Source organism: Pan paniscus, chromosome 19, assembly GCF_029289425.2.
Source record: "Pan paniscus chromosome 19, NHGRI_mPanPan1-v2.0_pri, whole genome shotgun sequence".
Lineage (NCBI taxonomy): Eukaryota > Metazoa > Chordata > Mammalia > Primates > Hominidae > Pan > Pan paniscus.
This window is the reverse complement of record NC_073268.2, coordinates 72798487-72870575: the sequence shown is the minus strand read 5'-3', so window position 1 is coordinate 72870575 and position 72089 is coordinate 72798487.

The following is a 72089-nucleotide window of genomic DNA, read 5'->3' as shown; positions in this document are numbered from 1 at the left end:
AAAAAAAAAAAAGAGTAAATTGGCCAGGTGCAGTGGGTCCTGCCTGTAATCTTAGCACTTTGGGAGGCTGAGGTGGGACGATCAATTGAGCCCAGGAGGCACAAGCAGTAAGTCGAGATCACACTACTGTGCTCTGGCCTGGGCACTTTGGGAGGCTGAGGTAGGAGGATTGCTTGAGCTCAGGAGTCCAAGACCAGCCTGGGCAACATAGGGAGACTCTGTTTCTACAAAAAATAAAAAAATTAGCTGGGTATGGTGGTGCCCTCCTGTAGTCTCAGCTACTGGTAAGGCTGAGGCAGGAAGGTTGCTTGAGCTGGGGAGGTCAAGGCTACAGTGAGCCGCGATCATGCCACTGTACTGTAGCCTGGGTGACAGAGTGAGGCCCTGTCTCAAAAAAAAAAAAAAAAAAAGAAAAGAAAAAAAAAGTAACTGCTTGCTGTGGACTAAATTTTGTCCCCTCCAAATTCATAAGTTAAAGCCCTAACCCCCAATGTGACTATATCTTAAGATAAGATCTTTAGGACATAATTAAGGTTAAATGAGGTGGTACCCTAATTTAATAGGACTGTGGCCTTATAAAAAGAGGAAGAGCAAGAAATCTCCCCCTCTCTTGCCATGTGAGGACCCAGAGAGAAGGCAGCCGTCTGCAGGCCAGGTGGAGAGTCCTCACCAGGATCCGAACTTTGCCAGACTTTCGTCTTCGCTTTCCAGCCTCCAGACTGTCAGGAAATAAATTTCTGTTGTCTAGGCCACCCAATCTATGGTATTTTGTTCTGGCAGCCCAACTTGACTAATATACTGCTGAAGGAAGGCCATCTGGCAAGGGAGCATTGAGGCAGAGAACGTAGTATCCAGCAAATCCTGGATAACCCTCATTGAACTGAAGAGGAATGATGGAGTTTCTACAGGCAGAGGGAGAAGCCACACACACCCAGCCAACTTTGCAGTCAGAAACCAGCTGAAACACTGCTATTAAAAGAAGAAATTTGGTCGGGCTCAGTGGCTCATGCCTGTAATCCTAGCATTTTGGGAGGCTGAGGTGGGCAGATCACTTGAGGTCGGGAGTTTGAGACCAGCCTGACCAACATGGAGAAACCCCATCTCTACTAAAAATACAAAATTAGCTGGGCGTGGTGATGCATGCCTATAATCCCAGCTACTCGGGAGGCTGAGGCAGGAGAATTGCTTGAACCCAGGAGGCAGAGGTTGCTTAGGCAATAAGAGCAAAACTCTGTTTCAAAAAGAAGAAGAAGAAGAAGAGGAAGAAGAAGAAGAAGAAGAAGAAGAAGAAGAAGAAGAAGAAGAAGAAGAAGAAGAAGAAGAAGAAGAAGAAGAAACTCTATCTTCAAACATGAATAGTGATTAACTCAGGCTCTGGAGTGAGACAAGTTGAGTTTGAACCTGAGCCCTGTTGCATGCTGGCAGAGTGACTATAGAAAACTTAATTGACCTCTTTGGGTCTCATTTCCTCAGCTGTCAAATGAGTCGTTGCTGCTACTTCCTAGCTCTGTAGAGTAAATGTGGTAATCTACACAACATGCATAGTCCAGTGCTCCACACATAGTAGTACTTGATAAGTGTCGGCTGCTACTGGTAATAATGTCATATTGTAAATAATAATTATTAATTAATAATAATAGTTTCATTCATATAACTTGCTTCACGTGCTTAAGCTAAAAAATAAGCCCACGCTTCCTGTGTTATACAAGCTGAAACTGATCATAACCCTGTCTCTCCATCAGAAGATTGCCTTTCTCTCCTTCCTGGTGTCTACCCTCCCACATTGAACTGAAGAGGAATGATGGAGTTTCAACTTATAGTTGCAACCCTCCAAATGCTTATTCATATTAGATCCAGTCCCACTGGGGATTCTATCAGATGCAGGTGTGCCACCAGGAAGCTGGTGAGGCCCTGGCTGTCCTGGGTCCACCTTTGCCACGTTAGTTGCTGGAGCAATGAATCTCCACCTGACATTCTCAGCTCCGGCTCTAGTCAAAGTCACGGCACGTTTTTCTGCTCATTCTTGGGAGACCCTTCATGTCCTTTCTGCTCAAGTGACCTCACTGTACAACCTCAATTCTTTAGGTTTTTGAATAATCTTAAATCCAAAAGTATTGATCTAATAGCCTTTTCAACAAATGATGCTGGAAAACTGGACACCCACATGCAAGAAACTGAAACTAGAGAGAGGCCTCCCACTCTTCATAAAAAATTAACTCAAAATGGATCCTAGATCTCAATGTAAAATATAAAATTATAAAACTCCTGGAAGGTAACACAGAATAAAATCTAGATAACCTTGAGTATGGTGATGACTTTTTAGATACCACACTAAAAGCATGATCTGTGAAATAAGTAACAGATAAGCTGGCTTTCATTAAAATTAAAAACTTCTGCTCTGTGAAAGACAATGTCTAAAGAAAGAGAAGACAAGTCACAAACTGGGAGAAAATATTTGCAAGAGACACATCTGATAAAGGAATGTTATTCAAAATATACAAAGAACACTTAAAACTCAGCAATAAAAAAGCAAACAACCTGATTAAAAAATGGTCCAAAGACTTTAACAGACACCCCATGAAAGAAGATATACAGATGGCAAATAAGCACATACAAAAAGGCTCTGCATTATATGTCATCAGGGAAATGCAAATTGAAATGACAATGAGATGCCACTACATACCTATTAGAATGGCGGAAATCCAAAAAACTGATAACACCAAATGCTGGTGAGGATGTGGAGTGACAGGAACTTTCATTCATTGCTGGTGGGAATGCAAAATAGTATAGCCACTTTGGAAGATGGTTTGGCAGTTTCTTACAAAACTAAACATACTCTTACCATGCGATCCAGCAACCGCACTCCTTGGTTTTTAACTAAATGAATTGAAAACTTATGTCCACACAAAAACTTGCACACAAATGTTTGCAGCAGCTTTATTCAAAATTGACAAAACTTGGAGGCAACCAAGATGTCCTTCAGGAGGTGAATGGATAAATAAACTGGGGTACATCCAGACAGTGGAATATTATTCATCGCTAAAAAGAAATGAGCTATCAAGCCACAGAAAGACGTGGAGTAACCTTAAATGCATACTACTAAGGGAGAGAAGCCAAACTGAAAAGGCTACATACTGTAGGATTCCAACTACATGACATTCTGGGAAAGGCGCAACTCTGGAGACAGTGAAAAGATCATTGGTTGCCAGGGGTTAGGGGAGGGGGAAGGATGACTAGGCAGAGCACAGAGGATTTTTAGGCCAGTGAAACTATTCAGTATGATATGGTAATGGTGGATACATATCATTATGTATTTATCAGAGCCCACAGAATGTACACCAAGAGTGAACCTTCATGTAGACTGTGGACTCTGGGTGAGAATGATGTGTCAATGTAGGTTCATTGATTGTAATGAATGCTTCACTGTGGTGAGGGATGTTGATAGTGGGAGGGTCTAAACATGTGTGGGGGCAGGGGGTATAGAGGAAGTCTCTGTACCTTTCTCTCAATTTTGTTGTGAACCTAAAATTTCTCTAAAAAAGTAAAGTCTTTAAAAAGCATTGATTTCCATTTGGATCTGCTGATCCACTACACAAATTTACCCGTTCCTTCACCAGAGCCTTTGAGCTCCACAAACAAAAGGTATGGGATAGGGTGGCCTTTGACAAACCTTCAAAACTCCTTCCCCAGTGACAATGAGGTGCCTATTTGCTTTATATATCTTTATGCCTACAGGACTACATAAGTGGCCCTTTTCACAGCAAGGAGATCTGCTCCAATAATAATTCCACACTTTGTCAGATCAAGGATATTGCAGGTTGTAAAAGCAAATCACCCAGAAAAAAATGATTCCAGTTACCTATGACACATACTATTCTCTGAAAAACATCATGGTTTGAGGGATGGTAAAAATATGAGCTGAACTATTCAGAATAGCAAATACATGGAAGCAATCTAAATGCCCACCAATGGTGGACTGGATAAAGAAAATATGGTACATATATACCATGTAATACTATGCAGCTATGAAAAAGGATGAGATCATGTCCTTTGCAGTAACATGGAAGGAGCTGCAGGCCATTATTCTAAGTGAATTATTGCAGGAACAGAAAACCAAATACTACATATTCTCACGTATAAGTGAGAGCTAAATGTTGAGTACACATGGACACAATCAAGGGAACAATGGACACTGGGGCCTACCCGAGGGTGGAGGTTGGGAGGAGGGTGAGGACTGAAAAACTATCAGATACAATGCTTATTACCTGTGTGAGGAAATAATCTGTACACCAAATCCCCATGACACGCAATTTGCCTATAAACCAAACTTGTACACGTACCCCCAGACCTAAAATAAAAGTTGGAAAGAACAAAATCCCTGAAAGTTCTGTGGAGTTACAAAAAGGGGGCCCAATGAACTGTAAGTCAACCGTGAGGAGGTTTTGAAAGTGCCTGTCACAATGCTGAATGTAAAGTGTGTGCGTTAAGTTGTACTTATATACTTATCTGGATGCTTTGTAGACACCAGATTTTCTCTGCTCATTCATCAACAGGCAGTTAAATGTTCTTGATTTCCACTTAACACATTAATGTATTTTAGAAATTTAAATACTGGAATAAAATTCAAAATCAATGTCTAAAAAAGTAGGCTGGGTGTGGTGGCTTATGCCTGTAATCCCAGCACTTTGGGAGGCTGAGGCTTGTGGATCACTTGAGGCCAGGAGTTCGAGAGCAGCCTGGGCAACATAGAGAGACCCTGTCTCTACAAAAAAAAAAAAAAAAAGGTAGCTTGGCATGGTAGTTCATGCCTGTGGTTGCAGCTACTCAGGAGGCTGAGGTGAGATGATTGCCTGAGCCTGGGAAGTTGAGGCTATAGTGAGCTATAATTATGCCATTGCACTGCAGCCTGAGTGACAGAGGGAGACCCTGTCTCCAAAACACAAAACTAAACAAAACAAAACAAACACCCTAAGACAAACCTATGTGCATCTCAGAATCAATGAAAACATTAGGTAATATTTCTTGGGGATCTATCATGTGCTGGGCACTTGTTCTAAGACTTAATTCTAAATAAGAATGAATCTATTTACTCCTCACATTAACTCTATGAAGTAGAAGCTATTACAGATGAGAAAAGTGAGGCACATATAGGTTTTACAACTTAATTTCATATGGTTAGGGAGTAGCTAGATTTGAACCCTGGCAGTTGTTGAATGCCATTATTAGACATGAAGCAATAGCAATTTTTAAACAGCAACTTTCTTCTCTCTCTCTCTTTCACACACACACACACACACACACAGGATTTAAAGTCCCAACTTACTGATTCCTCCAAATGCAATTATAATACCAACTTGTATTGAAGAACAAGAAATTGGGCTTGGAATGATTTAGTAAGTCCTCTTCAGGAAGGAATTTTGGTGCTAAAGTCCCTCCAGTGGGAAGGGGTGGTATACATACCCTTAGCACCATACATACCTTTAGCACCTAATAGAGAACAGATCACCCAGGAGACCACTTCGTTTAAAAAAGAAGTGTGGTTGGCCGGGCGCGGTGGCTCATGCCTATAATCCCAGCACTTTGGGAGGCCGAGGTGGGCGGATCTCCTGAGGTCGGGAGTTCAAGACCAGCCTGACCAACATGGAGAAACCCCATCTCTACTAAAAATACAAAATTAGCCGGGCATGGTGGCACATGCCTGTAATCCCAGCTACTAGGGAGGCTGAGGCAGGAGAATCACTTGAACCTGGGAGGCGGAGGTTGCGGTGAGCTGAGATCGCGTCATTGCACTCCAGCCTGGGCAACAAGAGCGAAACTCCGTCTCAAAAAAAAAAAAAAAAAAAAAAAAAAGTGTGGTTGAGCTCTTTGTTTCCCAGCTCTTTCCAATGGCTCTTCTTGGAGCGGGGGCCTGTTTATGCCCTGCAACATGGCTTTCTCATGATAATACTAGTAACATCCTCTCTCAGATGCTTTAGGAATATTCTCAGCTGTAAGTAACGGAAAAACCCAAGTAAAAGCAGCTTCAACAAATAGGGCATTTTATATCTATCTATCTGTCTGTCTGTCTATCTATCTATCTATCTATCTGTATATATATGTCAGAACTAAGAGAAACAGCCTGTGTGTTTGACACACTGAGCCAGAGCTGGACTGCCTGCCTTTAGACACTCATCAGATGAGACAAAAATATATATATTATTTATAAATAGACATTATATAAATAGATATTTATTTAATAAATGTATAGTATAAATATAGATTTATATTTGGTCTCACCTGATGAATGTCTGAAGGCAGGCATTCCAACTCTGGTGCAATGGCTCGGTGCTGTCAAACATGCGGGCTCTTTCTCTTAGTCCTGCCATCTTAGCTTGTTGACATGTTGCCTCTTGGTTTTCAAATGGATTTGACACCTCTGACCCTTATGTCCATGTTCTAGTAAGAAGAAAGGGGAAGGGCAAAAGAGCTTAGCTCTCCCAGGAGAATTCTTATAGCTTTTTAGCTAAATCTGGGTCACATGGGTAGACCTTCAGGCCAATTACTAACCAAAGGTAATGAGGTGACCACAATTATTTTGGACCTGTTATGATGCATCCCCTAAGACTGGGAAGGTGTCTCCTCTCCCCAAGATCAAGGGATCCCTGACTGCTGCCTGAGCAAGAGCAAAAGCAGGAAGTATGGATGGGTGATAGGTGGGGAGCCACCAGTGTCTGCTACATGTCTCCTTACCCTTTGCTCTCCTTCCCTAGCCCATCGCCTACTCTTCTCTACTTAGGCTCAGATAAAAAGGGGGGACCTGCATCCCCTACCATTGTATGGCCCTGAGGAACGTCAGTACTGTGAAGGGAGGGGCCGCCTCTGCTCCCCACACCATCTGTGAGCTTCCGACTTGCCTGCTGCGTCGTAGGCACTCAGTGAATACAGGAGTGCACAGATGAATGAACATTGGCCTGGAGCCCGCGTGTGTTGGCCACCCCCTCAGGAGCCACCAAGGGAAGATCAGGCCTCCTGTGGCCACTGGCCTGTGCAGGCAGTATGTGTGTGCGAGTGTGTGTGAGTGTGCATGTGTGCACGCTTGCAGCTCCTCCCTGCTTCAGACTGAATTACTTATAAACAGGCCTGTGCCAACCCTGGCAGGGTCTGCATTTCAACACAACAGTTCCCGCAATTTCTTGAATTCTTTTGATTTGGCAAAATCCAAAAATAAAACAAAACCCCACCATCTTCCGCTCAGCATGCCTCTGGAGCCCAGTGCCCTGCTTGAGCAATGGGTTCCGGATGTTTAGGATGTCTCCCCAGAGCTGGCCAACTCGCCTTTCCTCCTCCACATATTCCTGCCCTGGATCCCAGCCTCCGTCCTGGCCTCTCTCTGGCGCTCCATGTGCAGGACCAGGGCTTGGAGCTCTGAGGGCTCCCTGGGCCCCTATTCCTTGTGGGCACTATTCCATTACGCATCCTGAGTGTCTCTATCTGGGACATCTGTTGACGTAAGTCTCTTGACAAAGGAATTGAGAACATTTTTCCCTTTGTCTGCAAGAATCCCACTGGCCCTGAAATGGAGGCTGCTGAAATCTCTCCAGCCTCTGGACTCAGGAAGCGGTGTGTGGTTGGGTAATTTCATGTACCTTAATTCCTAGACACCAGGATGTGCAAACCACCTTTTATTATTATCTCACCCATGTCCAGGATTGTATACAAATGGATTTGTGAGCTCCTTATCTATCTAATTAGTGGGTTAGATTAGAGTTTTCCCACAATTGTGAGTAGGTGGAATAGCAGGTGCTGTGATACTTAATATAACTGAGGAAACTGAGGCTCTGAGAGGTTAAGGGAAAGATTCAAGGTCACACAGTAAGACAGGAGCAGAACCAAAGCTTAACTGAATTTTTGTCTGACGAGCTTTCTGGTATACCACCTTACCTTTCAAGTTAGTTTCCTCGTCAATCCCCAGTGCAGCTAGGCACAGAATCCAGCCTCTCTCCAGGAAGATTCCTCTTGTCTTCCAGCCCCTAAAATGTTGGTCAGGCAGGGCATGTCCTCCAGCCTGTGCCACGGTGGCGGATGTCATGTGGACGGGCCCCTATGACAAAAAGCATCTGGAACTTGGAGCCTGGCACAGTCAGTGACCTGGAAATCCCTTCTGAAACTCCCCCCGCCACATCACCTGCCCAGCCCATGCCTCCTCTGTGTCTATGTTAATTAAAGCAATCCCTTTCTCAATGTCCATTCCCCTGTCCCAACCCCAAATGCATGGGCAAACAGCAAGTTCAGCACTCTACTGCTAGAAAGGAAAGAGCACAAGGCTGGGAGTTGAGAGGCAGGGGTCAAGGCTGACCTGACATGGCCACTCACTAGATGTGGGACTTTCTCACATCCTTTACTCCTTTAGGACCTCAACTTTCTCCTCTGTGAAATGGGTGGGTAGGGGTGTGTTGGATTAGTTGGCCTCTCGGCTTTCTTTTCTTTCTTTCTTTCTTTCTTTCTTTCTTTCTTTCTTTCTTTCTTTCTTTCTTTCTTTCTTCCTTCCTTCCTTCCTTCCTTCCTTCCTTCCTTCCTTCCTTTCTTCCTTTCTTTCTTTCTTTTTTTTTTTTTTGAGACAGGGTTTCACTCTGTTGCACAGACTGGAGTGCAGTGGCTCGATCTTGGCTCACTGCAACTTCTGCCTCCTGGGTTCAAGCGATTCTTTTGCCTCAGCCTCCTAGGTAGTTGGGACTACACGCGTGTGCCACCACACCTGGCTAATTTTTTGCATTTTTAGTAGAGACAGGGTTTCACTATGTTGGCCAGTCTGATCTCGAACTCCTGACCTCAGGTGATCCGCCTGCCTCAGCCTCCCAAAGTGCTGGGATTACAGGTGTGAATCACGGTGCCCGGCCTCTTTTCTATCAGTATTATGCTATAGTGTGTCTTTGTGGTGCTATTTAGCATAGAAATGCACGGACATACATGGAACCAGGAACAGAATATTATCTATGCTGTTTGTTTCCATGTAGTTTGAAAACCTGGAAATATGGAAGGAGTTTATTAGGTGCAACCTGTGTGTATGAACCACAGCATTGTTAGAGAGAGTGGACACTAAGAAAGTGAACAGTTATGAACTGCTTTGTATGTGCTGGGCACATCATATCTAATCCTCATTATAACCTCACATGGTGGAACCTGAACCTGGCTCCATCATTCTTTCTGTAACTTCACATGGCCATGTATTAATGGTATCTTCTATTTACTGAGCATTTACTGTGTTTCAGAGCCTACTCCAAGTAATTTTTTTTTTTTTTTGAGATGGAGTCTCGCTCTGTCGCTCAGGCTGGAGTGCAGTGGTGCGATCTTGGCTCACTGCGACCTCCACCTCCTGGGTTCAAGTGATTCTTGTGCCTCAGCCTCCTGAGTAGCTGGGATTACAGGTGCATGCCATCATGCCTGGCCAATTTTTGTATTTTTTTTAGTAGAGATGGGGTTTTGCCACGTTGGCCAGGCTGGTCTCGAACTCCTGGCCTCAAGTGATCTGCCCGCCTTGGCCTCTCAAAGTGCTGGGATTACAGGCATAAGCCACCATGCCCGGCCCTACTCCAAGTAATTTGAATACAGTATTTTATTGAAGCCTCACAATAATCCTGAAAAGGTGAGGATTATCCCTTTTATGGATGTGGAAATGGAGGCACAGAGAAAGGAAGCCACTTGCCTAGGGTCACAGGGCTAAGGAGTGTCAGAGCCTGATTCACACCCAGTTCTGCTTGATTGCAACACCTGTGTTCTTAACCACTGGACTACCTTACCTCCACTCTGCTGTAGGGACAGCTGACAACCCTCAGCAGGGTGTCTGCTATGTACTTCCTACTATGTCTACTATGTACTTGCTACTTGCTACTATGTCTACTATGTACTTGCTACTGCATCTACTATGTACTTGTCTACCTTGTACTACTATGTCTACTATGTACTTGTCTACTATGTACTACTATGTCTACTATGTACTTGTCTACTGTGTACCACTATGTACTTGGAGGGAGGTGTACAAACAATCTGTGAACATTTAAAAACAAGCACCATCCACCCTCTGTCCACTAATGATTTATATTCCTCCCACATGCAAAATACACTCACTCATCTCCCAAGGACACCCAAATATCATTTCATCACAGCATCAGAGCGAGTTCCAACACTTTTCATCTAATTTAGGAGATGATGAGATGCCTCAGGTGTAATTCCTTAAATTCAGCTCTTTAAGGAAGACCTGTGAACACACACTCTTAAAATGTAATGATGGAATGGGCATAGGATAATCACTATAGACATTTATGTTCAAAAATGTGGAAAATGGGAGGCATAAAAGTCACCAGTCCATAGAATGTCTGAAATACACTTAGAAAAATGTTGGAAGTTCTCTGATTAAGACTTGATTTACTCCTGACTGGAAATAACTTTTCATGGCTCTTTGCCTTGCCATCTGGGGTCTTAGTTTGCCCTCTGAGTCCCTTTTCCTTTTCCATGAGAAGTAGTCTTGTCTACGACTGTGTAGTTTTCTCAGCTTATTTCACACCAGGTTTTATTTGTAGGAGGTGGTGGGGTTGGGGGAGGAAGGTTCAAAGTTGTTTTCCATTTTGTACTGTTACTGCCTAAGCCAGTGGTGTTTCTGCAAATATAATTTTCTTAAAAAGTTTGTGAGTCTCTTCTGAAACACGTTGGAGTCATTCCATTAAACAAAAGTCATACCTAGAAATGTCTTTGAGGTAAACTCATGGTGTTCTGCTAAAATGGCTGAGGGACATTAACCTTCTTAGAATCTCTATTATTTGAGAGTATCTGTGAGGTACACACACATTTTTTAGAGGTGTTTTGTCTGATTGAATAGTACTCTGAAATATTACCTTAGAGCCTTCCGAGGTCTTAACAAAGGGCTTTAACTGCCAGACTCTTGGCTTCATCTTCTGACCATGTTTTCCTGCAGTGTCCTGAAAGTGATCATGGATGGAAGACATTTCTTTTTATTTATTTTTTCCTTCAATATATTACCAAGTTAGGCAGCCTTTTTTTTTTTTTTTTTTTTTTGAGGCAGAGTCTTGCTCTTGTTGCCCAGGCTGGAGTGCAATGGCATGACCTTGGCTCACTGCAACCTCTGCCTCCAGGGTTCAAGCCATTCTCCTGCCTCAGCATCCCAGGTAGCTGGGATTACAGGCGCCCACCACCATGCCTGGCTAATTTTTGTATTTTTAGTAGAGACAGGGTTTCGCCATGTTGGCCAGGCTGGTCTCAAACTCCTGACCTTGTGATGCACCTGCCTTGGCCTCCCAAAGTGCTGGGATTACAGGCGTGAGCCACCGCACCTGCCCAGGAAGTCATTTCTTAATTTTAGCTTTGATTGCCATCTTGGGAGGTTGAAAAATTTTAAGACTATCAAGTGCTGGCATCTCCATGTGTAGCAGTCCTTCTTTTAGCTTATCTGTCTCCCCTCACATTTTACTCTAAGCAGCAAGAAACCAGGTGGCACCTTTAACACATAGCTTAGTAATCTCTTTAGCTAGATCCAGTTCATTAAGTACAGGTGACAGTGTTGCTAAACTTTTTGCCACAATACAACAAGGACCCTCCTTTCTTCTACTTTCCAGTAAGTTTTTCCTCAATTTCCTTTATGCTCTCATCTGAAGCCTCCTCAAAGATAATCATGCATCCACCAGCAGTTTTGTTGAAGCTCTTCAGGCCTTCGCTAACACTGTCCTCGATATCCTTCTATTTTCTGCTTATTGCTTGGTTCTAAAGCCACGCCTACATTTCTAGATATTACTTTTGACAGCACCTCACTTCTGGTACCAAAATCTGTATCTATTGATGCATAACAAATTGCCCCCCCTGCCTCCAAACCCACATTTTAATCTCACCAGTTAAGGGCCAAGGAATCCAAAAATAGCTTAGTGGGAGGGTTCTGGCTCAGGGTCTCTCATGAGGTTGCAGTCAAGATGTTGGCCAGGCCTGGAGGAACCACTTCCACAATGGCTCATTCACATGGCTGTTGGCTAGAGGCCTCAGTTCCTAAAGGGCTACTGGCAGGAGGCCTCAGTTTCTCACCACATGGACTTCTTTACAGAGTTCCAAATGCATCCTTTTAACACGGCAGCTGACTTCACCCAGAGTGAGTGGTTCAGGGAGAGCAAATATGAAGCTTCAGTGCCTTTTGGTTTTGGAAATGACAAACCATAACTTCTGCTATGTCCCATTGGTCACACAGACTAACCTTGATACAGTGTGAGAGGGGACTACTCAAAAGTGTGATTATCAGGAGATGGGGGATCACTGGGATCTGTCTTGAGGCTGCCTACCATTGACCTCCATTGATTCATCTTTCTGGGTATGGAAAATACTGCTGTGAGCTGGATTACAAGGGGAAGGAGAGGGAGATTGATTTTTTTTATGCTTTGTGACAAGAGCCCTGCTTTCATGCAGAATTTCAGCAACAGTTTTTTTTTAAATTTTTTATTCAAAGCCTATCATTTCCTAGGATCTAGGCATGAGCCTATGAGGGAGGCTGGCAAGGAGACAAATCCAAGAGGCAGATGCTATTCTACAGTCAGAGCCACACTTCCTCCGAGCATAAGGATTTGTTTAGGTCCTGCTCCTCTGTCCAACTTCCTGTTCTTGGTGGGTGAGTTATTTCTTAGGAGTCCCCCTCAGCTTTGGATGTGAATAAGTAAACTCCAGGTAGGACTCTGGAGCATCCCGGATGCATGTTTGAGTCCTAGCTACAGACACAACTTAGGCACCAGCTGGGACTTTGTTAAAAAGGTCAAGAATCAGGATAGTATAAGAATGTGACCTAGGGGAGAAAAAGAAGCAGAATCCGCCCTAAACATGCACTGTGTAGGCACACAGTCCCTCACTTGAAAGGGGGCTTTGGGGTACATTTCTTGGGTAGAGAAGCCATGATGTCTCCAGGTGGTCAACTAGAATCCACTCTGGCAGCAAACAAAAGGTGTGATAAAATAATCTGGACTTCTCAATAGGTATAGTGACTTCCTGCATTTGTATCAATCCTTGGGTCCTCATTCCTCTTGTGGGCTTCTGCTTCGAACTTAAGATTTCTGATTTTTTCTTTTCTTTTCTTCTTCTTCTTTTTTTCTTTTCTTTTTTTTTTTTTTGAGACAGGGTCTTGCTCTGTTGCCTGGGCTGGAGTGCAGTGGTGTGATCATGGCTCATTGCAGCCTCGACCTCCTGGGCTCAAGCAATGCTCCATCTCAGCCTCAGGTCCAAGTAGCTTGGGCCACAGGTGTGTGCCACAACACCTGGCTAATTTTAAAAAATTTGTTGTAGAGACAGGGTCTCATTATGTTGCTCAGGCTGGTCTTGAACTCCTGGGCTCAAGCCATCCTTCTGCCTTGGACTCCCGAAGTGTTGGGATTACAGGTGTGAGTCATTGCACCTGGCCAAGATTCCTGATTTATTTCCTAGTCCAATGACCCCCTTCTGGAATGACCCTGGGTACCCTCTGTGAATGAATACAATCATTACTGACCTAGTGGCCCACTTCTGGTGCCATTTTTTGGGTCTTGACATAATTTTTCCCTGTACCATGGTGAAATCTGATTACACCCTCAGTCTGGCCTCAGACTGCCTCTCTACCCAGGCCTGTTACACCAGGGTATAGTATTAAAGAGGGTAGTTCTAGATGTTTTGAAGAAATCTCAACTCAAGACTCACCCACCATCATGCTAACAGGCATAAGCTAGTGGAAGGAACCCCCTCGCTCCAGGAAGGGACAGATGTATTACGGGAATGAGCACTCTCCTCCTGAGAGGCAATGTGGAATTTTCTGTGAGTAGAGCTGCAGCAACTTCACTGGAAAGTATTCTGTCTTTAATGTGTGCACCAGGCATGATGAAGAACCTGCCAAGAGTCATCTTGAAGACCTACCAGTCGCTACCTGCTTTTGCTGAGTTCCCTGAAGTCACTGGTGCAGTGAGCAGAGGTCTACACGACCACGACTATTTGGATGTTTTAATACTGTAGATAAAAAAACAGGACAACTTGAAGGCATAGTCATCTCTATTTCTCTCTTCTTTTCTCTCCTGAAATTGGGGCTTTCAATTGCAAAGAAACAGAGACCTTTACAAAAAAATGAAATAAAATAGCATTTGGTATCTGGGACCATGCTTATGGTAACAAGAGTGCCTGTTATAAAAACAACAACATATATGAGAGGAAACTTGCCTACCTGATCAAAACTCTTTAAACTGAGGAAGAAAAAAAAGCTAAGATAAAAGGTATGAATGATATGAATGAATGAAAACTTTCTGACGTCTTGCACCAGAAGTCCTCTTAAGAAAGGAACTGTTTTGATCAGGAAAATCCCTCGATAAGCAGTTTGCAATTGAAGGTAGGGTGCAGTAGAAATAATCTAGCATGCTTCAAGGGAAAAAAAGAATCAGCTAAAACCTCTGTATGTTAATAAAAAACAGGAATTTGCAGCAAGTGGAAGAGAGTGGGGATGAGAGCAGAAGGTAGACAGAGGACAAAGTACAACATTATGGCAGGTTAGATGAAGGACTTTTGAAATGAAGATGCTTCATGTTCATTTGTAGTTGTTTTTCTGTTGTGCTTAGAAATACCTTGCGTGAGTATTTTCGTGTAGAAAATAAGGATAAGAACTTGGCTTTAAATGTGGGTCAATGTGATGAAGTAAGAGGAAGTGTAAACAAGATACAGAGATGATCCATAAGCTGAATGCATGAGACATAGCAAAACCTCTGAGCCAGGCTCTCCAGCAAAGGTAACAGTGAAACAGAGGTGTTCGGGAGTCTGCACAAGGCAAACTTGACATGTAACATGAAGAAGCAAGTATGATTTCAGAGAATTGGACATGTGCTGGGATCATGCTCATCTGGCAATGGAAGGAAGGAGTGGACGGTTTAAAAGGCAACCAGTCTGGGCAACAAAGCGAGACCCTGTTTCTACAAAAAATAAAACAAATAGCCTGGCATGGTGGTGCACCTTTGGTCCTAGCTACACAAGAAGCTGAGGCAGGAGCATCACTTGAGCCCAGGAGGTCGAGGCTGTAGTGAGCCATGTTTGTGCCACTGCACTCCAGCCTGGGCGGCAGAGCAAGACTCTGTCTCAAAAAATATATATAAAATAAAATAAAAGAGAGTTCTAATAAAGGCAGGGAGGAGTGCACTAGTACATATGAGGAGTGTGAAAATTAACTTAAGGGTGAACAGAGTAGAGAATTTGGGTGATAAGAGGAAAAAAATAATAATCCTTGCTAATGTTTATTGAGGTTTCTTTTATAGGTAGGCACCATCGAAGCATATGGCATGCAATATATCATTTAATTTTCACTACAATCTTAAAAGACACAGACTATTATTATTCTCATATTATAGGTGAGGAAGCTAAGGATTAGAAAGGTCAGGCCATTTGTCCAAAGTCACCTTGAAAGAAAATGGAGTGGGAATCCAGACCCAGAGAATCCACAGAGTCTAAGCTTTTATGCATATGTGGCCATCTGGAATAACAGAAGATACAGATGATTTTTTTTTTTTTTACAAAGTTCTGATTCTCTAGCACAGACACAAGGTGAAGAAATGATAGAGACTGTCAACTTTCCAGTCATCTGTTGATGGTGGGGGTCGTCTTATCTTAAAAGCTGAATCTTTGGCAAAGTGTTTTCACCTTGCATGGAAAATGACATCCTCTCTGAGACAAAGGAGAAGGAAAGAGAACTGTCCACATGCATTTTGCACATCCAGGGATGAACTGGCTGTTCTCATGGAAGTCATAGGAACCCTGGGAGAGAAAAACAATTCCAGTCCTATTGGAGGTTGTGACAGTGAAGAAGGAGGACAATGGCCCCAGGTAAACATGTGCCTGGACATTGGGAAGGTAGACGTATTAGTCAGGGTGCTCTCAATAGCCTGCAAAGGGAGTAAGTTGGCCCTAGTCATGGGAAGCCCATGGGTGATTGGCTTCAGGCACTGCTATGATCAGAAGCTCCAACGACAAGGCATTGAGGGCTCCTTTTTTGTTTTGTTTTGTTTTGTTTTTCAGACAGGATCTTGCTCTGGAGCCCAGGCTGGGGTGCAGAGTTGTGATCATAGCTCACTGTAGCCTGGAATTCCTGGGCACAAGCGCTCCAACCTGCCTCAGCCTCCGGAGTAACTGGGACTACAGGTGCGCACCACCATACCTGTCTAATTATTTTTCTTTTTCTTTTTTAGAGATGAGGTCTTGCTATGTTTCCCAGGCTTGTCTCAAACTCCTGGCCTCAAGTGATCCTCCTACTTCGGTCTCTCAAAGTTCTGGGATTACAGGTGTGAGCCACCACACCTGGCTCCAAGGGCTACTTTGATCTCTATTGCCTCATCTCTTGGTTCCATGTATCGACATCTGCTGACAACTGGGAAAGGCAACTGCAAATACTTTCAGATTTGCATCTTCTCACCTTAGCTACCCTTTATCTCCTTCAATTTCTATTTTTCAACTCAAGCCAGATCCCTAATTGACATGGCTAGGTCTCATGCCACCCTCTGTACTAGTCACTATTGCAAGATCAATGGCATGCTGTGACTGAGCCAGCCTGAATCACTGTTTCACCCAGAGATGGAGTTTGGGTTAGGGAGGGTGTGGGAGGAGCAGTTCCACAAAGGAAATATGATCCCTGGAACATTATAATGTATCCATCATAACATGATCTAAGTGTTCACAGAGAAGACTGGCTGTATAGCCAATGACCTCGTAAAGGAAGATAGGATGTGTTTAGAAAAGACGTAATAAAACTATGGTCAGAGCTGATCCCAATGAGGAGAGGCATAGATGGGATGGAGCAGGTGACTAAAGCCACACTTGAGCCATGCAAGTTGCTCTATGGTGAGTTCTGACTTTAAAATGACATAGGAACCGTAGAGTCCTGAGGATGATGAACAAAGAGTAGGGGGGTCTTTGGAAATAGTTACAACAAGGCTGATTCAGCATAAACTCAGATTTAAAGAGGAAGACATTTTCAGGACAATTAAGATCTTTGGGGGCTTTATTTAGTAAGCAAAAAACAGAGTAAGCGTAGACCCATTGCTTGGGCAAAAGTAGATATTGTTAGATTAAAAAGACAGAGAAAGTAAAAGAAAAGTTGAAAATGTAATTTTTCCATCGAGGACGTCAAACCAGAAAGGGAAGAACAAACAATGTACAGTATTGAGATTCAAAGTCTGTAGAGAGACAGGGATGGCTCACTCAATGGTTATTTCCTCCCGCTCTTGTTGCCTAGGCTGGAGTGCAATGCTGCAATCTTGGCTCACTGCAAACTCCACCTCCCGGGGTCAAGCGCTTCTCCTGCCTCAGCCTCCTGAGTAGCTGGGATTACAGGAGCCCGCCACCAAGGCTGGCTGATTTTTGTATTTTTAGTAGAGACGGGGTTTCACCAAGTTGGCCAGGCTGCTCTTGAACTCCTGACCTCAGGTGATCCACCCGCCTTGGCCTCCCCAAATGCTAGGATTACAGGTGTGAGCCACCACGCCCAGCCTTCAGCCTGATTTATTTTTCTTTTATTTTTCTTTTTTTGAGATGGAGTCTCACTCTGTTGCCCAGGCTGGAGTGCAGTGGCGTGATCTCGGCTCACTGCAACCTCTGCCTTCTGGATTCAAGTGATTCTCCTGCCTCAGCCTCCTCAGTAGCTGGGATTACAGGCACACACCACCACACGCGGCTAATTTTTGTATTTTTAGTAGAGACAGGGTTTCACCATATTGGCCAGGCAGGTCTCAAGATCCTAACCACAGATGATCCACCTGCCTCTGCCTCCCAAAGTGCTGGGATTACAGGCATGAGCCACCGCATCCAGTTGGGCCTGATTTTTTAATGTGTCAACATTCCTCCCTCATGTCTGAGATGCAGTGATCCCAGAAGATCACTGTGGTTCCATTCTCCTCATCATGGATTGGCTTAAGGATGGGCATGAAACTTACTTCTGACCAAAGAGATAGGGGAATTGTCTGCCTGCCTGGGTTTCTGAAAATGTGTCCTTTCTTCTAAGTAGAAGACACATGAAACCAGAAGTCCTTTTATTGCTGGACGTTGTTGTATTTGCATGGCGTAGGTGGAGCTGTAAAAACTGTTTTGAGAACATGAGGGAATTCAACTGACAATTGACCACCTGAGGATGGTGGAACAAAAGGGTAGAGAAGTATCCTTGGAGATGCAATCCACCTACTGAAGTAATCAATCTTGAAGCCCCTCTTCCTAGCCCCTCTCATTTTATGAGACAACCAATTTTCCTTATACTTTAAGCCAGTTGAGCCTAGGGTTTCTGCTCTTTGCAGCCCAAGGTGTCTTGGCTGGCTCAGAGCTCAAGAAAGCTGAGGAGATCAGATAGGAAGAGGGCAAGAAGCTGATTTAATTGGGTCTCAGGAACTGGCCTGATGACTCACATCTCGAGGTGTGGAAAGAACTTTCCGGTGGGGCTGGGGAGCCACAGTCAGTAACTTTTAAGTAATTGTGGAGAATAGAAGGTGGTGCCAGAATCAGGAACTGGTCAGAGATTATCCTGATTTTCATAAAAAGAAAAGAAATTGTTTCTGGAAACTCTAGACAAGTAGATTTGAGGTAGGTGACAACAGAGAAGCAGGATGCATTAAAAAGCAGATGGTGAGTGAGCATTTAGGAAGGAATGCAGTGGTCAGTTGAAAGCAACATGACTTCATTGAGCATAAGTTATTCCAAAGTAACCTCATTTCCTTTTTTGATAAAGTTACTATGTTTGTGAATCAGGTGTATGCCATAAACATTGCAGGTCTTGATTTCAGCTTAGGGTTAACAGTTTCTCTCATGGTTTCCTTGTGGTTAAGATGGTGAAATGTGGGTTGGATGAGAGCAGTGGTTTTGTGTATTTGCAGCTGTCTCAACAGCTGAATCCAAAGAGTGTTGAGTATTGAATGGATGTCACAGACCATGTGCTGAGCCCCATCAGGGTGGTAGGGAGAGAAGTCACACATTGGCCTGGGCCAAGGGCTTGGCTGGGAGCAAAAGTCTGACACTCTGGGTGAAATAGTCTAGAAATGGGCAGGACTAGTGCCAGCAAACCCCAGACCTGTCACCCAGGGACCAAGGGTTAAGCAGGGTGGATCAGGTGGACACAGGATGGGGGTAGAAGTGAGAAAGATCATGGAGAAGACCTAGAGAGGAGGATGCAGGCAAAGACATGGATTTCAGGAGGGAGGAAGAGGAAGGCGGGATCAGAGGGAAGTCAAAGGAAGTCATAGGAGTGGGTGTGCATAGAGTCCTGCTCCAGGTTCCTGCTCCTTGCTTCTTGAAGGTGGCTGGGTCCAACTCATGACAATGGATATCAACCTTCAAGGAGGTTTCTAACAAAGTGCCAGCAGCTCTAACCTTGATCCTGTCTGATTTATCATTAGATGAAAATTCAGGAGGCAAACTGATCAAAGGTGTAGATGTCACACATCTGAGAGGGAGAGTTAATACCAGAGGTGACAGAATGAGGGCCCAGAGTGGTCCTGACAGGTTGGAATGTTGGGTCAAAAACAATAAGATACAACTGAACAGGCCTGAATGGAAAGTCTGGCATTTACATGCAAAAAACAAGCGGCAAAAAAACCAGAGGAGGGCTCATCGCCTTGGCAGGAAATCACGTGAAAAATATCTGAGGCTTTTCAATGACCACCAGCTCAGAATAAGCCGAGAGTGTGATATGATTGCTAACAATCCGATGCAACAAGAGACAGAAGTATTCAGAGAAATCCAGTACTCATGGGAAGGAGTGGTCTCATTATATTTTTAGTCAGATGACATCTGGAGTATCATATTCAATTTGGGGCATCAGATTTTGGGAATGGCATTGATGAATCAGAGTGTGCTCAGAGATAGACTGCTTAAGATGAAGAAAGTTCAAGAAATTATGTGGTGTGAGGAGAGGCTGAAGGATCAGAGAACATTCTGCCTGGAAATGCAAACAGGATTTGTGAGAGAGATGCATGCCATTGAGGAAGAAGCTGAGGTAGAACTAAAACCAAAGGGTGCAAGATATAGGGAATACACCTTCTTATATATAAAAACAACCTTTCTGATCATTATAATCAAGAGAAATAGTGTCAGTTGTATACCACTTACAAGTGTCAAAAGCATGAACCCATTTGTAAGGTGAGCTATTATTTCCATGCTATAGATCCAGGTAATTGGAACGATCAAGAAATTGCATCCTGCTGTATCTTCAGCACCTAGACCATGACCTGGTAAATACTTGTTGAATGAGTGAGATATCACAGACGTTGAATGCCTTCCCCAAGATTGCACAAATGGATTCTCAGGGTTTCTGCCTTTCTGGCTCCACTGCATGCCTTGGAGCAACTCTCAGATGCCCCAGGCTGTCTTGGGGGGTTGAGGTGTCTTGTCTTCGGAGACCACGTGGACATCTGCCGGCATGTATTAGAGAGTTTCCTGGCATAGGGTGGCGGGGGTAGGGGGAACCAGAGTATCTAAAAAACCCTTCCAACTCAGAGGCCTCCCCCAGAATATTCCTAATCTAAGGAATTCTTAGTTGCTGCTTATGAACTCAGGAAGGGTGTGGAATCCGTCTTCACACAGATCCAGCCAGCGGCTGTGGTTGATGCTATCTTCCCCTGGAATCTCTTCAGTGCTCTCCCTCTAGATCCCTATCTGGGTGTGGGTGTGTGTATGTAGTGCTTCCAAATCCAGACACATAGGGTAAAATTTATACATACAAGTTATCAAGAAAGACAGAATTTCAGCTTACTGGGCTGCCTGATGCATGCTTTTGATTTGTCTTTGTTGCCAACCTCTGTAAAAAGTGTAAGTCTTCATATCTGCTTTGGTAAAGGCGAAAACTCCTTTTCTCCAGAACATGGATTCTACAGAGTTGAGGCCATGATCATCTTAAGTGAATTCAAATATATATTGTTTTTACACTGACCTCCAGGATGGGCCAAGGAAAGTGTTTTTCCCTCTTATAGCAAAAGTATAAATTATGATATACCTAGAAAGTCCTCACCCCTTTAATTGTGATGGGGATGAGGTAATCAGACCGAGGGTCATAAAATCGACAATGTCAGCCTATGTTTGCATCAGGTTCTTCTTTCTCCTCCAGGAGAAGTGCAAAAGAAGTCTCCAGTGAATGGAGGGTCCCAGTGGACCACCTTCCAATCAGCAGAGGCTTGGCTGCCTGTCCTGCAGCCGCGTGTATTACTAAGTGGTGTCCAAAATCTCCACTAGGTGGAGAAAAAGAGCGGTTACGAAACGTACAAAGCCCCAAATCAAAAACACAGTCCAAAGAGTAAAATCCAATTCTAAATGGAACTCGAAAACTTGAGAAGTAATTTAAAGGAACCACATTAAATACTAGAATGTTTAATGGGGCCCATGTGTCCCGAGCAGAGAAAGAGAGTGCGAGAAATGGAACAGAGGAAATCAGGGAGACAATATGTCTGTGCGACTTGTTCTAATTAGGGGCACAGCGCTGCTGAGGATCATTCATTATAATTTGGTTAAATCTTCAGTATGGCCAAGGCACCTCTGCTGAGTGGTGTAAAACAAAGGGCTCCGTCGTAAACGGGGTGAGCGTCTCTCCGTTGGAGGTTAACGCCAGTCACTCGGGAGGGCCCAGGGCTGTACATCACTCTCCTGCCAGCTCTTCTTTATGACTCCAACGCTGGGCTCCAGCTAGCAGATGTCTGCAAATTTCGGGGAGGAGAGGGGAGGGGAGCCGGGGGAGGGAGGGGGCCCCCGGCGCTCATTGTCTCCAACTTGTCTGTCGCTTAATTCAGTATCTCTGTCTGCCGCTGGAGAGGGATGGGAAGAGTTCAAAGGAGGAAATCAAAACAATCCATAGATCAGAGCTTGGGAGTGATCTGTGTGGCACCCAGAAATCACCGGCACTCCTCCGGCTCCGCTTTGAAATGTGGACGCCAGCGATGATTTAGTGCCGGCGCTCGCACCAGCAGCACGTGGAGCGCTTCCTGGGGGGTTATTTTTTAGAAAGGAGAAGGTAGCCAGAGGCTTGGGGGGTGGGGGGTGTGGTGGTGTGGGTCAGGTTCAGGTTTGTCCCAGGCTAGAGGCGGTGTTTTTAGCTCAGAGCTAACCGTGAGGTGTGCGTGATAAGAAATATCTGAGGTGGAGTTGAATTCCCCCCTGCGCTGCCCTCAGTGCGCACACAGTGCAGCTCAGTCGGGTTTTGAACACTGCAGCTCAGTTCCTTTGGCATGGGTGCTTCACCCAGGCCTCCTACCAAGCTCTCCAGCTTGGGAAGGTGCCGTTGTCTGCTTTATGCTGTTGCCTTCTATCCCACCCCCAGCCAACCAGCTGCTTTGCTGTGACACAGACAGGGCCTCTGCCAGCCTACGGGCTATCCTTAAGTACAAGGTGCCCCCTCTGGAAATAAGGGCAGAGCTTGGCCAGGCTGATAGTGCCTTTCTTGGGCTGACACAGCCTTGAGTCAGGCACATGGCTTGTCAATTAAAACGCAGGTTGGATTTCTACCCCTGCTTAACCTTGCCACTAGGTATCTTTGTGCAAAACACAGACTACCCATCCTTAGGCATCTGTCCTGGGGATGGGCAGACTACTAGGCTAGGGCATTTTCCCAGTTACACTTGTGGGTTTGAGCCCCAGACTGATTGTACAAACAAATATTCCTGGCTGTTAGGTCTTATGCTGGTTATTGACTGGGCCTGTTTCATTGGATGAGGAGGAGCTGCATTTCCTGGCTTCACCTCCACACCTAGGTGGTCTACCTGCAACTGGATGCTATTGATCAGGTTGAGGAGGAGGGAGAGAATAGATGAGTCAGAGTGACCTGTTCTGTGACTAGTGAAAAGCAGAGGCGCAATAACTTCTAAAGGTAGAATAAATGCTTCAATCCATGTTTCCACCTCCCCAGTTGGGCTAGATACCCTTGCTCTGTGATGTGTATTTGTCCATTCACTTGTTTGACTTCCCCCTCTTAGACTTAACTGTGTAGTCCCTGTTCACTTTTAGGTCCCGATACCCTTTGAGGTGCCAGATTCAATAACTCCTTGCCTCTTCATATGCGAAGAAAGTACTTTCTACTGTCTTGGCTCTTATTTAGCTGAGTAATTGTAATTTAATTTATTGATCATTTATTGAGCACCTGTGATGCTGGCACTGTGCTATGTGCTAGGGACATAAAGATGATTAAAATTGGTACCTGACCCTAAAGAATTTATACTCAACGGTAAAGTAAGGAGAGAGCTATCTGGGGAGAACTGACAAGTACCCTGCTAAGTTGCAATGTGTAAGCCTAAGAATGCTTATGCACTAGCTACAGTGGGGTCCTAAACAAGGGAGTGATCCAGTTTGAGACAGCCCTAGCGGTAGCCCTGAAGGGGCTCTGGAATTGTCTTATCCAGGGTTCAAGCATGGAGAGGTGTCCTGCTTGGAAAATTGCATGCAGCAACCAGACCTATACTATACTATCCCAAATACTTGGATAGGACAAACTTGCTCGCTTTCTCTGAAGACTCTTAGAAGAGAGGTTCTTCTCTGTTAACCAAATCCAGAAAGCCACCCTGTGGCAGCACCAGAACATAAACCACTGGGTGCCAGACTAGCTAGAAAGGCTGATTCATAGCTATCTTTGGACAAGAACAGCATACGTGTTTCTCTATTACCCCAGTTGAGATTGTCAACATAAAGACCTGAACTGCCCTGACTTCCACCTCTAAGGTCTACAGTTGGTCCAGTCTTGGGCTTCTGATGAATGAGTGAACATGGGAAGAAAGGAATGAATAAACAGTGCATGCATCTGTAAAAATTGCATGCATAACTACAGAGGGGATGAGGAGCAGAGGACTGGGGGTGAAGAGTTCTGTGCTCAAGTTCTGCCTCTGTCTCCCTGACTTTGATCAAGTCATCTCATGCCTTTGAATCTGTTTCTTTTCTGCAAAGGGAAGGGGTTTAAAGAGATAAGCATGAATTAAACAGGGAAGTTGACACAGATGAGGTGGGCACTATCTGTGTTTTGCTTGAAAATCTTCTGGCTGTGGTTAGTGAGGGCAGCATATTGTGGGGGTTCTGGTAACCCAAACCATCTCCCCAGCATATACACATCTCATCAGAGCCTTTACTGATTGACATGCTGGCTGCAAGTCATCATGAGCAGCCCTCACTTTGTCTGACTTAATTTGTCTCTCCTTAGGGGACAGGGATTCAACCACATAGTCTTCTAATATTTATTCAACATCTACGGTATACTAGCCACAATGCTGAGTGTGAAGGAAACAAAGTTGAGAAAGATGTGGTCTCTCACCTGTACAAACCCACAGACCAGAGAATGAGACAGATAACAGATAAGCAAGAACTTTCACACATTTGCACTTTATTTGCTGCATCTAATTATAAATTTCTCAAGGATAGATAGGGATTAGGAGTGTTGAGAGCACCAACTCCAAGGTCGGGTTATCTGGATTCATACCCCAACATCATCTTTTGTTGCTGAATGAGCTTGGGCAATACACTTTTATCTCTGGAAGTCCTGATTCCTTTAGTCATAAGTTGAGGCTGATAATAATGTTTTCCTCAAAGGACTGATGTAAACATTAAATGAGATAATGCATGAAAGATACCTAGTATGCAGTAGACACTCAATAAATGTTAGCAAATATTATTTTTTGGTTTCCTTGATGCCTTTTTTGCAGCAACTTTAAAGATTCTCTGCAATTAAATGTTAAAGGGATGATTTCCTGATGGTTTCAGAAATAAAGATTAGTTCATAAGGGCACCAAGATTCCTGTAATTCTTGTAGCATGTATAAATTATACTGCACAATCTAGCTCCATAATTACATAGTAATTCGTTCTACAAACACTCTGCACCTACTCAGTGCCAGGCCCTGTGCTAAATGATGAATATAAATAAGAAGGGAAAACCTCAAAACATGTGGTTCCTTGCCCTTAAGGAACTCAAAGTTCAGAAGGTGAGGCAGATGAGCAAGAAGATGTAATGTCCTGTAGTAGCCGCTGTGATGGAGATCCATGTCGTAATGATGGGGACATCAAGAAGGAGTGACCGACCTGCTGGGGTGGCCAGAGGGGGATTCCTAGTGCAGGAGCTGCTGATCTGCATCCTGAAGACTGAAGAGGGGTTGGGTTGTTTTATGCCCTGACTCATCAATAGACTTGGAAGCTGCGATGTCTCATGTCAGTCTCCTAGCTATACCTGGCATGAGGCAGTGCATGGTAGTGCAAAGATCCAGGAGAGCTGGATTCAACCTTGAGCTCTTAGAGTGACTTGCTCCATAGCTTTGAGCAAATTATTTCTCCTCTCTGGACTGGAGGTAGCTTGTTGATCTAGTTGGCAGGAGCCTCTCAGATTGAATTCTTTCATTTTATATCCAAGAAATATTGGATATTAAATATTGTTAAGTACCTACTGTATGTGAGATATGATTAAGTATCAAGGAATCAAAAGAGCTGGTTACCATTAGGGGTGGCTAGAACTTAATCCCATGGTGGAGAGAGAGAGAGAAGGAAGAAGAGGAAGAAGAAGAAGAGAAGAAGAAGAGGAGGAGGAGGAAGAAGAAGAAGAAGAGGAGGAGGAGGAGGAGAACAAGAATGAGAACAAGAACAAGAACAAGAAGAACAAGAACAAGAACAAGAACAAGAACAAGAACAGGAACAACAAGAAGAGGAGAAAGTTAGAATTGCCTGTCTCTGGGCAGAGGAAGAGTACAGTTTTTGCTCTTGATGCAGCCTGTTGTACCCCATGATATTACTGAAGGTACAGAGAAAGATCTTCCACTTTTTCTTTGTCACCTGAGACATGTGGTTCCTGAATGTACGTGTGATCTGCAATGACTCATAAGAAAAATGAAGGGTGCATATATCAGTTTACCCACTGAGCCAAAGGTCTGTGAGACTGTCTCATTTTCTTCCTTTCAGAGCTTGGAGGAAAAGATCAGATTTGCTGGCAATTTCTCTGGGTTGCTCCAGGATGGACGGGTTACTATGGGTGTGGTGGTGAAGACCCCAGGCAATTACACATAAAGAAATGCCCCCAACAAGTGTCCCCAAAATTCCCTGTCAGTAGATTTTGTGGGTAAGAAGTACAGGTCCTCAGGCCATTTTCTGGGACTGAATCCCTGTGTTAACACTTAGTCACTGTGTGACCTTCAGCAAGTTACTTAACTTCTCTAAACCTCAGTTTGTTCTTATCTGTAAGAATCAGGGGCTTACTGTTGAGTATTAAAGGAGATAATCCATATCATATACCTGGCATCTAGGATATATACATGTTAGCAACTAGCATCCTGGCAAGGTTGAGGCTCAGCATGAGCTCTTCACAAAAGGATTGTCATTACATCCAGCCTTCAGATGGGTACACTGAGGCCTTAGAATTGTCAAGGAATGTGACAGAACATCTGAAAGTAAAATGGTCTCTCCTTATTCTGTCTTTTGCAAACATCTGACCTTCAAGGGATGAAAAGGGCCTTAGAGATTAACAGAACACAGTGAAAGTGATGCTGTGAGGCCAGGTCAGAAAAGGCAATATGGCTTTCCCTGGCTCTCTCTTTCCGTGCTCCATCTTTCTTACCATCCAGTCACCATGTGGTGAGGAAGCCCAGGCCTCATTGCAGGGCTTCTTAAACCCCCAAAACCAGAAGGCAAGATTTTGGTACATGGATTATCCCTGGAAGGGGGTGAGAGAGAGGGGTAGAGAAAAGACCTTACCACAAACACAGGAAGTGTCTTTGAAGTCTTATTTATTTCCTTAAAAATTAATGTGGGTTTTAAAATCTGACTTTATAATAAATCTTTTTTAAATCTAAAAATAATTTTTAAATGACATATTGTCAAAACAGACCCTCTGAGATGTGCCCTGTTTATTCTGTGGCTTTAGTTAGTCCCAAGCATATTGGCATGTACCCTGGGGCCACATGGACTCCAGTGGGAGAAGAAGGGTGCCCTGTGCACAGCCTTTACCCTGTTTCACTTGCTTTCTTCACCACCCTCCTTCTTCTCCCCAGATTGCTCTTTCTTTTCCCCCTGTCCATTCCTTCACTTTGGTCGATAGCACCTAGGACGTTTTTGAACTTTACTTAACTGTGCCGATGATGTTCAGAACTGAGGAGATAAGCCACAGCTATAATATGTCCCCCATAAAGCATGCTTTGGAAACTTAATCCCCAATGCAACAATGCTGAGGGTTGGAGCCTAAGGAGAGGTGCTTCGGCCATGAGGGCTCTCCCCTCATGAATTGATTAATGCCATTATTGCAGGAATGGGTTCCATTATCATGGGAGTGGGCTCCTTATAAAAGGATGAGTTTAGCCCACTTGCTCTCTCTCACCCTCTCTTTGCTCTTCCACTCTTCTGCCTTGCCTCAGAGGGCTAAAACATTCAAGGCGCCATTTTGGAAGTGTAGACCATGACCCATGACCCTTACTAGACACCAAACCCGCTGGTATCTTGGTCTTGGACTTCCCAGCCCCCAGAACTGTGAGAAATACATTTCTGTTCTTTATAAATTACCCAGTCTTAGATATTTTGTTAGAGCAGCACAAACAGACTAAGACAGCCAGTGATTCTGGTTAGGAGTGATATATCTCCTCCAGTTTCATTCATCCAAACATTGTCTGTGTGCCACACTTGATGCTGTTCTTAGGGGATACTGTGACAAACAGGACAGACATAGACACAGTTCTGCCCTTGCCAAACTTAAGGTGGGGGCGGGGGAAGAAGACAAACAACCTATATCAAGTAATTACAGTAGTTTGTGCTGAGAGTTACAAGAGGAAAATGCAGGGCATAAAGAGAACATAAAGCCAAGATAACTAATGTTACTGAAGGGTCAAGAAAGGCTTTCCTGGAAAGTGCCTTCCAAGCTGAGAGCTGAATATTGAGGAGAAAGGGAAAGAATGCTCTGGTTGGAGGGAATTCTATGAATAAGGTAAGAGAGAACACAGACCATTTAAGGAGCCAAAAGAAGCTCAGCCTGTCTTAACGTGAAAGAAGAGTGACAAGAGATGAAGCTGGAGACACCCGCAGGACAAGACCTCAGAGCTGTTCATAAGTCAGGTTAAGGAGTTTGGGCTTTACCTTGAGGCAGTGAGAAGTCAACTAAGGGAGCATGTGAGTGTGTGCACTTGTGTGTGTGTGTGAGGGAATGTGTGAGTGTATGCACTTGTGTGTGCATGTGAGGGAGTGTGTGCATGCGAGGGAGTGTGTAAGTGTATGCCCTTCTGTGTGTGTGTGAGGGAGTGTGTGAGTGTGTGCACTTGTGTGTGCATATGAGGGAGTGTGTGCATACGATGGAGTGTGAGTGTATGCACTTGCGTGCGTGCGAGGGAGCGTGTGAGTGTATGCACAAGTGCGTGTGTGTATGACAGAAAGAGAGAGAACAGGGAGTGGACTTTTCCAGTGGCTGCCCCTTGAGCTCCATGATATAAGCTGGAACCTCATGACCAGCAGGAACATAATAAAAAATGAAGACGCTGATATTTCATTATTGTTGCAGGATGTAATTAAGGACAACACAGACCTAATGAGTCAGAGAACAAATTCAGATGAATCAGAAGGGATGTGTGAAAAACAACATGGTTTGGGGAAAGAGGGTTAATGTTCTTCAGATGGTTCCTGCAGTGAACTAGATGACTTGTTGAGTATTTGACCATTAAGTGGCCTTTGTCAGCTGGGAAGATTGACTAGGTCCTCCTACCAGTCTCTGGAACCACAGTGGGGTGAAGAAGTATGGGTTGAGGACACCAGGTTCATAATCAACTAACTCAGGCTGGAAGACTATCCTTCTAAGCCTGGAGGGTTTACCCATCACCAAAGGTTAAGCAGAGGAAAGTGGCAGGGGGCAGAGTGCAGGGAGGAGTGGATGGGTAGGGAGCAAGAGGTTCACCTATGCATGGGCCAGGTGGCTGCCTGGGATTCAAGGCTGAAGGGTGTGAGAAACTCACCAGTCACCCACTCTGCCTCCCTCCTCCCTCCCAATTTGGTTCATTCCTCTCTCTGAAGTTCCCAAGGGTTGACCTCCTGGATCCATTAGTGGTGTAAGAGGGGCAGCCTTTCTCTCTCTTTCTTTTGTTTCTTTCTTCCTTTCCTTTCCCTTTCTTTTCTTTTCTTCTCTTTCTTTCTTCTTTCTTTCTTTCTTTCTTTCTTTCTTTCTTTCTTTCTTTCTTTCTTTCTTTCTTTCTTCTTTTTGAGTAGTTGGGATTATACATGCATGCCACCATGCCCAGCTATTTTTTTTTTCATTTTTGTCGATACAGGATCTTGCTATGTTACCCAGTCTGATCTCAAACTCTTGGCCTCAAGTGATCCTCCCACTTCAGCCTCCCAAAGTGCAGAGATTACAGGTATGAGCCACCATGCTTGGTCTAAGCCACCTGTGCCTAGCCACTTTTCTACAGCCTAAGAAGAGCCCTCTAGCTAAGCTAGTACTGTGTTAGAAATTGGTTTATCTATTAATCTATTATACCAACTCTTCTATTGCAAAAGGCAGGGCTATGATAGGTTGGGATGGAGACTGGTACATTTTGAATGAGGAAGCTAGAGAAGATCTACAGCATGAGGCTGTGCAATGAAAGCCTTGTAGAGAGAGGCTTGAATAATGCTCAAAGGCAGTGAGGAAAGGTTCATTTGTTCAGAAAATGTATCAAGTACTATGGGAAATGGTCTTCTCCAAAAATGGCCACAGCAATATTTTCAGGCCCACATATTCTTCCAGAACCTTGCCACTTCCCCTCCAAAGGCTGAGCCTATTTTCCCCATCCTTGAACCTTTGTGATGCTTAATTAATAGCATGCTGTGGAAGTGATGCTGCAAGGCCAGGTCATAAAACACAGTATGACTTTCCCTGGTTTGTTCTCAGTGGTCTCCATCTTGGAATCCAATCTCCATGGTGTGAGGAAGCCCAGGCCATATGGAGAGGCCACATGTGGGTGTTGTGGCCAATGGGTCCACTAAGACCTTAGCTGACATCCAGCATCAACTGCCTGACCTGTGAGTATATTTTCCTACACTTCCAGTCCCCAGCCTTGGAGCTGCCTCGGTGGGTGCCTGAGTGGAACAGAGATGATCTACCTCACTGAGTCCTGACCAGTTACAATTTCTGAGTAAAATAAATGTTATTATTGTTTTAAGACACTAAGTTTTGGGGGTAATTTATTATGTAGCCACAGCAACTGAAAAAGTATCTGCTGCAAAATGCCTGAGAATGATGGGTAGCATTCGTAAGACCACTTTAGAGTTTACAGAAGGCCTTCACACAGTGATCTCAGCCAGATCTCTGAAGAAGCCTGTGAGGCAGGCATTGTTATGTCAGGTTCACAGAAGGGAAGCTGAGGCTTGGAGGGATGGAGTGAATGGCTCAGAGGCATATAGCCAGGAACTAGCAAAGGAGGGAAGTTGAGTCCAGGTTTTCTTTTTACAAAGGCATCTTCTCCTAGTTCATCTGACCAAAGCCCAGTACTAGGGTCTGTGATAGCTACCTCACAAAAGCCCTGCATGAAAGCATCCTGCAGATAGTGGAGGTTACACCTACATTACAAGGTACAAAGTAATAAGAACCCCCCAGAGATGCATTCATTTAAAAAAATAGTTACTGAGCCCCTACCATGTGCTGGGCACAAACCACTGTCCTCCTGGATTTTCGTTCTAGTGAGCAATGGATAGATTGCAGTTACATGTAGAATTGCGTCTCTCACCAAATTCATATGAGGAAGTCCTACTCGCAGGAACTTAGAATGTGACTGTATTTAGAGGCATTTAAAATGGTAATTAAGGTAAAGTGAGATCATATGCATGGGCCCCAGTGCAATCTGAATGGGGTCCTTATAAGAAGAAATTAGGGGCCGGGCCTGGTGGCTCATTCCTGCAATCCCAGCACTTTGGGAGGGCGAGGTGGGTGGATCAGCTGAGGTCAGGAGTTTTAGACCAGCCTGGCCAACATGGTGAAACCCCATCTCTACTGAAAACACAAAAATTAGCCGGGCGTGGTGGTGAGTGCCTGTAATCCCGGCTACTTGGGAGGCTGAGGTAGGGAGAATTGTTTGAACTCAGGAGGTGGAGGTTGCAGTGAGCCAAGATTATTCCACTGCACTCCAGCCTGTGAGACAGAAGAGGAAATTGGGACACAGACAGGTAGAGAGTGAAGATACAGGGAGAAGACGGCCGTCTTCAAGTCAAGGAGAGACACCTCAGAAGAAACCAACCCTGCTGTCACCTTGATCTCTGACTTCCAGCCTCCAGAACTGTGAGAAAATAAATTTCTGGTGTTTAAGCTAAGGGTCCCCAGCCTTTTTGACACAGGGGACCGGTTTCTTGGAAGACAATTCTTCCAAGACCAGGGGTGGGGATTGGGGAGATGGTTTTGAGATGATTCAAGTACATGACATTTATGGTGCACTTTACTTCTATTATTATTACGTTGTAATATATAATGAAATAATTATACAACTCACCATAATGTAGAATCAGTGGGAGCCCTGAGTTTGTTTTCCTGCAACTAGATGTTCCCCTCTGGGGGTGATGGGAGATAGTATCACTTGAAGTGTGTTGCTTATAATCTCATTTTGTTTGCTATCACTGCAGAAAACCCTGCTTTACAAAGATAGGATGTTGGAAATGAAAGCAGGCTTTTCAGCACTTTTGTGGCAATCTCAGGATACTCTGCCTTGACTTTAATCCAGAATGTGTAGAGATTTGAAGTTGTCTTAAACATACCTTTAAGGGCACCAGCTGCAGCTGTACAGTTGAAGTACATCAACTCACTTGCCACTATAAAGCCTGCCACGAGATGCTGCAGCTTAATTGTCACATGCCACTCACGGATAGAGTTTTGATATGAGTCTGCAAGCAACTGATTTATTATGATCTCTGTCCAGTCAAACCTCTCTGCTAATGTTAATCTGTATTTGCAGCCACTCCCCAGCATAAGCATTACTGCTTCAGCTCCACCTCAGATAATCAGGCATTAGATTCTTATAAGGAGTGTGCAACCCAGATTCCTTGCATGCACAATTCACAATAGGGTTTGTGTTTCCTATGAGAAGCTAGTGCCACCGCTGATCTGATAGGAGGTGGAGCTCAGGTGGTAATGTGAGCAATGGGGAGTGGCTGTAAATACAGATGAAGCTTGCCTACCACCCACCTCCAGCTGTGTGGCCTGGTTCCTAACAGGCCACAGACTGGTACTGGTTCATGACCCAGGGTTGGGGACCCCTGGTTTAAGCCATCCGGTCTGTAGAATTCTGTTATGGCAGATTAATATTGTTGCTGAGGGAGTTTGTGGTGGGTCACGATTACTTCTTCCAGGACAATGGTGGAGGTAGCATTTGAATTAGTTTTAAAAGGATGGATCTGAGAGTCACTATGACTTGGGAACACTGGCCTTACCTCCTTGGAAAACACATCAATACATGAATAAATAAGTGGATAGCTCCAAAGATACTAGGTTAGGATAAGAGCAGGGCTGGGGGAGTTAGCTGGGAAGGGGATGATTTACTAGATTAGGGACACAGAGAATTGCAATATTATATAGCCCAATTGTATAATTTTGTTAAAGGAGAGGAAGGGGCATTAGGAATTATGCCAGACTAGGCCAGGTATGGTGGCTCATGCCTGTAATCCCAGCACTTTGGGAGGCTGAGGTGGATGGATCATTTGAGGTCAGGAGTTTGAGACCAGCCTAGGCAACATGGTGAAACCCTCTCTCTACCAAAAATACAAAAAATTAGCTAAGCATGGTGGTCCCAGCTACTTGAGAGGCTGGGGATGGAGGATCTCTTGAGCCCTCAAAGCAGAAGTTGCAGTGAGCTGATATTGTGCCACCGCACCCCAGCCTGGATGATAGAGTGAGACCCCATCTCAAAAAAAAAATAAATAAATAAAAGCAAATAAATTATGCCAGACTGTCTAAATTTATTCGTAGAAACTACCTACAAATTATCTTGGCTCAGCCCATCACTATTTAGGAGACAGGCACTTGAAAATTTCCTCCTTCTATCTATACAAATATAAGCAAGTAGGCACTCTTTATTCTGGACAAGGGGATAATAAGACCTGGGGTTCCTCTGTATGCAGATCTGATTGCTGGGAGGAAAGGCATCAATTTCCTAAGGGTCCATGGCCTTCAGAGAAGGAAAAGAACAGACATGCCATCCTCTGTTCCCCTTAGTTCAAAGTGAAGTTGTTCCAACCAAGTTCCAGTGGCCAGATAGATAGGGGGCAAACTCCTTAAAATAAAATTATTTTAAGAAAGCAGAGCATTTTTCCTGGGGCCTGGGGTCACCACATGGCTTCAAGTTTCCCAGGGAGGGCTGGTCTAGCAAGGCTTGTTGCTGGCACTGCTAGAAACATGTGTGTTCCAAGTTTCCCAACACAGTGGTTGGCTCTAGACAATACTGGGGAGGGAATGTGAACTACAAAGAATTATCTTGGTGCATCATAGTAATGTGAGCAGGGGTCTGAACCAACAAGGACATTTTCTAACTGTGGATCCATCCTCAGTAACCACACCACTGGGCTGTGGGAACTAAAAGTAATGATGAACTGACCAAATCCTAGGAGTCTTTGGCTTGCAAGTTTAGATGGAGACTAGGCACTCTGGTTTGAGTAAGTTCTCAGTATTTTAGAGCAAATTGGAGTTGGGGGTGGTTCTCAAGAATGAGATACTGAACCTCTGTTGTTGAGGCATTGGGTGCTTGAGCTCTTAATTGGAAAAAAAACTAAATAAAGTAAAATAAATTGAAATTAAGACAAGATCTATCGTTGTGTACACCTTGATTATGTGGAGCAAGACATACTTACGCACAGTTCAAAGCTGGGAGAAACTACTGGGTCTCTTGTCCCTTGAAAATTATTGACCCTCCCCACTTTGTAGCAGAGGACACTAAAGTTTAACTCCATGTGTTTCTCATTGGGGCGGGAGTTCATGGAGGGCAGAGTGAAATCTGGCTCCCATGGGCAGCCCCCACAGCCCGCGTGCCTCATAAGGATGGGACTGTGCTGTCCGCATGGAACAGATCATTCTCCCCACTCCCCGTGTTGCCTTATCTTGAAGTGGCTCCCCTCCTGCCACCGAAGCTTGAACCCCGGGATCGCCTTACAGTGTGATTCTCAGAATCTCCCAGCCAGGAATAGCCTTTCCTGGATTTCTCTCTCTCCACTGTCCAGATGGCTGCAGCACTGGGAGCAGGAAGCCAGGTGGCCCAAACACATGTGTGTGTGTGCGTATGTGCGTGTGCACGTGTGTGTGTGTATTTCAGTGTTGGCTTAATTCTTTCTTTGCCACAGCCTGATTTCTTTATTGGCATGTCTCTCTGTGCCCCCAGCCCAGGCTGGATCTCTGTGTGTTGGAGATGGGAGCTAAGGGGAGGAAGTAGGCTCCGTGTTCGCATCCTTGGCAGGCTTAGGACATTGGGTTCGGGAATCACCTCCACATTTCTCAGAGCTCAGAGTTTATTCAAACTAAGCTGTGTCTTGCCAGGATGTACACAAAGAAAGAAACAGCCCTGGAAATAAATAAAACATAACAAATAAACACATACATAAATACATAGATAAATAAATGAATGGGTCTGAAGATACTAGATCGGGGTAAGGTCAGGGCTGGGGGTGTTAGCTGGGAAGGGGAGTGGTTTATAGGGTTAAGGATATAAGGAATTACAATGTTATATAGCCCTGTTGTATAATTTTATTAAAGAAAGAACGCCCAGAGGGTGGAATGGGCTCAGGATGATCTGGTCTTGTAAATGACAGTTCTTGTCTTGGGCTGACATTTATTATCTCATCATTTTTCATTGTTTTCGCAGTCTCTCTTGAGTGGAGATTTGTGATTTTTAACAGTACAGCATCAAAAGAGTAATAAATTTCACCTGCTTTTGATAGTCTTACTTCATTTCTTACCGTTATTGTTTTTCTCCCTCTGGGATATTACAGTATGATGTTGGGGGGCTCACTGGCCCCTCAGCCCCCTACCTCATCTCTTTACTCAAGGGATGTCTATTTGGCAAGAGAAGACGACCTGTCTTAGCCCTGTGCTGGCTACCCTACATTTTACTTGATGCATCTCATCTCATTCTCCAAGCATTTTTCGTGATAGGATTCTTACATAGGATATGGGAGGAGATGAAACGACAAGCCTGAGATCATGCAGGGAGTTTCGTGGAGGAGCCTAGATTCAAGCTGAGGTGGTTCTGACTTTAGAGCTCATGTTCTGTGCCCATCAACTCCACAGCCTGCCTGGGCACCGGTTGGAGGTGGGCATGGAGGTGCTACAGCTGGATCCCTCCTGGGTGGGTGGTGTTGTGGGAGGGATGCAGAAGCCACAGTGCCCCTGGGCTTTGTCTCTGATTGGAAGAACCTGAACGCCATATTCACATCTCTCTGCAAAGCAACAGCAGTGTCTACTCTGGTCTGAATGTTTGTGGCCCCACCAAATTCGTGTGTTGAAATCCTAAATCCCAGGAAGATGGTATTAGTAGGTGGGGTCTTTGGGAGATGATTAGGTCACAAGTGCTCCACCCTCATGGGATTAGTGACCTTGTAATGGGATTAGCACATTTATAAAATGGTCCCTAAAAAGAGCCCTCACCTTTTCCACTATAAAGGGCACAGTGAGAATATGGACCTCAATAATGAATGAGCCCTCACCAGGTACTGAATCGATCTTGGACTTCGCAGCCTCCAGAACTGTGAGAAATAAATTTCTGTTGCTTATAGGCAACGCTCGTGTATGGCATTTTGTTATAGCAGCCTGAATGGACTAAGACAGTGCCCTTGGATTCTTCTGTAGCCTTCCCACTGGGTCTGGCCTAAGCCCCACCTACCCCCACCTCCTGGTGCTCATCTTCTTGGGACAAGTAGAGGCAGGTGGGTGAAAAGCCAAGAAAAAGATTTGCAGGGTGAGAAACCTCACAATTGCATCTCCCTCCTCTTTGGAAGTTGGTGTATTTTTATTGGAGTTATACTGGATGATAAATCACGTCCTATGTGTGGTTTCTCAAATGCGGAATAGGTATGCTGAAGGGAGTGAGTGCAGTCCCTCTAGGGTCTGCTCAGAGCCTTTCCTGTCCCTACCTGTTTTTGGCCAAGGTTCCAAAAGGAAGAAAGTTCACATTCAAAGCCAACCTGCAGAGGAGCAGCTGCTTGGGTTGGCAATCCTGGCCTCCTTCTCTGGGCAGGGTGTCTTGGAAGCTCTGATGTGGCTGATTTTTGTTGAAATGGGTGAGTTGGGGTGGACTGGGGAGATGGGGGGAAGGGAACTTGTATGAGTTGTCTCCCATCCTCTCCCCACCATATGATGTTATGAGCAGTGCTGGGTAACCATTTACTTTGCACATCTCTGGGAGAGTTAGAGGGTGGGGGCTGGGTTTTGGCTGGCTGGCTGGGGCAGCTGAGGTCCAGGAGGAGAACGACTTGGCTAAGGTCACTCAGCCAAATGTGGCCCCAGGCGCCTTGGCACCTGGCTCAGTGTCCTGCCCTTCTGGCAGTGCTGCCTGTGGATCCCACCTGAGGAGGCAGCAGGTTGTGCGGAGGACAGGATTTGGCCCCCCTGTCATTCTCCTGGGCATCCAGCCTGGTCCATCAGGTCCATGGAGCAGTGGGGAGCTGGGCACCCTGGGGACAAGCCAGAGAAATGAGAGAGTCCTTGCTGGGGTAGTGGGTGGGGGGCAGTGTCCTGGGCTCATGGAGTCTGTGTGAAAGAAACAGCCAAAAAGCATCTACTAAGTAACTGGATAACAGACACATAATTAATCTAGGTTACCCTGAGTTTAGTGCCCCAGCTGGGTCAGCACTGAAGCAAAATCTGAAATTAGGTCAGGGACTTACCTGATTTCACACCTGGGGAGACACCTACCGTCAGTGCATTTAGCATTCTGGTGACACATTTTGGAGAGTCGTAGGACAGGTAGGGGCCTCAGCGTTGGCTCCTTGGGCAAGTGACCCACCTTCCCCAAGTCTTACTTTCCTCATCTGTAAAATGAGGTTCACATACATTTCTTCCTCAGGGAAAGTGGCGTTAACATCATGTCTGGCACATGGTGAGGTCTCCAGGTTGTTGTTGTTGATTATTGGGACCCTCTAAGGATGAAATGAAATAGGGCATAGGCTAAGTCATGATGTAGTGTGTGGAACTCAGTAACCACCAACCTCAGCATCTCCCCGTTTCCAACATCCCTCTCTGCCCCTGCCTCTTCCGTATCCTCAGCCTCACACACCCCACATGCCATGCCTTATCCTGCCAGACAGGTGGAATGCAGCAGCCCCTGCGATTGACCCTGCCTGGGGAAATGCACTTCAGTAGGACCCTCTGAAGCCTAAGAGGCCTTCTCAGCCCTAAAGACACTAATCACATAGGTGAGGAGGAGGGCTTCCTGCACCCTCAGATCCTACCTCTGGTCCACAATGACTTCCACAGATAGGCCGGTATATGTCAACTGCGGGAGGATTTTGCTCCCTCCCACCCACCTGGAGACATTTGGAAATATTTTTGGTTGTCACAAATGGAGGAGTGCTACTTGCATCTAGTGAGTAGAGGCCAGGGATGCAGCTAAACATCACACAATACACAGGATGGCCCCCCTGCAATAAAGAATGATTCGGACCAAAATGTCCATGATGCAGAGGGTGAGAAACCCTGAGATAGACCGTAACAGGGAGCTATCCACAGACACAGGAGCACCACCAGAAGCCAGTACGCAGGGACACAAGGTTGGAGGAAACAGGACTGGGCATAAAGAAGATTTGTGTCTATTAGGAAAAGGGCGGGGGGTGCCTGGAAGGAGTGCTGTTGGAAGGAAGATGCTGGAGTTGAGTCTTGAGTGTTCTAGGCGCTCCAGGCACAGAAAGCTTGGGAGAGAAAAGTGGGGAGGGTCCCCACGTCCAGCATGGGCCACAATAACCAGGCCCTGGGTACCATTCCTGTTAATGGCAAAGGTTGGCCCCAAACACCCCAGGCTGCTGGTCAGGACGCGGAAGCTGTGCTCCGTGGACTCTGCTGTTGTGTGGCAGCTTGGGCTGGGCTGAGGGGCTTCCTTGAATGGCATTGCTTTGACATCAGGGCCTTGTGGACACAGCCAGAATTAATTGACCATTGTTTGGTGTGGGTGTGCCTCTGCGTGTGTGTGTGTGTGTGTTGTTTGTTGTTTTTCTAAATCCACTAGAGGGCATGTCAATGCTAAGATCTGGCAGGTTGGACAAATGACATTTGTGTGAACTGAGGCTCCTGGCCCTGGGTGGTGAGGGGAGTGAAGAAGGGGCAGGTGACAGAAAATGGGGTTATTGATTTTGGCCCCTCCCCACCACAGCCTTCCCCTACCCAGTGATGACAACAAGATGATTTGTGAATTCATAGAGAAAGCCAGCCGTGATTCTCCCCTCAGTGACATACACCATTAGGGAAGTTAAGCTGGGAAGAAGACAGGGATGGCAGAGGCAGGTTCTTGGAATGGAATCTAACCATGGTGTGACTCTGGGAAGGGAATTCCTCCTTCCAGCCCCCTCTCTCACTTCCCCAGGGGCCATGTCGCCATGGTGGCCCGGCCTGGCATGGCCAGGTGGCCTTCACCCCTTTGGGCCAAGCAGAGAGGAGCACGTAGCTGCTGAACCTCCAGAGGTCTCCAAAGGTTCTAAGTGCAGGAGCCAAGAGCGCTTCTGAAAACCCTCATTCTGCACAGCCTGGCCCACCCTCAGCCTTCTCTTGTGCATGTGGCTGCCCGGAGAGCTTGGCAGAAAGGCCCAGAGAGTGGGGTGACTGAGCCGGGGGTGGGCTGGGGTGAAGGTAAGTGGAACTGTGTTGTTTTACTGTCCACCTTGATGTCAGGAGGGAAAAGGGGGTGTCATCTGGGTGGAGTGAGTGGTGTGGGGTTGGGGAGGTGGGAAGCAGTGAGGAGAGGCTGGGCCAACGGTCATCTGCTTTAGGAGAGGAAATCATAGGCATCCTGGGGTTTGGGCAAGAGAAACAAGCACCTCTGAAGGTAGTAGGTTTGGGCTGAGTCAGGAACAAAACTTGCTGTTTTTAATTTGGATACACAGTTGGGAGGGAGCATTTGCCCTTGAGGTCTGTATTCAGATGTAGCAGGCTCTTTTCTCTTGTTTCTACTGACACAGCCCAGAAAGAAGTAAACGTTAGACTATATACTTACATATACAAGATCTGGTTCCAGAGCCCCGCTCAGCCACTGGCTTGCTCTGTGACTGAGGGCAAGTCATTTAACTTCTCTGAACTTGAGTTTTCTCATCTATATATCTGAAGGGTTGCTATGCAGATTAACTGAGATAATGCATGAAAATACCCATCCCACAGTGTAGTTTAAAAAAAGTCCCAGTAAATATTCATTCCCTCCTATTAACAATCTCCAGTCTATAAAGGGGTCACTTGGTCACCAGGAAATAGGTAAGAGGCCAAACCAGGCTCAAGGATCATAGAAGAACCAGCAGTCAGTAGGGTTGCATTGGTGCCAAACAATAGCACAAGCACTAGTACAGGTGGTGGGGGATGCTTATTGAAAACTCCTTGACAACTCACAAATAATGAAACTGAGTCTCAGAGAGGTTCAGCAATTTCCCCAAGGCCACACAGGCAAGCAGGGATTTTAAGAAGTGTGTGTGTGTGTGTGTGTGTGTGTGTGTGTGTGTCTGTCTGTCTACGAGTCTCCCAGATCTGCTTAAAATGACAGATGACTGTTGTTCTGGACTATTGCAGAATCCTACTGAAGCCTGAGGCCACTGAAAAAATCACTAATACCAATCCTGTCTATTTGAAATTTTGTATTAAAATTGTGGATTTTTTGCATTAATTTTGATTTTCAAAAATACTGCATTTGATCCTACATATCTATCTTGATAATTGAATTTTTGGCATCCCCAAGGTGAGCTCTTCCCTCGTCTTCCCCTGGTCCTAACGTATCACTGCTATTACGCCTACAATTCTGGGTGGTCTGGCCGGGGGATTGTGACTCTCAAAAAGGCAGTGCACAACAGCTAGAGGTCACTGCTCACTAAAGGAACAAAAAATCCCCCCCTGTCAATATTGAAAGAGGTCTTCCTGGGAGGGGCCAGGGCCTGTGGCTAATGAACACCATGGTGAAACCTACTGGCAGGCAATAAAGGATCATCCTTCTCTGCAATCAGGCAAGTGCGGAGGCAACCTCATAATAAGCCAATATTGCACATCTGTTAATATAAAATTCTTCCATCTATAAGTCATCAACATTTCTTAACAAAAAAAAGATCAGAACCTATAGATTGTTGATGCAAGTATAAGTTGGTATGGCTTCTTTCGTTAGCAATTTGGCAGTTTCTATTGAAACTAAAAATATGCAAATCCTTTGAAGCAGATAGTTCCTTTTCAGGTATCCATCCTAGAGAAATACTGGCTTGTGTACACAAAGGGGCATTCCAAGCATGTTCATTACAGTTTCAAAACACTATGTATGTCTACCAATGGGGAAGTCATTACATAAATTATGGTACCTCCATACTGTGGAGAGCTGTGCAGCAATAAAAAGGCATCAAGTTGACCAAACATGTTGAAATACATCAAAAGTCAGAAAAGAAACAAGTCATAAAGTCAAAGAACAACAGGGCAGAATGGTACCTGCTGTTTGGCCCATTTGTGCCTCAGGACCAAAAGTACACTGAAGACTCAAAGCAAAACTATGTACCTTCATATGGATATAAATGCAAAGAACAGCCTGGAACAATAAAGAAAGGTGGCCCAGTGTGGTTATTCTAGGAAAGTGGAAGGAACTTCCCTTCAACTCTTTGGTTTGATCTAAAAAATATATAAATATATTGTAACAAGAAAATAATATTCATATATCTGTTTTTTAAAGGAAGAAATAATTTTAAAGGAAGAAAGTTAATTGTCTTGGAAGTCCTTTCTGGATATGTTAGAGCATATGGGTGGAAGGGGTACACTCCTGTTGCATAAAAATTCAGGCAGTCTGTGATCTGACTCTCCCAGATTGTCCACCGGAAGACTGAGATAGGCCCTCTTTTCTCTTTCCCTGTCTCCAGGAGCAATAAGTCTGTTCTCTCAGGAGGAAGAGGATTAGTCTCTTCCAAGATTTGTTAACTGCAAATGACTGATGAGCTGAGCCACCTTTAAGCATCATTACCTTCACCCAGGTTGTTGCTGCTCTAAAGGTTTTTATTTCTCCACCACACTATGTTGACAATCATTATGATGGTTATTTCGGAATTTTAGCAAGAATGTCAGAATAAGATCAGCTCAGTTGTGGTAACAAAGAAAGGCCCAAAACTCAGTGGTTTAACCATATCAAGATTTATATCTATCGTACAACATCCCCATGTGAGTCAAGTGAATCTCTAGAGCACCTCTCTTCCGGGTGGTGACTCAGGGTCTTGGTTGTTCCTGTCTTATAACTATACCAGGTCATCGTATAACGTGATCACTGCAGCATGGAAAGAGAAAGCTGGAGGACTACACAGGGGCTGATAGCACTAGGTTTGGAAGTTGCATACATCACTTTCTCCCATGTTCCATTGGTCAGAAATGGTCACATGGTTCTAATCCAACTGCAAGGGAACCTGGGAAAGGTAGGAGAGCCCATGGCTATTTAGTGAGAATTTAATGTCTCTGTCACAATAAGAGGAAATGAAAAATATAAATTAGACACTTCATAAATGCCATTTCTGTTAATGTAGCCAACATGGGAGGCCATTCAGTAGTTCATAGGTTCCTTGAGGGCAGTGACTCTTGTTACTTTTTACCTGCATCTGAGTCCTGTTGATGAAAACAATGACATCTTTGCAGAGAGTCTTCATTTAGTGTTAGCCAAATTGAACTACTACTCTTACTCAAAATCTTTTTTACAACTTCTTTTTCGGGAAATTTTCTTCTCAGCCAGTTTACAATTGCACAAGGAAATCAATTGCATTTTTTGTTGTTCTTTACTTTTTAATTTCCTCTACCTCCAAGTTAGATCTTTGAAAAGACTTTAAAGTAAGACAAACTAGCAATATTGGTCAAGATGAAGTGAGCAAAGGTGCAGATAAATAATATGAATGAAGAATGAGATATCATTACACATATAGCAGAGATGATAAAGATAAGAAAACACTCTCACTCACTTTGTCTCAATGTATTTCTTCCAAGTCCCACCTGTTTTGTTTATTTGTTTGTTTTAACCCAAAGGGCCATCACCTAGCTTAAGTGATTATCTCTTTCTCTACCAGATTTGACTTGTGGTTATTTCTTAAAACAACAACAACAGCAATGTTGTTAAAATATGATATGGCTGTGTTTAAAATGGATATATTGAAGACTCTGAAGGTAGTCCCCAAAGAAATATGAAGACTTGATTGTTTGATTATTTGTCATTGGAACATGGCCTCCTTAGAGTCCAGGTTTGAAAGATGACTCTGTTCTTGGAGGCTTAAGGACCCATAGGTTTGTTTAAATAATTACTAGTCCCCATTAATCTTCATCTATGTCTTGAACAACCTTGGATTTAACTCACCTTACTCCCTCTCCTAAGAATGTGGAGTTTTAGAAGCTGGAAAGACAGTTCAAGAGGGACTTAGAGTTCAAGAAAAGATGGTTCTTAGGAAATAGTTTAGAAGTATCATTGTTCCAAAGATGAAAAGGCTTGCAGTAAAATCTGAGCCTGGCTGAATACATGTGCCATTTTCCTTTATGCCTTTCTCATGGAGAGAGACCACCAGCTCCTCCTTCTTCCCCTCACAGTTTCATGGCTGTGAAAACTCCATAGCTGCTGTCCCTGTCTCAATACTGTCCTCAGGTGCTTCTACCAGATTAATCTTCCAAAAACTCCTCTTTGATCATACTCCTCTTGGAGGAAAAACATCTTGGCCTGCAAAAGTGGCCCAACCCTACCTGGCCAACTTTATGTTCACCTGCTTCCTGACACAAGAGTCTCTTCCCTAGGCATGTTCATTCCCTCCACTTTCCATAAACATGCTGTCCTTGTCCTACTGCTTCTTTGCATTTGTTCATGTTACTCAGCAGGCCTGGGATGCAGTGCCAGGTCCACATCATAGGAATGCTTGACTTTACATAATGAATGGGTTCCCGGTTTGTCATTTAAAGCGTACGCGCATGTGTGTAAAGCTAATCCCACTTCCACAATGCTGGGTGTTTAGCTTCAGAAGTTTGTCTTGATTTGTGATTCGTCCTTGATTGGCTGTGAGCCCAATTCTTAGTTTTATATTTTTCTGCCTCTTAGTTGCTGCCAATTTATAAACCAACACTTAAATCCTTCAAGGAAGTTCCTTTAATAAAAGCATCATTTTTGATAGAAAGTGAGGAAGTCACCCTTGCATTTAAAAAATTTGTTGTTAAAAGCTTGGATTATTGCCAACTGGATTTTCTTCAAATCGGGCCTACTTCTATATGTCAAACAACTTCTTTCCAATTTGAGATTCCCAGGGTGATATGCACTAAAGCCATCTTTAGGGTTTTATGTAGCCACATCCTCAAAGACTTTCCTCCTCACTTGACTTCATTTGTGCAGGCCTGGGCTTCAGCCAATTCATATATATCTGGTATACACCAGAGGGGTGGCCAGGTGAGTCTACTAGGGTTTTGCTTTGTTTTGTTTTGTCTTAATGGGAAAGCCTTATGTGCCTTAACATTTTGGGGCTGATAATGAGCTTTTGGACTAAGACTTCTTAGATAGTGATAAAAAAGGATTACCTCGTCCTCCTAAGACTTTGTACTGGATGTGGGGAATGGGAACAGTTTGGTGGGAGAAGATGTCATAACTTGATGTGTAAATGACTTAGGAACCAGTCTGGGGAGTGCTAGTGATACTCTGGCCTGGTTCCCATGAAATAAGTTCCACAGTCCTCTGGGGGTGGGAGCTGTGAAAAGAGGGAAGAACGCTCTTCATGGTATCAGTGGCCCAAAGACCACTTGTGACCCAGCATAAAATGGATGGGTTGTGACTATAGCAGAAGTGATGGCATGTGACTCAAGGCTTGGCTCTTTTGGAAGGCTAACTCCTGGGATCCAGGCACCATGATGTGAGGAAGCCCAAGCAGCCACATTGAAAGGCCATGTGTAGGTGTTCCTGCTGACATCCACTGCTGAGGTCCCAGTCTACAGCCAGCATTACCTACCAGATACGCTTTAAGATGATTCCACCTGCCAGCCTTCAAGTCAGTTCCAACATGAATCTTTTTGGCTGAGACCCTAGAGACATGAAAAACAGTCATTTACTCTGTGTGTCCTTTGAAAACTTCTGACTTAGAGAGAAACCCTGGGCATAACAAAACCATTGGTATTTTTAAAAAGCTATATATACCACTGAGCTTGGGGAGATGTGTTATGCAACAACAGTAAGTGGGACAGAGAACTACTTCTCTGAGATGGACAGAAGGGATTTGGAGGGTAATGAATGAATTATCCAGGGAATGAGGCTGGCAGTTACAATGATATCTGAATTCTCTGAGCACCTCAAATTATCCAGGTCCTACTCTTAAGACCCAGAAACCTAGAGATCAAATGGGAATAGAAGAAAATGAGGGCAATTTGTGAGACCCCCATGACTTTAACCCCTTGATCTAGAGAGGAGATTTGGATTGGGGCTGCAATTTCAATAATCTTTCTCTTGAGAGGGGGCCAAGGAAGAACTGCTTCCTTCCTGCCTTCATGACCCTAGTGTTTTCCAGGCTGTAGACCTTAGAAACACTGGTAACATCTGTTACATTTAGTGTAGAGTCAAAGAGGCTTGCAGGGCTTGTTCTTTATTGCTACAACAGCCAGGGGAGAAAACCTTGCAAAATAATGTAAAACTTTGGTTGATACTCATGAGTCTCTCTGGAAAATTCAAAGTAGCTAATACAGTGAGAGAGAAGAAATGACCTCAACTCCTTCCTGTGTTTTGCTTGCTGGTTTGGCATATCACTATCTGTGCCTCTTTTAGGGAACTTCCCTATATAGGAAGGACTGAAGATTTTACAGGATTATGTTGGGTATGGGGTGCAGTAAAAACTAATACCCTTTGTCTCTACTAACCTCCTCTCAACTCTTCTCCTCAGCCATTCCCAAATGCGTTACGTAGGTGGAAGCTGGGTGAGTGTCAGGAAACTAAACTCTGCAAAATAAGATGACACCCTCTTGGAAGGTTCGGAAAAGTGTATCAGTCTTCAAGAGCCAGCTCAGCTACTACTTCTTCAAGCTAACCTTTCTTGAGACCTCCCCTTTACCTGCTTTCATCTGTGCTGCCCGTTGACTTAACTGAATCACCTAGTGGACTGTGAGTTCCTTAGGATGCTGTCTTTAATCTTCGTATCTTGAATGCACACTCAGTTCTGAGCACATTCTACTCAAGAAATTTTTGCTGGGGGAAAAAAAAACAACCCATTGTCAGCATTTTATGTATATCTTTCAGAAGTTTTCTTCCTATGTTTCCTTCTTTGTTTTGCATAGTGAACATACTATTTTGCTGTTTTCTCTTTGCTTACTGTGGTTTCAGATGTATTTTTCCTGTTGTAACATAATTTTAAAGCTTAGGAATAACAGTAGTAACAATTCCATTTATTATATATCTGCTGTGTGCCCAGTATGGTGCTAGGGACTCTGCCACAGTTTCTTACCTAATCTTTTCCATTTTCAAGGTGGGTGTCATTAGCTCTATTTTATAGATGAGAAACTGAGGCTCAGAGGGCTTAAGTAGCTTGTCAGCAGTAACCAACTGATAGAAACCAAATTGGTCCCTCTAATTTCCATATTCATATCCCTGCTATTTTACCATGCCACTTCCCATCATTTTAAGTGGCTTCATAATACTTACTCTTTTGTGTAGAGGTGCCATAATTTGCTTAACCATTTCCCTATTTTTGGTCACTTAGGATATTTACTAATTTTAGATATTATAAACAATGAGGCAATGAACATCATTGTGCTAACAGACTTTGCCTTTATTTTTGGATTATCACCTTGGAATAGAGTCCCAGAAGTGGAATTACTGGGTTAAAGGGTAGGACTGTGTTTATGGCTTTTGATACTTATTGCCAAATTGCTTTCCCAGAGGACTGTGTTTAGTAAAACAGGCTCACTTTATAGGCCCAGGGGAGTCACCTCCTTCCTCCAGGATGTCGGGTTGCCCTCTAACCACTAGAGGGTGTGAAAGGATATTATTGCTGAAGTGACAAGAGCCTGGCCCCCTCTAGGAAATCCCCAAATTTGCTTGAGGAGCCTTCAGAGTTGCCTGAGAGGGAGAGAAAGATGCTTAATTAGTTAGACGCTCCATGCCAGGACAAGCTGACTTTCTTGGATTTCCACCAAAGGCAGGATGGTTTACTGTCTGGACTCAGGAGGAGAGGGCAGTAAATAGGGCCTCTGAGGCCTAGGGTTCGAGTTTGGCCATGCCACCTCCTGCTCTGTAACTTTGGGTGACTGACCTTCCTCTGCATGTCTCTGTCTAAGGACTTTGAGCGTCAAATCTCAGTGCCAATTAGACTGGCAGAAACTCTAAGCTTCTCCAGTGCAGAGAGTGTGTCTTGCATGTTTGTTATGTCCACAACAGAAGCACTTAATAAGAGCAGAGTAAATGGTGGCTGAATTAATAGATAAAATGAAACCAGAAATCAAGAGTGGACATGGCAAGGTTGGCATGGAGGCTTCCAGTCTGGGCTTCCAGTCGTCACAGATGGTTTATTAAAGAAGGGATGTTGATTGCTTAACTCCAAGGCATTGAAAATGGGAAGATACTTAGAGATCATCTTGTTCACATTCCTGGGACAAAACAGAGGCCCATACAGTTACAACGGTGACAGGGCCATCATTTCCACTTTTTTTTTTCATTTAACCAACATTTATTGGGCACCTATTGTATGCTAGGCTCTGTGCCAGGCATTGGGCATAGAAAGATGATCTTGAAAAGTTCTTGCCTTCAGGGAGCTTTAGTTTGTGCAGGGAGATCAGTTGCCCATATTAAACACTAAGCAAAGGCTGTGCCCTTTGAATGGTGAGGCTAAGGAAGGCACATAAAGCTGGGAATGCTGGACTTGCCTCAGATATTCCTAGAGAAGCACTTTCTAAAATGTATTCCTTGAAATGTTTGTTCAATTGGCTATTAAATAGATGTTAACTAAAACATGGTTTGGTGGTATGTCAGTCAGCTATTGCTGCAATAATGCTGAGTAACAAAGAAGCCCCAAACTCAGTTATCTCCTCTACTGTTGTTTTCCCTGTTTCCCGGTTTTTCCCACCCCACCAACCCCTTTTTAATACTCTGTTCTTGGCCAGCTGTGGTGGCTCACACCTGTAATCCCAACACTTTGGGAGGCCGAGGCGGGCAGATCACTTGAGGTCAGAAGTTCAAGACCAGCCTGGTCAGCATGGTGAAACCCTGTCTCTACTAAAACTACAAAAATTATCTGGGCATGGTGGCAGGCACCTGTGATCCCAGCTACTGAGAGGCTGAGGCATGAGAATGGCTTGAACCCAGGAGATGGAGGTTGTAGTGAGCTGAGATCACTACACTGCACTCCAGCCTGGGTGACAGAGTGAGATTCCATCTTAACAACAACAACAACAATAACAACAACGAACTCTATTCTTGTTATTTGTTGGCAGCTAGTACCCACTAAGATGCATCAGAATAATTAGGTATCATTTAATATTAAAAAATGGGGACACTGGAAACATTCAAGGTCTAAAGGAAAAGCAGGGAGTGGAGTTACACTTTGGAAATGGGAATCTTGTCTGAGGCCATATCAAATTTCACTCTGGCTGAACACCTGTCCCTTTGGATATTTGGAAGGAAATGGGTTGAGTGTGACTAGGATGGCAATTCACCCAGGTCTGTGGTTCTTAACCCTGGATGCACATTGGAACTACCAGGGAAGATTTCAAACAATAACAAAAACCCTGATGCCCAATGCTACCCCAAACCAGTTAAATAAATATCTCTGTGAGAGGCACAGGTATGGATATGATTTAAAACCTCTGCAGGTTAGTCCAGCATACAACCAGGTTTGACAACCACTGGCCTAAGGCATAGGATGGGTCCACAGGAGACTGTGAAGTCAGACACAGGTGGGTTTGCATCCCAGTCCTGCCATTTATTAGCTGTATGACCTTGAGCAAATGACCTAGACTCTCTGAGCCTCAGTTTACTTCCCTATAAAATGGGAATAATAATTATTATCTTGCTGAGATTTTGTAAGAAGCAAATGAAAACCTACTCAATTTACTTCATGTAGCTGGTATGTGCAATAGGCTCATTAATTATTTGTTAATTAAATGCATGATGATGGTCAATAACAGCAGCACTAAAGAGCGGGGTTGGTAGCATCTAATCCCAGACTGGAGCCATTTGGCCTCCTCCCTGTTTGGGGTTGTTGACTCCTATGCTCATAGGCCTAAGTCCACTGCAAGAAGAATAACTGTGACCTGAAGGGGAGGCTTGCTCCCAGGTTATTCCGTCTATTAACTGATCAAAAGCACCAGGTCTTGGGGAGCACAAAGGCTGAAATTCAGTCCTTCTTCTGCTTGTCAAGTCATGTGCCTTCCGGGTTGGGGCAGGCTAGTTGGACTACGTTTTCTAATCAGTTCTCCCAGAGGAGGCATCTTATTCTAAGTCACAGTGATCCCATTACTGGGTATATACCCAAAGGATTATAAATCATGCTACTATAAAGACACATGTACATGTATGTTTATTGTGGTACTATTCACAATAGCAAAGACTTGGAACCAACCCAAATATCCATCAGTGATAGACTGGATTAAGAAAATGTGGCATATATACACCATGGAATACTATGCAGCCTTAAAAAAGGATGAGTTCATGTCCTTTGCAGGGACATGGATGAAGCTGGAAACCATTATTCTAAGCAAACTATCACAAGGACAGAGAACCAAACACCACATGTTCTTACTCATAGGTGGGAGTTGAACAACGAGAACACATGGACAGAGGGTGGGGAACATTACACACTGGGGCCTGTCGGGGGGTGGAAGGGATAGCATTAGGAGAATTACCTAATGTAAATGACGAGTTGATGGGTGCAGCAAACCAACATGGCACATGTATACTTATGTAACAAACCTGCACGTTGTGCACATGTACCCTAGAACTTAAAGTATAATAATAATAATAATAATAATAATAAAAAAAAGGTACTGTATAGGTGAGCTCTGGCCCTGGACGCTCCATCTGAGGCTGGAGACAAAGATACAGGAGGTGCTTAAGCTGTCCACTTTGCCTACTTTTCATTCTGGCCCTGACCACATTCAGCCAACAGCCCAGCTGGGCAGAAGGCTGGGATGCAGTGAGCAAAGATGGTGTAGCGCTTTGGAGCAGAGATATCAGGCAATGTGTAAGTGGTGGTCCAGTAAGTTCTTCCAGGTGGTAAGAGGCTTGGATTCTGGCCACGTTCATATTTAGCCTGTGACAGCATCCATGCCTTCGTTCTGATAATCTATTCATAATTCAGAATATTTGGTAAAACAATTGGGTTCTTTAATTTCATAGCCTCCCACTCAAAGATAGAGGACTAGGAAACTAACATTGGGATAGACACTTCAAATCATTATCTCAGCAGTTAAGAAATCATTAAAATAAAACTTCATGGCCAGGTACAGTGGCTCACCCCTGTAATCTCAGCACTTTGGGAGGCCGAGGCGGGCGGATCACATGAAGTCGGGACTTCGAGACCAGCCTGGCTAACATGGTGAAACCCTGTCTCTACTAAAAATACAAAAAATTAGCCAGGCTTGGTGGCGTGTGTCTGTAATCCCAGCTACTTGGGAGGCTGAGGCAGAAGAATTGCTTGAACCTGGGAGGTGGAGGTTGCAGTGAGCTGGGATTGTGCCACTGCACTCCAGCCTGGATGACAGAGTGAGACTCTGTCTCAAAAAAACAAAACAAAACAAAACAACTCCTGCTACCTGAAACTCTTTCTTATTCTATCTTCTGCTCAGTGTCACTAGTCTGGAATATTTTGTAGCTTGACTCCTCTTTGTAGTTTGTTTTATGGAAACAATAGGTCTACTGAAATGTGTTCCAAGATACTGACATGCCCGCCAGGGACTAGGAGGAGAATCCTAGTGTGACTCATGAAATCCTCCGGACCTTCCCTGTAGATGTTTGGAGACGGTAGCATCCAGATGCCAGCCCAGCCCTTTGAATGCAGCCTGTGATCTTTCCACATTAATAGTAAAACAAACAAACAATACAAAGAAATTAACAGCAACAAGTTAGTTTTACAAATATAACAAATAGAATCTAAATTTTCAAAGTGCAATTTAACATCCAGGGTGGATGAAAATTAAGATTTGAGAGCAGCAAGTCAAAATACATTTCTTGTGAGCCGGGTTGACAACACATTTTTTTTTTTTGTATGAAAGTGAAGTGGGTGACAAGTTTACTAAGTTGTCAAATGAGAGACAGATTTGAAAATACTTTGTAAACCAAAGAGCCATGCAAGTGTTGGTTATTTAGATCAGAGATATTTAAGCTGGGGTTCATAGATCCTTGAGAAAGTCATGGATGAGTAATTCACCACCAAGAACCACCTATATTTGCAAGCAAAACTTCGCGCATATTCACATATCTAGTTTTCTTTAGTGAGAGAACACATAGTTCTCGTCGGATTCTCAAAGGTGTGTGTGGCTCAAAAATGATTAAAACCACTACTCTAGTCTGAACCTTTATGTCATTTGCTAGTGAGAAGAACAAAGCAATGATTTCAGAATCCAAAGTGCCGCCTAAACTCTCTGCAATTTTCTTTCCATGTCATAGGAACCCAGGGAAGAAGTAAAAGAAAATTTTCCAGGGGAAGGAAGATTGAGTAAAGATCCTGTTTTCCCAGTGGCCATGGGCCTTGGAATTCACCCTAGTGTTCACATACTTAGCTGGAGAGAGAGAGAGAGAGAGAGGAGAGGGAGATTTTTTTCCTTTTCATGAAGGCATTGCTGCTTAAGCAGATGGCAGAGACACCATCCCTTTCAAAGTGATGAAGTGAGATTGCTCAGACAAATGCTTTTCAAAATCTTGAACCTGTGAGGTTTTGCTCTGAGTTCAGGAAATAACAGGATATAAATCTCCCTGAATCATCTCAGCTCATGCAAATTCAATGCTGGGCCATAGTGGCTCTGGCAACATCTTGTTCTTTCTGTGTAATGACTTTTGATGCTGTGGATTTAGACAGATTAGGCCATTTAGGGGAAAGAGGGCAATATTAATATACAAAATTGTTAAATGTCAAATGAAATCCCTTAATAATGTGTGTGTTTAAGGTGAGTATACAGGCACTTTGAAAACACTTCTAGCACCAGCTCAAACATTTCAGAAATCCATTTTGCAAGTTCAAACAAATAATCCTCCACCAATTATGCCATACCTGTGTGAGTCCGATGGGTAATTCTGCACAGTCTCAGTTGAGAGTGAAGGCACATTCTCTTATTATTGTCAGTATCATTGGCACACCTAATTCTTCATCCAACTGGCTGAATGCTTAAATTCCACAGATAAGTGAACAGCTTGCAACCAAGAGTAGGTTTTAATATTTCCCACAAATTAATTACCTAAGTAGTTATTTTTACTTGTTTTAAAGGCCAATATGTGTTAGATCTGGGCAGTCTCTACCCTGAATATCCCTACCTTTTGGTCTTGACAAATAATGCCTGGGATTTGGAATAATTTTTGGAGGTTGGGGAAGATATTGAGAGGGGTAAAAAAGTAGTTATGAGAATGTAATAATTTGTATTATATTATATTATATTATGTTATATTATATTATATTATATTTTCTAACTCAAGTGCAGGCTAAAAACATGACCATTCTTTCATTTATTAATTAAAAAAAGTCATACCATCACAAAGCTGGAGACAGGAGTGCACAAAATCATCTATGATTTAAGACTGAGCCTGTTAACTCCTTTAATAGATATTAATGAAGGCCTATGAGACACAGAGGGGTAAGATTCTGTGTCTTACAGGTTTGGGACAGTCAGAGGCTAGTCGTGGAAAGCATCTTCAAGGTAATAATATTTGGACTGGGCTGTGGTAGAGGTGTAAGCTTTAGAAATATCTTAATTCCCGTCCTGTAGTAGATGTTGGCTGAATCTAATGATCTCAATAGAAAAGCAACAGAACTACATTAGAAGCCATTTAGAAAATAGAATAAAGAAGAAATATTACTCACATTTTCATACCACCAACTTTAGTTTGGTTGGCATTCGGCCCCTTTTCTTGTCAGCTTTTTCTCTGCTATTGCTTCTTCATAACTATTGTTTGTCACATCATGTGCTATCATATTAAGCAGACATTCTTGTGTTTTTTTTTAAGTGAATCATTAATTGGAAGCATTTTTCTTTTTTTACTGAGTCTCGCTCTGTCACCCAGGCTGGAGTGCAGTGGCACAATCTCTGCTCACTGCAACCTCAACCTCTGAGGTTCAAGTGATTCTCCTGCCTCAGCCTCCTGAGTAGCTGGGACTACATGCCAGCATCAAGCCCGGCTAATTTTTGTATTTTTAGTAGAGATGGGGTTTCACCATGTTGGCCAGGCTGGTCTCGAACTCCTGACCTCAAGTGATCCACCCACCTCGGCCTCCCAAAGGGGTTACAGGCATGAGCCATCGCTCCTGGCCAGAAGCATTTCCATGTTGTCACAAGGACGTGCATATTTAAACGAGGAAGAGATGGGGAATCAGGATTCCTAGGGAAGGAGAAAGTGAAGGCAAAGTTCTCATTGTAGAAAGTGGCTGATTGGCAGGCAGCCCACTGTGGCTGTACCTTGGATTTTATGGAAGGTTGGGAATAGCCTGCTACGGAGCTGCAATTTTTTCATGTAGGTGATGGAGAGCCATCGGGGCTCTGAGTGAGATGGTGACATAATTAGAATTTCATCCTCTCTAGGGATGGCTTTGGAAGTTCTGAGATTCCATGGGGAACTTTGGGAATTCCAGAGTTTCTTGTGGAAATAAGTAAGCAATCCATTAATCAATAAATAGGACAAAAATCATTAACTAGCATCTGGATGCAAATGCCAATGTATTTTGTAAGTACTTCTTAGTGTCAGCTCCAATAGCACAGGACTGTTCATTGAAGACTTCATTTTAGGAGCATCAAACCTGTCATTTGATTTCAGTGATCTGTCAGAACCTAACCTCTGCCTCCCCTTGCCAAATCTGATCTCCTAGTTCATGGATGGCAAACAAGCTTTAACATACCTAACACTTTTAGTGGTAGGCTGCAAATGTCCTATGAACTGTGTTAAGAAGGACTCTGAGGGCATGTCCGGACTTAGCAGGCCACTGGTGTGGGAGTAAGAAGCCTCAGCATGTATGCCATACACTACCTTTTCCATCCTTATGCTCCCTCAGATGTTCAGTTTGGACGTCTTATATTTAAAATTCATATGGCCTAAATCTGTATAGTAGAGCCAAACCAAATGGAGTCCACAAAAGAAGCAGATAGAAGAAAACTCATACTAGTCAAGATCTCCATAAAGTACTTGATCCATCCATCTATTTATCCACCCATTATCCATTGATCCATCTATCCATTCACCCATTTATTTTTATTCTACATCTACAATGGGCCAGTCAATGTACCAAGCTCTGGGGATACAGAAATGATTCTTGTCTCCAGAATTCAGAATCTAGTAGGGGAGCCACTGAAGAGATAGATAAGTATAAAATGGTGTTACAAGCTAGGCCAGAGGTTTGAACATAGTGCTATAGCACAGAGGCAGTACCTACAGAAGCAGACTACAGCAGGGGAGGGGATGAGGGCAGAGGTGGGGCTGTGGTTTACTTATTGAACTGAGAGCTCCATGTAGTTTCTTCACATTGCATCCCCAGCACATAGCCTAGTGCCTGGCACATAGTAGGTGTTCAGCATATTTTTTTTTTGAATGAATGAGGTGTCCAAGGAGGGTACAAGACTCCCAAAGGTCATCTAGTCCATCCACCTGCCTCTGGGCTGAGCCACACCTAAATCATCCCAAGTACTATTTTGGGTGCAGTTATTCTTAGCTGGCCTCTCTGACAGCTGGAAAGAATCAGAGAATCGACCTCTTCTCTGAGGCTTTAGTGCTACAGCCCACATTCAGGAGAAGCTCTGTTTGGTGGAAACAAGAGCTGGGAAGAGAAAGAGAGGCAAGTGGGTCCCAAGCCTGAAGCTTGGCTGGACGTAACTCAGAGGTGGGCCAGTCTCCTTTTCATGGGCAATCAGAAGGTGAAGCTGAGACACTCTGATTCAGGAGAGGCTTGGAGGCTTTGCAGTTGGGGTTCCTGAGGGACTGGGTTGTTGCTGGGTGCCTGGCTTGGCCCTGTCAAATGGGAGGAGGAATTTTCAAGGGCCGGAGTCCCCCCATGTGCAGCTTACATTAGGGCAGAGGTCTGCAATGTGCAGAGGACCTAGGAAGGGCAACTTCCAGATCCCCCTCCTTCCAGGTTGACTCAATCCCTATATTCCCTCCCCCCAACCCCACCAATATCATTGGTGAAATAGGAGTTTGAGGCTGCAGCTCCTTAAGGAGATCTTTTTTTTTTTTTTTTTCCAGGACCTGTTTTTTCCAGGGTATTTCGCAGTGGCTGGAGAGTGTCGGGGCCTAACACAGTCAGGCTGTACCAGGAGCCAGAGCCCAGGGTATTATAATCTCATGGGAAGATAGGAAGAAATGATTAGTGCGTGTTGAATGGCCCTGCTGTGAGCATTCTGAGCTGGACCAGTCCTGGGGCAAAATCAAGGGCAAGTTCTAATCTCATTTTCAGGTAGGGGAAGGGTAGAGAAGTGACTTTCTGGGGCAGTCTCTTGAAAAGCAGGCATAAACAGGGAACAATGGTACCATTCCTTTCTGACCTACTCAACCTGGTGCTTGATACGAAAGGGGTGTGTGCTTGTGTGTGTGTGTGCGTGTATGTGTGTGTGTCAGAGAGAGAGAGAAAAAGAGAGAGAGACTAAGTATAAACTTGTGAACCCTCTTAGGAGGCTAATGCTTGCTCCCAAATCCCCCCGGGATAGGGATGGATTTGCCCCTTGTTTTCTTATAAAAACCTATGTTTTCTAAATGCAATACAAAAAGTGGCTCAGAGGAGCCACCACTGAGCTTCAGACCCCTTGATGACTGCACTGTCCCTATCCTTGCTTCTCTTGGCCCCACCCCCTGCCACCAAAGCTTCTTAACTAAAAATAAAAGTTACAGAACAAGATCAGAAAGACTTCTTCTGACCTGGGACAGTGGGAGATAAAGCAGTGACAGCTGGCTGAGCCCCAGCACCTAGGAGGATGGAAGTGAAGAGATAGCTGGCATTGGATTTGGCAGACATGATTGAACAGTGGCCTCCTACCTAGAATTGTGCTATGACCTATAGACACCACAGAGAAGAAGGTGATATCCTCTCTGCCTACAAGGAACTTCTACAACCCTGCTCACCTCATGCTTTTCTGCAGAAGGTCTTTAAAGACAAAGCCAGAGGCACCTGCTTTATTTAGGATGACAGTGAATATGAAGTGCTTTCTTTACTAGGAGCCTGACAATGTGTACACAGTAAAACCCTCCACGGTTGGCATTTCTGAAGTTCTAAAATATCCCTCACCAAACGTGCCCTTATCTGACCTATTCATAGGGGAGGCTTAAACATATTGGACTTATCCTCATTTCCTTACTCTTTAAATGGCATTGAACATATTCTGGCTTTGATACTCTCTCTGTGGCTGTTGAAAAATCACGTACCCTCTTTAAGTTTGATTTCCTCCTTGATATTAGGTTGGACCATATGAAATTGCTATATTCTGAGGTTAAAAATGACCAAATATCAGTAATTTCATATGGTCCAACTGAACAAAATGAAGGGGCTGTTTTGCTGTCTAAAATCCCTTCTGTGTCTGATGTTTGAGACTCTTTTATAATACTCGATTCTTCCCTACTCTGCTTTCGACAAGGTGAGTTCACCACTACTAGTCACTAACCTATCGATGCCCCTGGCTAAGGTGTACTCACTGTCATAACAGCTTTCAGGCAAGTCCCACTCCTGGATTACGGGCTTATTCTGGATCTAAAACAGCCTTATTCTGTTTTCTGGATCTAAAACAGCCTTATCACACTCCTATGCTGAAGAACTTATTTTTCAATGCCAGCTCCATGTTACCTGCCTTTAGGTGCTCTGGCTCTCTCAGCCAGAAATAATTTCCCCCTTTTTCATGCCCCAAGGCCCTTCTCATATTTTTAGTAACATTTTTTTCTTACTTTAAATGAAAACACCCTCATTGTAGAATATTTGGAGATAGAAAAAACATAAAGAAGGAATAGGGATCATGTGTAATCCCCCATCACCCAGTGTCTACGTTTGATACATTTCCTCCCAGGCTCCCTTTTATGCCAAATTAAATGTATGTATGTTTGTTCTTCTAAACTGCCATAGGCCTTTAGAGTAGATTGCATTTCGGGCTCTAATTCCTCATTCCTTCCTGTATCTATATTCTTTGTCACGTGACTTTGCAGTTCCTCCCACCAAAGAGGTGGGAATATATTTCCCTTCCCCTTAACTTTGGGTTTGGCCATGTGACTTGCCTTGTTTGTTTACTCTGCCAATGAATAACAACTTTACCATAATTTTTAGGTGAATTATAATGATCTATTCTTACTAGCTGACTCACAGATTGAAAATATTTAGAGGATACGGAGTGGATCATCTCTCTTTTCTCTTAGAGTTATTGGCAAAGAGCAAATGTTCAGTAGGTATCAGATTAGTTGTTAGTATTAGATATCTATGCTGGTGTGGTTATTTACACTGGTATAATAAATTTACCCCCCCCCCCTTTAAATTCAGTGGTTAAAGCAACAAACACTTATTATTTCACAGTTTCTGTGGGGCAGGATTCTGGGTGTGGCTTAGCAGAGTCCTCTGGCCCAGGGTCTTGGGTGCTGGGGCTATCATCATCTCAAGGCTCAGGGGGAAGAATCTGCTTCCAATCTCACTCGGGAGGTTGTTGGCAGGGTTCAGTTCCTTTCAGGCTGTTGGACTGAGAGTCTCAGTTCCTCACTGTCTGGTGGCTGAGGCTGCCCTGCTTCATAAACATGGCAGCTGGCCTGCAATGAGAGCGAGCAAGCAAGAAGGCAAAGGAGGTGAACAAAGCAGAAGCCAGAATCTTTTGGTAACCTAATCTTGGAAGAGACATCCACACTCTATTCACTAGAAGAAAGTCACTAGATCCAACTCATGCTCAAGGAGAGGGAATTTTAAAAGGTCATAAATTTCAGGAGGCAAGACCTTTGGGAGACTTCTTAGAAGCTGCATACCATGCTCACAAAGATAGAGTCAGAGTTTGTATGACTTTGTGGAGCCCAGGCATTGGACTATGAAGAGTTGACACATGCAAAACAGTGAATATCACAACACAATGAATTAGACCACTTGTTCTCTGGGGGAATAAATCAGCTATGGTCTCTGTTCTCATGAAGTACGATCAATAAAAGCAAAATTATGTACACACATGGAGTCTGTGTGTGTACATAATTTTGCATTTATGTGCATTTGGGGTATGGAGATCAGAATCAGGATCAGAGTAGCAGAAAGCTGAGCTGACAGACCACTGGGACACTGCCCTTACTTATATGATTTGGTTTTGTGTTAGAAAGACTTCATGCCCTGCCTTACCCAGCCTGGTCCGTTCATCTCTGAGAGACAAGAGGTGTTAGTTGGAATATTCCAGAAAAGAAATGTGATGTATCAAGGGGTGTAAATGAATGTTATTGGAAAAGATACTGATTGTGCCTGTGTCCTTGAGGGTGGAGCAGATATTGGGGCTCAGATGTTCAGGGTTAAGTTTAAGTAGAAAATGCTGTGGAATGCCCCCAGGTAAATGCTCAGCCTCTTTAGCATGCTAGTACAGTGGAGAGAGTTTTGGGTCAACTTATACAGATCAAGATTTGGAACCTGGCTGGGCCCCTTCCTAGCTAGAAAAGAGGTGACCTTGCACAAGATGTTTTGCCTCTCAGAGTCATGGGTTCCCCGTCTGAATTAAGGATAATCATAATACTTAACTCACAGAGCTAATGAGGGATAGTTTTCTTGTTTAAACCACTACTTTGTTCAAAGGGAATTCAAGGCAGTGTTTGAAGCATAAAAAGACATAAATGAACAACAAAAAAAAAGGGCCTAGCATTTCATCCATCCCCTGACCCATCTATCGACCCATCGATCCATTAACCCATTGATGTACACGACTGTTCATCATCCTTTCATCCATTCACCTGCTGACTCTCCATCAATTCATCCATCCATCCATCCATCCATCTACTCATCCATCCACATGTCCATCCATCTACATGTACACCTATGCATCCACCAGCTATCAGTCCATCTGTTCCCCCATCCATAATATTTATTGAGCACCTATAGTATATCAGGCATTGCACTGGCTGCCTTGGTTGCCTTAGACGCTGGGGGAATAAGTCAGCTATGGTCTCTGTCCTCATGAAGCTTACAATCAATTAAAAGCAAAATGAATGTTTTTCCTTTCTTCTGTCCCCCCTTTCCTTCCTCCCATCTGCCCTCCATCCTGTTTCCTCCCCCTCTCTCCTTTCCTTTTTCACCTCTGGTTTTGGGAAAGAATTGATCCCACACCAAGGTTGGGGGAAAAGCCAAAGTTGTGGGAGGCCTAGCTTCGCATAGAGAGAGATTTGCTGTGGTGGAGAGTGCAGTGGCCAGTAGCCGGAGTAAGACCTCGTGATGAAAATTAAGTCCTTGTTTGAACCACTGCGAGAAGCCAGCAGGGGTCCCTAAGATCTAGCTCCAGGCCTCTGTATGTATTGCCTCTCTGGGATTGGCCTGACCCATGGGTGGGGCAGGTAAATGCCTTATCTCTTCTGTCCCCAGCACCCCTCCTCATCTACTCTTTGATGCCTAAAGGGCCAACAAGTGAAGTGTATTTCTTGAGCTTAAAGCTTTGATCTCTGTGAAAATGAAAATCCCTGTGGGAGGGTCACAGTTTAAACTGGTACTGATTATTCACACTTGGTTGTGAATGAATATCACTTTTTGTTCCCCAATGGAATTAAATCAACAGGTATTTACAAGCCTGCTTGAGATCAGATTAGGTAGGCAATGGCATATTTGGAGAGAGCCCTAGATGGGGACACAGGTATGTTGGGGATGGTCCCTGCCAGACCACCTATGAGCTCCTAAGCCTTGTGCAGTCCCTCTGGGCTTCTGGGACTGGATGATCTGCAAGGTGGCTCCTAGGCTCTGAAGTGGATATGGAGGGAGTCACCGAGGGCCTGCTTCATGGGCATCCTCCTGAGCAGCTACACAGGGCTCTGTCCTTGGTTAATGTTCTCCTGTCACCATCCTGAATAGAACAGTTTTTGAACATGAGGCCCCACATTTTCATTTGGCATTATGCCAGGAAATGATGTAGCCAGTCTTGGTGGCAGCGGTGGTGGTGGTGACTCAGGAAAGGGGTCTCAAAGACAAACACTGCTCACTTTAGCAGCTTGCCCGCAGTGGCTGCTGCTCCCCATCCTCCACAGTCCAGCCTAGGACTCACCTCCTTGAGAAAGCCATTTCCAGATAAACTCACCTGCTGGGAATGCTCAATTCCTCCCTGGCAAGTAGATAGGTAACAGGCTTGGCTTGGTGAATCTTTTGCTTGTTTGTGATGCTCAGGGGGAATATTGGGTGGTTTCAAGTGCGTGTCCCCATTTCCCTGCTAGCGGCTCTTGGGGTGCTCCCCACCTTCTCTGGATGCCCTGCTGCACGGTAGAAAAAAATTCTTTGGAATCACATAGTCCTGGGTTTGAGTTCAGACTTCACTTTTTACAAGCTGTGTGATGAAGGGAAGATGGCACCCCCTTGGAAGCTGCCACCTGCCCTCCTGGATTACTGTGAGGATGGAGAGATGTGTATGTATAGCACATAGTAGGCGCTAAATAAATAAAAGGGTCTTAAACTCTCAGAGTCTCGCTTACTTGCCTATAAAGTGGAGAAATCACTCCTACCTCTAGGCCGAAGGCTCAAGGCCATTTAAAATCATTATCAACTAAAAATACCCAAACCCTAGTGCAGTCTCCCCCTGCCCCCACCCCACCCTCTGGCAGGCAGAGAGCTGCGCCCAGCGGGAGTCCCGACAGCAGAGCGCTGCATCTCTAGGGTGATCGTGCCTTGCGAGTTTCTAGAGGCTGTTGAGCCCTTTGAGGTTTGAGTTACATTTTCACTTGGCAGAGTCTAGTTCTCTGATTCAAAGAGAAAAGCTGTCAGAGAGAGGGATAGGAAGGGAAGGGGGGTGTGTGTAAAAAAAAAAAAAAAAAAAAAAGGCTCCCACAGCTTCTCGGACTTGGAATGGCTCTGTGGAGACCAGGCGGGATGCATGCAAATCAGAAACACATGCATGAGGCTTTCCTCCCAGCACATGCGGGCTCCGGAATGAAGGCGCCAAGCCCTTGACATGTTGGCTCAAGACTGGCCAGGCTTGGGCTGGATTGGGATGTGGAGTTGGAGCCTGCACCTGTGTCCTCTTGTCCTGTCCTGGTGAAAGGGGAGAAGATGGGAGCAGTGGCTGGTTCTATGCTTGACTCTTGGAATCTGAAAAGTCCTGAGGCCTTAAGACCTTCTAGATCAAGAGGCCAGGGAAAGCTTTGGGGGTAATATCTGGCAGCACAGGGCAGTGGAAAGAGCATGGGCTTTTAAGTCAGAAAAACATGAGTTAGCATCTTGGCCATGTCCCTTATTAGCTGTGTGACTTTGGGTAAGTTACTTAAGCTCTCTGTGCCAGAATCTTCTCAGCCAAAACTTGAAGACAATGATCACTGTCCCAACAGGCTTTGTGAGAATAAAACCAAAGTTTGCATTTTGTTTATTTATTTAATGGAAGATTGATTTGATCCCTTGTACTTCTTTTCTTTCCAGACAGGAGACAAGACAGCTCTTTTAAAAAATGTAGTGTATTAAAGAAACCATGGCCAAAAGAAAAGGGCTGAACAGATATATGAAGCGAAGGCAGGGTTAGTACACAGGCATGCACAACTTGGAATCTTGCACAATTATTAAAGTTGTTTAGTAAATTTGTTTCTGAGCTTTCAGTTGGCCAGAATAAAGCAGAAGACATCATTGAGAAGATTCATGTTGTCTATTAAAAAATGGTTTCGGCTGGATGCAGTGGCTCATGCCTGTAATCCCAGCACTTTGGGAGGCTGAGGTGGGTGGATCATCTGAGGTCAGGAGCTCAAGACCAGCCTGGCCAACATGGTGAAACCCCTTCTCTACTAAATATACAAAAATTTGCTGGGCATAGTGGTGCACGCCTGCAGTTTCAGCTACTTGGGAGGCTGAGGCAAGGAGAATCGCTTGCATCTGGGAGGTGGAGGTTGCAGTGAGCCGAGATCATGCCACTGTGCTCTAGCCTGGATGAAAGAGAGATACTCTGTCTCAAAAAATATAAAATAAAATAAAATAAAATAAAATAAAAAAATAAAATAAAATAAAAAGTAAATGGTTTCTCTGGAGAGCAACTTTCCTTGACATTGAGGTCGCTCGCAGTCTTTTTTTCCCAGGGGTCCTCTCTTCCGGGTCATAGACTGGGAATAAGTGGAGAGCAGTTCCTTGTTGCACTGGACTGTGCTTCTTATACTGACTCCCAGTGGAAGGCGTTGGGAGGAATGCAATGCATGTGCCTGTCTTGGGACCCAGTACATAGGGGGTGCTTTCTCTAATGGGCTGCTTATGGTGTTGGGGCGATTGTCTCCTTGCAGGAGAAGGGCTGGAATCTAATACAGCTTTTATCCCACAGCTTTCCTCTGTGGCTTGATTTCACCTTCTGCCAAGCCAACCCGCTCCTCTCTCTCTGCTATTCTGAAGCTTCTGTCAGGGGTGCCTCTTGGTGGCTCTGAGATGGAGATGATGCAGACAGATTGGGCTGTTCTCAGGAAGCCCAAATCCTCCTCCTGGAACTCTGCATAGTTGGCTCAGTGACATTTCATCTCTCTGGGTTCTGTCCCAGGGAGAAAACATGTGGGCATTCTCTAATAACTTGAGCATAGCTCCCTCCTGCCTTCCTTTGTTTTTCCTTCCTGGGCAAATGAAAGGCAGAATGAATGAAAGTTTCTATTCTGATGGGAAAACTCACTCTGGCCTTGTAATGAGCTAGAATAATTGATTTGTCGATGAAAACCAAGTCTGTGGAATTGATGCTTAGTGTCAAAACAGTCCAGATCACTTTGGTACCAATTCAGCGTCGCTGGAGGGAAGCTGTTAGCCAGGAGCCCAGTGAGAAAGGAGTAGGCTGAGTTGAAACATGAAAAGATTTGATTGTACTAAAGCTCCCCAGCACAGAATTGCCCTGTTGGGATCTGATTTCAGCACTCCAGATCGAAGGTCCCGGCTAATATTTTCTTTCTTTCCTTTCTCATGAGGGTAGAAATAACTTGGCAATTGCCCCATTGCAGCTACTGTTTGAACGTGGATATTAATTTAATCTGGAGTTCTGTTACTCTTTAAATATTTAGGGGTTTGGCTGAAGCCTTTATGCTTTTACAATGCAATAGACAGTAAAAATGGATTTGGAATGTTTCTACTCATTTTAGAAAGGACAGGGATTCTTGGCCCCGTTTCCCACACACCCTACGCCACCCCATTTTCATTCCTTCATCTTCTGACTGCAGCTTCTGATGAGAATGAAAAGTTATTTTGACATATAGGGACAGAGGCCATGGGGTGGAGAAGAAAGAGAATATACTTTAGAATCAGACAGATCCACAAGGGAATGTTCAAATCCTGGCTCTTTCACCATGAGCTGTGCAAATTTGGGTGAGTGTTTAAGAACTCTGTCCCCTCTTCTATGGACACCTACTCCATAGAACTGATACAAATATTCAATGAGATATAATGTATATTTAAAGCAACCACCAGAATACTGTTATTATTTTATGAAAATGCCATTGACTTAAAACCATATATACCCAAAGTGTTCCTGCAAAATTCTGAAAGGGTATATTTCTTATAGGATGAAGCTAGTTACTTCTTGGGTGACCTGGTGTTCTTTTAGTTTCCTGAGTTTGTTGAAGGAGTTGGGCTCTGTGCCGTTGTTATCTAGAGAAAGGCACAGAAAAGAAGGGTGCTAGATAGAGCCCTTCTATGCTTCAAGTGCTACCATCTAATTCTCTTGTTTCCCCCTTCCAACAACTGCGGAGTATATTTTTATTTGAAAGATGAGGAAATAAACTCATATATCTGGAGTCACTTGTCCCAGTCACACAGTGACTCAGAGATCACAGTGTGATTGCCTCCACAGTGCAAGTTCTTTTGGCTTGACTAAGATGCTGCTCACAGTTTCTGATGGTGATGGGAGATAAGGGGGGTCTTCCCCTTCTCCACTAGAGACCTGCACCTGGGACTCTCATTGTTTTGTTGTTGGCTTATTTTCCAGATATCTATTTATCTATCTATCTATCTATCTATCTATCTATCTATCTATCTATCTATCATCTGTCTATCAAGATAGGTTCTTGTTCTGTGGCCCAGGCTAGAGTGCAGTGGCCCCATCAAGGCTCACTGCAGCCTCAACCTTCTGGGCTCAAGAGATCCTCCTACTGGCTGGGCGCGGTGGCTCACACCTGTAATTCCAGTACTTTGGGATGCCGAGGCGGGTGGGTCACCTGAGATCAAGAGTTCGAGACCAGCCTGGCCAACATGGTGAAACCTCGTCTCTCCCAAGAAATACAAAAATTAGCCAGGCGTGGTGGCAGATGACCCCTATAATCCCAGCTACTCGGGAGGCTGAGGCAAGAGAATCGCTTGAATCCAAGAGGCAGAGGTTGCAGTGAGCCGAGATCATGCCATTGCACTCCATCCTGGGCAACAGAGCAAAAACTCCATCTTAAAAAAAAAAAGAAAGAAAGAAAAAAGAAAACAAAAGGGAGAGAGATCCTCCTACTTCAGCTTCCCGAGTAGTTGGGGCCATAGGGCCATCACACCCAGTATTTTTTTTTTTTTTTTTTTTTAGAGACAAAGGCTTGCTATGTTGCCCAGGTTGGTGTTGAACTCCTGGCCTCAAGCGATCCTCCCACCTTGGCCTCGCACAGTACTGGGAATACAGGCTTGAACCACCTTGTCCATCCCCAGATATTTATTAAGTGTCTATTCTGTGCCACATGTTGTGGGAAGTAAAAAGGAGCAAGACATAGTCCCTGGCCTCAAGGAACTAACAGTTTATTTAGAGAGACAGAGAGACACATAAGTAATTTTTTAAAAAGAGAAAGGAGGAAGAAAAGTTTTGGAAGGAGTGTTGGGTGCTTCTCTGTGTCCCGTGTTTGTACTGGCACTGCTGAGCATGTGGATAGGAGTGTGCACAGAGTAGGTCTGCAATAAATGTCCTCTAAGTGAATACAGTCTTTCTCCCCCATCGTCAGCCCCCAAATGCCAGAAATCCCATATCTGGTTTCCTTAGACTTAAGACCTGGAGTCTTCAGTGCACAGTCAGCTTCAGATTGACAACCCAGGAACCTTGCTGCATAATGAAAGAAAGCCATAGCTATGCAAACCAGACGAAGTGGATTCAGCCCAGGTAATAATAAGAACAACAAGGGCTGGTAGCTATTGAGGCTGACTCAGAGCCAAGTTGTGTCTGCACGTTCATTTACTCTTCATGACTACTGATGTGGTGGATACTTGCTATGGATGGAATCTTTATGTCTCCTCCAAAAATTCATGTAGAAAATGAATCCCCAATGTTATGGTATGAGAAGATGGGGCCTTGGGCAGGTGATTAGGCCGTGATATTGGAGCCCTTGTGAATGGTATTAGTGCCCTTGTAAAAGAGACCCCAGAGAATTCCCTTCTCCCTTCCACCATGTGTAGACACAGCAAGAAGGTGGTTGTGTAGAAACCAAGAAGTGGGCCCAAATTAGATCCTGGATCTGTAAATGTCTACTGTGTTTAAGCCACCCAGTTGATGGTATTCTCTTATAGCGGTCTGCACAATCCAAGATAGTAATCCCAAAGCCCAAGCTACAGATGGGGAAACAGACATGATGAGGTTGCCAGGCTACATCTCCAGGTATACAAAGAGGGTGGAGAAGAAGCCCCTTAGGCCAGGCCCAGGGAGAAACTGATGACATTTGGACACCTGGACACGAGGTGCCTGGGTTGGAGGGTGCCCTGAACAGCTTCAGGAAGGGAGGGTCGGAGCAGGCAGCTGTCCAGCATTCCTGAACTGGGCTGAGTACACACCTTCTCCATCAGCCACACTCAAGTCATCTCCACCTTCTGGCATACATGGAACAAGGGTCTCGGAGTCTGTGGCTCCTGAGACAAGACTGGCTTCGAGGAGTCCTCACTGGCTGAGCCTGCTTTCTTGAGCCCAAGGAGCCTCCTGAGAATTTCTGGCAAGTTAATGGCCTCAGAGTGGGTACGGCTATTTATTTTGCTGAGAAGAGATGTCTTCATCTTCACTTTCTCTATTTCCTCTTCTGGCAATTCTTTCACTCACCCACCCCTCTCTTTTTCTTTTGACTCCTCCTCTTACTTTTCTATCTCCTTTTTCTTCTCTTCCTCCCTCACACACTCCCGCTTCTGCATTCTCTTTTCCTTTTTCCTCCTTCTCATTTCCAAACAGTTGTCTTTTATACATACACATTTGTAGGCATACGTATAAGATGTAAGATTTTTGAAACAGATATTACATATGTGTATATGATTATATACATATTTAAATATGCAAATATATATTACAGATGTGTATATGTGTGCATACACACATATATGCATATATATGTACATATACATAGAATCAGTGTAATTATACATCCAGACATGTTTTTCTGCTAAGAATATCGAAAATCCAGAAGCCAGTCTGACCAGAGCCCCATTAGGAGTCTCAAGGGGAGGCAGAAGAATGGTGGAGAAAGCAAGGACTTTTAGTGTTAGAGACCACTTGGGCTAGAAGTTTCTGATACTAAGTTGCTGCATGATGCTGGGAAAATGACCGTATCTCTGTTTTCTCTTCACATGGAAAACAAAACCTACATATGACATAAAGTTGGAGTGATACTCCAATTAGAGAAAAGTATTACAAAAGCTATGAATGTGTCGTCCTTTTAATTGTGTGTTGTTTCATTTTCTCCCTCATTTGAAACAACTGCAGAACAATTGTGTGTATGTGGGGAGGGGGCAGGCAGGAAAGAGGAAAGAAAAGGGAGGAAAGACTTATTTTCACAAAAAAGTAGAGTAGTTTTTACATAATTCCTATTGGATTACTTATCCCCACTGTCTAAAGAAAGATTTCTTAATTTTCTTTTCACTGATGTCCAATACCACATTTGTCTAACTTTTAGTAATTTGTATAATTAAAATGAAACCTATTTTTCTTTTCGCTAGGTATAACCTTATTTTGCAACACCCAGTATGCTTTTCTGTTTGTTTGTTTGTTTGTTTGTTTTTTGAGACAGAGTTTCATTCTTTCACCCAGGCTGGAGTGCAGTGGCGTGATCTTGGCTCACTGCAATCTCCTCCTCCCTGGTTCAAGTGATTATTCTGCCTCAGCCCCCCGAGCAGCTGGGATTACCGACATGCACCAGTACGCCCAAGTAATTTTTGTATTTTGTAGATGGGGTTTCACCATGTTGGCCAGGCTGGTCTTGAACTCCTGACCTCAGGTGATCTGCCCGCCTCAGCCTCCCAAAGTGCTGGGATTATACGCATGAGCCACTGTGCCCAGCCTACACCCAGTACACTTTATCAAACTTTCCTTTATGGAACTGTGGATCTGCCCAAGTCTTGGGGGAATAGAGTATTGATCTCGAATCGTTTTGTGAACTTGGCTTGGTTACTCACCTTTTCTGAGCCTCAGTTTCCCCTTCTGTGAGATGGGGGATGAGATGCTTCCTCAGCACCTAGCAGGCCTGTTGTGAGGAATTGAAGTCCCTGCAGTTAATGATGCTTCATTGCAGAGGCGTTTCCTGCCACAATGCTCAGGTCAGACCAGCAGAGGCAAGGCAGGGGTCCCTCAGTAACAACAGTTTCTCTTTGGGGACTGTCTCCTGGACATTCAATGTGATGTTTTCTCTCCCTCTCAGGAATCTGACCAAACTCCAGGGCCACCTATCATGAGCAGCCTTGTTTGCTTGCAATTTGCAGAGTTGCGAGGGGTAAAGGACTGGCTTTGACTATTCAATCTTTCAGGTGAGTGTGGGGAGCTGCCTTAGACCGGAGGTGTGGACTTTTCCTTCCCTTTTAGGAAGAAGGCATTCCCGTATGTGATTCAGTGGAAGCATGTGTGCATGTGTGTGTGTGGTGATGGCAGTGGGGCAGGGGGGAGTGTAACAATTTTTTGAGTGACTGCTTAGTGCCTACACTGTCTTGCAAGGTGTCCTCTTATTTAATATCTCTTATTTAATCATGCTGCTTCTGGCCAGGCTCAAGCTGCTCACACCTGTAATCCCAGCACTTTGGGAAGCCAAGGCAGGCAGATCACATGAGGTCAGGAGTTTGAGACCAGCCTGACCAACACGGTGAAACATCATCTCTACTAAAAATACAAAAATTACCTGGGTGTGGTGGCGGGCACCTGTAATCCCAGCTACTCGGGAGGCTGAGGCGATTCAAGGAGAATTGCTTGAACCCAAGAGGCAGAGGTTGCAGTGAGCCGAGATCATGCCACTGCACTCCAGCCTGGGCGACAGAGAGAGACTCCATCTAAAAAAAAAAAAAAAAAAAAAAGATTGTCTCCTGGAGGCCTGATTATCCCCATTTTACAGAGGAGGCCCCAGAGGCTCAGAGATGGTATGTAATTGTTCCCAGTCATGTACCTAGGTCTGTAGCCTCAGAAGCCCAGGTGGGAATATAGGAGGGAGGGAGGAATGTTTTCAGAGGACAACAGGGCAAGGGCCTAAGCTATTTCCTCTCTGCTATTTCCTCTGCCCATTTTCTTGAGCAGAATGAATTTGAGGAGGGGATGACAATAGCAGCTGACCTCTGATTGTGCCCAGCAAGTGTCTTGGAATTTTGGATCCTGCTATAGAGGAAGCCAGCAGTTCAGAATGGGCTCTGCTCTGCCCGAGCTGTGGACGGCCATCCTTCCTAAGAACCACAGGTTTTGATAGATGAGCCCCTGCTTGTCTTCTTTGACGTTCACAGGCCTTGAGTCCTTGTCAGCATAATGGCCCATAAAGCCAGAAAATGCAAGAGAAGGGAGCAAAAAAGAGTATAGACTTTACTATTATTATTTTTTTGAGACAGGGTCTCGCTCTTGCTGCCCAGGCTGGAGTTCAATGGCGTGATCTCGGCTCACTGCAACCTCTGCCTCCTTGGTTCAAGCGATTCTCCTGCCTCAGCCTCCCCAGTAGCTGGGATTACAGGCGCCCACCACCACACCCGGCTATTTTTTTGTATTTTTAGTAGAGACGGGCTTTCACCATGTTGGCCAGGCTGGTCTTGAACTCCTGACCTCAGGTGATCCGCCTGCCTCGGCCTCCCAAAGTGCTGGAATTACAGGTGTGAGCCACTGCACCCGGTCAAGAGTGTAGACTTTAGAGTCCAACCAATCCATGCTCAAGTCTTATTCTGCCACCTTCCAACTATATGGCTTCAGACCAACCCTGGCTCATCTTTAAGCCTCAGTTTCCTCCTCTGTAAAATGGAGACGAATCTCATTTACTGTAGGAGTGAACCAAGATGAGGAATGAGGAAGTGCCCTGCATGGAGCCTGGCACATGGTAGGGATCCAGGAGATGCTGGATTGTTTTCTTCCCGGTAGAGAAGATGTGTAGTCGGGAAACCCTTGGCAAAGGACAGTCTCACTCTTCCCTGAGCCCAGCTGCTCAGACCCAGGAGATGCTGGACTGTTTTATTCCTGGGAGAGAAATGTGCGGTCAGGAGACACCTTATCAAAGGACAGTCTCACCCTTCCCTGCCCCCAGCTGCTCAGAGTTAAAAGCAAGAGACATGCACCTCACAAGCACTAAACATCACATGGAGAGAAAAAAAACAAGTAAGAAAGGGAGAAGGCAAGACAGACAGATGAGTCCGGATCTGCAGAGCGTTGGTCATCACCAGAGTGATGCTCAGAGCTAGCTGCCCCCAGTGGCTGCTCTGCAACAGAACACACCCAGAGGCATAGAGGATGTTTCTTATCGCTCCAAGCTCTGCACTGGGCCTGAAGGGGGCTGGGATCCGGTTTTGATGAAGGGACACGAGGCCCTTGCCTTGCTGGCTGCAGAGGCAGGAAGAGCCCACCGGGGTGGGGCTCCCCATGAGGCTGTCTGGAATTGAGGAACACAGCCCACTGCGGATTCCAGAGCCAAAGAAATGAAACTCTCCAAGCTTACAACTGTGGAGAAACACTTCTTCAGTCTGTTTTAAATCAAACTCCCCACGCTGACACTTGGACTCCATTCAACCATTAAAAAGTTCCACTAGCAAATAAACACTTAGCCAAATATTTGCTCTTATGTGTTTTCAATAGTAAATGCCAGCTATATTGCTCATCTCTGTATATCACCCTGGTGGCCCACCCCTGGTTGTCTGGAGCTAAGTGGCTTCTTTAAAGACAGGTGGAAACTCCTTCCTAACTTCCCACCATGGCAGCCAAGAGGGGTGGACTCAGACCCTGGTGGAAAAGAAAAAGTTCCCTCCCACCCTAAAGGGCAGACCAACTTAGGATCGTTCCGTGAGATTTGTACTTACATGTAGCACAGATCCCACAGCCCCCGGGCCCCAGAAATGTATTTCTGCTTTCCCCTCCTCTCGTGGGTCGTGCTCCTACCTTCCCCAGTGCTCAGTCACCAGCCCTATAATTGCCAGCACACCTCTGAGAGGTGGGTCAGGTTTTATAGCTGCTTCCCACCCCATATTCTGGCCCCCGAGGACTTTAGGGGAAGGTTTAGAAACTGGGAAGGCAGAATGGAGATGAGAGTGAGAGGACAAAGAAGGGCTTCAGCTTTCACAGGTACAAGGGTGTTTGGGACCTTAAGTTACACAAAACACAACTACACACACACACACACACACACACACACACTACCATGCATCATGCCACACAGCAACCACAGAATTGGCTAGCGTTCCTTGGTTGTAAGCAACAGATACTGATGGGTTAAGTTAAATGAAAAAGAGAATTTATTGGAGGCATTAAAGGGAGCTTATAAGAGAAGAGGTGACAAACTTAGGTTTGGAAAAGACAAGGCCAGACAGGAGCTTCAGAGGGTGTCGGTAGCAGGAACTCCTCAGCAGCCTCATCCAGGTGCTGCCACTGGAGAAAATGTTCTTAGTCCCGGACACTGCTCATGAATCAAGTTCTAGTAAGGGAATTTTCTGTTGACCTTGATCGGGTTCTATCCTTGATCGGGTTCCCTCCCTGTCGACCATGGAGGTCAGGATGCCTTGATAAATAGTCCTTCAGGGCTTGGTTGCCTTTTTTCTCAACTGTTTTTGTATTCTGACATGCAAAGGATACTACGCTTATAAGACATGATGGGGTGAAAGGATAAGTTGGTCTTCCTTATCGTAAGGCTACTTCTGGCCATAAGTGACTGCTAAACACTGCCTCCCCAACCAGGACAGAGGGGATCAGTGTCTCACTCACCTGAACCTTTTATGGAAATCACTGGGAGATTCAACTGTTTCCAAGAAGGGGAGGTAATCACCAAAATATTATCAAGATGCCACCAAAGATGGCAAATGGAATGGTTCCTGAAGACTCACTCCCCTCCCTAACATGCACTAAAGCCTCCAGCATCATCAATAAAGCAATGGGAGGTTCTCTTCTGCGTCTACCTCTGCCTCCCACTCCTCCCCATCTCATTCCAGACACAGTATATTGAATTTTCCCACCTAATTCGTTTCTCAGTACAGGGATAGCAAACACATACACTTTTTTTTTTTGAGACAGAGTCTTACTCTGTCACCCAGGCTGGAGTGCAGTGGCACAATCTTGGCTCACTGCAGCCTCCACCTCCAGGGTTCAAGCGTTTCTTCTGCCTCAGCCTCCCAAGTAGCTGAGACTACAGGTGCATGCCACCATGCCTGGCTAATTTTTGTATTCATAGTAGAGATGGGGTTTTACCATGTTGGCTAGGCTATTCTTGAACTCCTGACCTCGTGATCTGCCCACTTCGGCCTCCCAAAGTGCTGGGATTACAAGCGTGAGCCACCACGCCAGGCCTAACAAATGCATTTATATCTCTGCTCGCACATCACAATCTCTCCTTCAAAAGACTATGGGCACTTGAGGGCCCAGGCTCCTTGGTATTTCACTGGCACCTAGACAAGTGCTCTGTACACAAGTCAGCCTTCAAAATAGACCCCAAGCTTAGACAAAATTTATACTCCAGATACATCAAATGCTTACATAGCTCCCAACATGCTCTGCTGTTTACAGGTCTCCTTGGAGGGCTTTCTTCAGTATTCACGATGTCTCTTGAAAGGGACTTTTGATGTACATTTATGGAATGAATGGAGAGAGTGATAGAGTGGATTCCCCGCGAATAGTAATCAGGCCAAAGCATCAGATCATACAAAGATGTTCATGATGGTCTTGTCTTTTTTTTTTTTTTTCTGGAATCTCTTAGGAAAACTTGATCCAGTCGGCTATATTCTTGGACTGGCGAAACTGTAACGTTGAGTGCTTCTACCAACTGATGATCTATGGGAAATCAAGACAGAGCTGCTCTGGGATGACTATGCACATTGAAGGAGGAGTGGAATTTCATTTACAAGATATTTTGATGAAGTCTCAGTAGGGAAGAAAACTAACTTCTGGAGAGAGCTTACTTGTGCTAGATAATTGTACTTGCATTATTTCACTGAATCTTTTTGGCAAAGCTTTGAGGTAGGCATTATAGCTCCCTTTGCGCAGATAGAAATACCAAGGAGAGATGTAGACATATGCCTAAATTTATTTTTAAATAACTCGTGTGAGGCAGAGCTGGGAGTCAAACTCAGGTGTTCTCCCTCTGACCCAGAGCACTTTCTTTCTTTTCTTTTTCTTTCTTTCTTTTTTTTTTGAGATGGAGTCTCACACTATTGCACAGGCTAGAGTGCAGTGGCGCTATCTCGGCTCACTGCAACCTTTGCCTCCCAGGTTCAAGCAATTCTGCCTCAGCCTCCTATGTAGCTGGGATTACAGGTGCGTGCCACCATGCCTGGCTAATTTTTTTGTGTGTGTATTTTTAG